Source organism: Pinus tabuliformis, chromosome 3_1 (assembly GCF_031772625.1).
Source record: "Pinus tabuliformis cultivar Carrire ecotype Pingquan chromosome 3_1, CPIR1, whole genome shotgun sequence".
NCBI classification, from domain to species: Eukaryota; Viridiplantae; Streptophyta; class Pinopsida; order Pinales; family Pinaceae; genus Pinus; species Pinus tabuliformis.
The window spans coordinates 719,810,342-719,882,430 of record NC_142301.1 but is presented as its reverse complement, the minus strand read 5'-3'; the positions used below and the strand labels follow the sequence as shown (position 1 = coordinate 719,882,430).

At 33.4% G+C, this 72,089-nt stretch overlaps 1 protein-coding gene and 3 pseudogenes across 2 annotated transcripts in view; 2 read left to right on the top strand and 2 right to left on the bottom strand.

Moving 5' to 3' along the window:
- The window catches only part of LOC149189308 ((R)-mandelonitrile beta-glucosyltransferase-like), a 3,030-nt gene extending 2,868 nt beyond the window's left edge, over positions 1-162 (bottom strand). The window contains exon 1 of the mRNA XM_089410187.1: positions 7-162. Coding sequence (XP_089266313.1) covers positions 7-162 — 156 coding nt within the window. The remainder of the gene's footprint in view (positions 1-6) is intronic.
- A 6,951-nt stretch (positions 163-7,113) lies between these two features.
- Positions 7,114-7,758, top strand: LOC149189307 (pentatricopeptide repeat-containing protein At1g15510, chloroplastic pseudogene; annotated as a pseudogene).
- A 20,041-nt stretch (positions 7,759-27,799) lies between these two features.
- LOC149189306 ((R)-mandelonitrile beta-glucosyltransferase-like) lies at positions 27,800-33,659 on the bottom strand (annotated as a pseudogene). The gene is made up of 3 exons (XR_016255881.1): positions 32,956-33,659; positions 29,318-30,297; positions 27,800-28,395 (listed from the first exon to the last, which is right to left on the bottom strand). The product of XR_016255881.1 is annotated as a (R)-mandelonitrile beta-glucosyltransferase-like (transcript).
- Positions 33,660-53,701: 20,042 nt separating this feature from the next.
- On the top strand, positions 53,702-58,388 carry LOC149189305 (UDP-glycosyltransferase 85A1-like; annotated as a pseudogene).
- The last annotated feature ends 13,701 nt before the right edge of the window (positions 58,389-72,089 follow it).

The window sequence follows — 72,089 nt, the reverse complement described above, 5'->3', positions numbered from 1 at the left end:
CGCTGCATGGAGACTGCCGTTAACATCCGCGTAGGTTGACTCGGATCTGGGTCCGCTGCGCTGATCCAACGCAATTCGCACAACGTCACGGGCAAACGAATCGACCCTTAGCGTCCGGGGAGCAAGCGGTTTCTTGTTTGTACACGGGACGTGTGGCGCCATTTGATTGTGTCGGGTCCTCAACTACGGATACCGCCTTCTGCGAATGGTGGTGCGGGGAGAAACCACGGTTTTCCAAAACCGCTGTCCTGCGCTGTTGAAATTACAATTTAACACTCCCCTTTAATTTCAACTGCTGGGCATTAGGACATACCCAAGCACTTCCTCTCGTAGAGGGATTCCTCAGTACTACTGTTACAAAGATATCTTCCTCACATAGAGGGATTCACCAACTGCTTCTGATGCAGTTCACAAACAAACAAAGTTGTCTTCCTCTTAATAGAGGGATTAACCTGAAACTGTGCTTAAGAGCACCTTCCTCATGACAGAGGGATTCACCATAACAATGTGCTGAAGAGCACCTTCCTCATGACAGAGGGATTCACCATGTGACTGTGCTTAAGAGCACCTTCCTCATGACAGAGGGGTTCACCATCACAATGTGTTGAAGAGCACCTTCCTCATGATAGAGGGATTCACCTGTTATAAAAACATCTTCCTCTTAACAGAGGGATTTACCAAACAATGCTAAAGAGCATCTTCTTTACTGTGTCTACCCCACAATCTTGTGTCTACACTTGCACTGCTTGTGCACTTTTCAAAGACAAAATACTCTGTCTTTTCTGGAGCAATTACACTGTCCCAGCTTACAAATTTACACTGCTGTGTGTAAATATTTCTTACACTCACTGTTGTTGCATATGTTGCATTTCAATTCAATGAACAACAAATTCATTACATTTACCTTTACTGCTGTAAGAAAAATTTCTTTTGCATGTGCTGCTGTCCATTACATCTCATTTCTTCAACAAAACTTTAATGCTGCTGCATCTTTCTTGTTTGCATTGCTGTGTGCTTCTCCTTCTTCACGATGGGAAAACTTTTCTTCAAGCTGCTGCTGTCCATACACTTGCTGTTGTGTTGCTGCTGCAATTTGCACTGTGGCTGCCTTTTGTTTCATCATACTGCTGTGTGCCCATACACTTGGCACTTCATTCTCCACAAAAAAAAATAACACAGGCTGCTGCCTTTTCTCATGCACCCTTGCTTCACACAATCTTAGTCTTCATTTTTTTACACAATGCACTATTGTGCAATTCCTTTGGCTTTCTGCTGCCACACACATTCTTATACATCCAGTGTGCATTAAAAATCTGCTGTCCTTGTTTTTCTTTATGCATTTCTTTGCATGCTGCATTGCATAAAAAAAACATTACATTTTTTTTACTGTTGTGTGAAAGAATTTCATTGCATTCTCAGCCACTGGGCATTTACGTTCTGCTGCGTTTTGCCTTCTTCTCATTTTCTTCTCACTGTTTTGCATTTTCATTCCCAATACAAAACATTTCCATCTGCTGTGTATTATACTCACTCTGCTGTGAGTATATTCTCTCACATTACATAGAAGGAAACTACCTTCCATTGCTATGCATTTCAATGCATGTGCTCCATAACAAAAAAAATTCAAAACTGTTGTTCATTCTAATCCATGTGCTCCATAAAAAAATTCCAAACTGCTGTTTTGTATTTTGTCTTCCCACTGCTGTGAGGGTCTCCATGCTTTGCATACTTTTCTTCTTGCGCTGCTGCTCTTTACATTTGAGCGCTGTCATCTTTTCTTCTTTATGCATTCTTGTGCATATTGCATAAACACAAAGCAAAAACATTGCTGATTTCATCACTGCTGCATATTACCTTTTAGAGGGATTAACAAAGATTTCATTTGCAACCGCTGCGCTGCAATACATCCTCCATCAACAAATGACTGTTAATACAGTTCAGCAAATAAAAGTTACAAGCTCCCCTTTAATGTATGCTTGTCTTCTTTTGGCAGACTCTTCTCAAAACAAATTTAGATCCACTGGGGAGTTCAAGGGGTTTTCAGGTTGCCTTTCCTTCCTTCTCCATACTTGTGTAACTTTCTTCTTTTGCATGGGTCTAGCTTGCATAGCAGCCCATCTTAAGTTACAATCTCGTGTCATATGCTCAATGTTATGACACTTGAAACATTCAACTTTATTCATGAATAAGAATTCATGATTTCTTCTTGTGAAATTATTTCTTGGAGATTGTCGGGGACCACAACATCTATCTCCATGAAATGCTCTACAGTCTTTTGCCATATGACCAAAGTTTGAGCAAGCATAACAATAACCATAAAATGAACTTTGGTACCTGGGAGATGGAGGTTTCCTTGATGTACTTCTGAAGCCTTGTTGCCTTGAGATCCTTTGATGATCACCATTGCATCTTGCCTCTTTGACATCAGCTACATTTCTTCTTGGAGCTGGTTTTCTGCTTGGAGCAGGATTTCTTCTATTGCAGCCTTCATTTTTCTCCTTGCCTTTGCTGGAACTAGGAGCATCACCATCTCTTTCTGGCTTCTTCACATCTCCTTTGCTTAAAGCATCCCCATTCTTGTTTGAGGGTTCACCTACATACCCAAGTCCTGATTTATCAGATGGAGATCTGTGATAGCTCAGCATGTCATCCAAAGCTTGAGAGCTCTTCATCATTTTGTTCATCCCTTCAACCTTCTTCCTGAGGAGGACAATCTCTTCTTCTAACTTTTCACATACATTATTTTTCTTTGCAAGTTGTTCCTCAGTTTCTTTCTTGCTACGAGTAGCTTCAGCTGCTACTATTTTGAAGGAGATAATATCTGTCTTCATTTTAGAGATTTCTTCATCTTTTGCTTGACTGCTCTTCATTTTCTTTTCAGCTCCTTGTGCCTGCTTCTTGGCTTCTTGTAGTTCGGACTTAAGGGAGGAGACCTCTACCTTGTACTGTCCAATCTCTTCTGCAAGTTTGTTCACTATCTTGTGCCTTTGTTCAAGTTGACTTGACAAGGCATCTGCCTGCTTCTTTGCTTCATTCAGCTGATTTGTCATGGATATGACTTCTTCATGATGTTTCATCTTGCATTGTTCAAGCTCCTTCTTCAGCTTAGCGAGCTCTTCATCCCTTTCTCTTACTTGAAGCTTAATGAGGTCAAGCTTTTCATTCTCAGCTTCTATGATGGGTTCTTCTTGACTCATTGTCATGGTCAGTGTTCCCTTTGCATGAAGGTCATGCAGTCTGTCCCATATATCCTTTGCTGATGTATATTTTCCTAGATTCTTCTTTACTGAATCAGGGAGTCCATTCAAGATAGTCTTTGTTGCTTATGCATCATACTCCATGGATTCTTTATCCATCTTGCTGTCATCAATCATTGACTCCCAGACTTCAATCCCCTCAGACATTAAGAAAGCCCTCATCTTTATTTCCCATACATCAAAGTTTCCATCAAACTTTGGAACTTCAAATAGAATGTATTCTAATGGATTCCCTTCTAGTTTAGTAGAGGAGGGAGACACATTTTTAGCAGGCTTGGAGGCTTTCTTCTTTGACCTTGCCATTCTTAAATACTTGACTGTGTTTTTTTTAAATCACTGACTGTTTCTTTAACAGTAACAGAAAGGAAAGCTTTGAGAAATACCTTAACTCTTTTGGCTGTGGCTTCACACTGCTGGAGAGGTTTGACTGCTGCAGCAACACCTTCCTTCAGCTTCTTTGAGTTTTTAAAGAGCCTGGACTAGCTCTGATACCACTGTTGGGTATTTTTAAATGGAGAAAATACCAAAACCATACAAACAGACATCACAGAGCCAATGCTCTGTTTCCTTTGTTCCAGGACCTTTGCACAGGGAAGCTATTAAAACAAAATGACTTAGAAGACACAGTCCATTACACAGTCACAGCACATTTCTATTAATTTAAAACTGAAACACTGATACAAATTCCATCCTCTGTGCAAAGAGGGATTCACAAAATAAACTCTGTTGCAGTCACAGATTTTCCACTGCTATGGATATTACATAAACATCAGTTTTACAATGGGGAACAAAAGCATTTCATCCCCTGTGGTATTCCTAATTAACGCACTGCTGTGCACCAAAAAAAACTATCACAACACTACGCAGCCACCACTCTATTTCATACAAAAAACTACAGCTCATAGTTTTTACACCACAGCATATATAACAATGCATAAAACTGCCGCACACCCATACATCGTGCGAAGGCACAATACAAAAACTACCAAAAAAAATTCAACGCGCAGACACCCTAAAAACTACCACACGCGCAGTCACTACTACACACATAAAAACTACATAACGCTTTTTACACATAGGCTTACATAGCCATATAAAAACATATATAAAAATGGCCCATAACCATATTAAATGGCCTCCACCAAAAACTACGTCAAGCATTAAAATCCATTGAATTCCACTACGGCGGTCAACGGGAAAAACTTCCACTCCACGCAAAGTTCTGACTTGACGCCTGACGCTGCCACGACTGCTGAGTTGGCTGCCACATCTGCTGGTACGGCGCTGCATGGAGACTGCCGTTAACATCCGCGCAGGTTGACTCGGATCTGGGTCCGCTGCGCTGATCCGACGCAATTCGCACAACGTCACGGGCAAACGAATCGACCCTTAGCGTCCGGGGAGCAAGCGGTTTCTTGTTTGTACACGGGACGCGTGGCGCCATTTGATTGTGTCGGGTCCTCAACTACGGATACCGCCTTCTGCGAATGGTGGTGCGGGGAGAAACCACGGTTTTCCAAAACCGCTGTCCTGCGCTGTTGAAATTACAATTTAACAGCAAAAGGGAAGCATTCTCTCCCTGCAGTAATTGTGCCATTTCCTGCACAGGGACATGTAAATGTTCTCATCAATTTGACCCAGTTGCCGGCTATCCTTCAATTATATTTTATAAATTATCCTTCAGTTTCTATTAATTGAAATTTCTGTATTAATAATATTATTAGTACCATATTATGATTCGCACTGACACGATTAAATTTTTTTCGCTTCATTTAAAATGTTTAGTAATCGGAAAATCTTATATCCGAACATCAATCATCCTTCATGATCCAAATAATTTATTTAATTTGATTGCTTATTCAATTTATGAACGAGTAAAACCAAGAGGCAAGGTTAATACAAAACTTAGTAAGCTGTCAAATTTATTATTTAGATGCCATGTATCCAAGAGGTAGACTTTATGTATGACATTATGACAAAACAATTACATTTTGGTTTTAAATGATGGATTGCTTTCAATGATTGCAATGAATTGAGATACATAATTTGTCTTCGAGAGGTAGAAGCAAGATTAAGTTTTTGTATCTGGCTTTTTCTAATTTATTTGTTTAATTTTTATAATTTATTTGTTTATATGAATATTTTTAAGAAGTTTTTTTTTTCGTACTTTATGTTTTTTATTAAGTAATTTATTTACAGAGTTCAAAAATCTCTCACAAAGTAATTTATTTGTTTATGTGAATATTTTTAAGAAGGTTTTTTTTGGTATTTTATGTTTTATTTGTTTGAGTAAGATAAAAAAGCTTATAATAAAATTATATATATTTTTTGTTTTTTCTTTAAATATATAAATAAATTTTGTATATTAAATTTTTTTAACATTTAAATTATGTAAGTTTAGTAATTTTAATAAATTTTATTCAATTTCAAAAAAAGGGCCAAATATACTAAACATGAGAGTATAACCAGTTTTTTTTGGAAAAATTCTACATATGAGTTCAGAAACTACCCTCTCGTTGCATTTCAAACATCCACGTGTTTTTTTGCTAACTGACACAGATGTTATCAGAGTTTTTTTGGAAAAAAAAATTTGGAAAGTAACATTGATTTAATTATAAGAAGTCTATAGAAAGTACAAGCAGGATTTTAACCTGTATAGATCCATCTTAAGCATGGATCTAACATGAGCCTAGAGAGATAGAATTTCTTCATGTGCAAACTTTTTTAGAGTCCAAAATAAAATGTGTAATCTTTTATTGTTTCCAACTGTAAAATATTGAGATTCAAAGGTTTTAAGTATAAAAACTTATTTTTTCATCATCCATATAATTTTTTTTAAAACAATATATAATACATATATAGCTAACATTAAAATATTTTACATAACATGTACATCAAGACATTTTATATCACAAATTAAAATGATTTTTTAATTATTAATATATTTTTAATTATAATTCATATTAAAATATTATATTAATAACCCATATTGAATGTTTTATTATATACAACATCAAACTATTCTCTTTAAACAATTTATTTTATATATAAATTTAATATCAACAAAATTAATTATCATAGATTTTCAAATAGTTTATTTAAATTTAATGTTAAAATATTTTTTAAGAATTTAATATTTAAAAATTTTATTCACTCTTTTTTTACTTTTAATTACTTTAGTCGTAACATATTTTTTTTTATTAAGAAAAACATTATTTTTTTATTTAAATTTTATTTTATTTTGAAAAAATTTCTCAACTCCCCATTAACATACTTATACATATAATATATATGTAAAATGAGCCTCTGAACTTACGAGATAGATTTCTAATAATAAACCGAATTAATGACTAAAACTCACAATTACATTTACGAAACCTAACTACACAATAAAAACTCTTTCACAGTTTTCCATTAAAATGCAAATGCTTCACGAGTCAACCTTATCAACGAAAACGACTTTGCATTACGATTTATATTTATATCTTCTTTGCCTACATGTTCAATAGCAACAATGTCAACTCTTTTGTTTCCCTGGCGGTATGATCCCCACAACAAATTTAGACATTACAAACATCTTTACAGAATCATTTCTGTTATTCATTATAATGCTCTTATCCATCACAGAAACTGTCATTCTCTTCCAGCTCTAAACGTGCTACACAAGCAAAATGGTGATCCTGATATTCACTGGATCACCTATAGATTACATCACCTGGATAAGTCACCCGATTCCTTTACATATGCTTCTCTCTTGCAGGTTTGCAATAGTATCACAACACTAAAGAAAGTCCATGCCCAAATTATCGCGACTGGTCTTGAGCAAAACATCTTTCTGGGCTCCAAGATCATTAACATGTATTCCTTGTGGAGTTGCATAGAGGATGCACGCAATGTGTTTGACAAAATACGCCAACGAAATGTTTTCATATGGAATGTGATGATCAGAGGGTATGCCATGAATGGATCATGGGGGGAAGCCTTTGCAATATATTGCCAAATGCAGCAGGCAGGTATACAACCCGACAATTTCACCTTCACCTTTATACTGAAGGCGTGTGCCGAACTATTATCTCTGCAAGAGGGGAAAGAGATTCATGGTCATATAGTCAAAACTAGCTCTGAGTTGGATGTTTTTGTGAGTAATTCCCTTATATATATGTATGTTAAATGCGGGGTTGTAGAGCATGCCCGCCGAGTGTTCGGCAGAATACCTGAAAAGGATGTGGTCTCATGGAATACAATGATAACTGGATATGCACAGAATGGGCATGAAGTGGAAGCATTAGGTTTCTTCAATCAAATGCAGCTGGTAGAGATGAAAGCCAACTTGGTTAATATGGTGAGTGTGATCCAGGCATGTACCCATCTAGGCGTTCTGCTACCGGGTAAGTCTTTTCATAACCATTCTATTAAGAGTGGTTTTGAAGCAGATGTTTTCCTGCGAAATTCACTTATAAAGGGTATTGGTGAGTCTGATGCAATCGAATATGAAAGATGAAACATTCATTCATAGCTATAATCTTTTACACTGTGCTCATAAATCCTTGTTTGTTTCATTCAACTATTTTCATTCGCTCTGCAAAGACATTAACTGTAACTGTGTTTGTACCTTCTTCAGTAACGGAGGCGTAGAATCCAGAAAATTTCATCACCTGTCTTCCCGGAAACAACGCACCATTGAAGCCAACCGACCTGTTATCCCTCTATCGCATCAGATATTGCTATCGGGGCCTTACTCTATGAATCGCAGAAGCGAAGGACGCAGTAACAACACTCTTTGAATGGTTGTCCCTCTCTGGCCATCAGACCTCTTTTCATTCCCAATTATTTAGAAGGGCGGGCATCGGGATGCAGTCTGTGGGAGGAGGAGGAAGGCTGCCTCACCTGGCTGCATATGCAACGGCTGGGATCAGTCATATATATTTCATTTGGGAGCATCGCTGTAAAATCAAAGCAACAGCTGGGGCAGCTGGCGCTACGGCTAGAAGACAGCAAACAATCTTTCTTGTGGGTTCTCCGGTCAGATATAGCAGAAGGGCAGGCTGCGATTTTACCCGAGGGCTTTGAAGAACGGACAAAGAAACGGGCAATGTTTGTGAGGTGGGCGCCACAGGTGAAAGTACTTGCCCAAGCTTCGGTGGGATTATTCCTCACACAGTGTGTATGGAACTCTATGTTAGAGAGCATGAGGATGGGAGTTCCGTAGTGGGATTCCCATATTTTGCCGATCAGTTTCTCAACTGTAGATTCGCTAAGGAGGTGTGGAAGATCGGCCTCGATTTTGAAGACGTCGATGTGGATGGTCACGAAAGAATAGGTTGACGATGTTGTGAGGAGAATGATGAGAACGGCGGAATGAAAGAAGACGAGAGACAACGTTCTCAAACTAAAGGAGTCAGCAACACAGTCAGTCCTTCCTGGAGGATCTTCTTTTCTGAACCTAAAGACTTTCGTTAATGACATGATGATGACTTGGATTCCAGAAGATGTCAAGAGAAAACTTGGCTTTCAAGCCTTTCTGGGTTTACTCATAAGTCGCATTACCACATATGCAAAACCAGTATCATTCTTTAACAATAAAATATTTGAGAGGTTGAAAATATTAATTATTGTCATCATGCTTACTCCATTTCATGGCTTGAATGGCTTCATCTGACACAGATTATCTGATCATATACTACCTAGACTGTAATGGTTTATTATTGTCATCCTTTTCCAAGTAATTGAAATCAGATTCTTGACCGCAAATTAAAATGACCACCGGTAATGTTCCTTTTTAAGTATCTTCTTTCACTGGACTCTACTCTGTTTCTATATATTTTGACTTCGGTGGTTAAATGATCCAAGCACCGTCTAAAAACCTAGCACCAACCAGAAAGTCTGGAAACTAGATAAAATTTGTGCCCAGCTTACATGACATCCATAGTGTTTAAGGTATATATCGATGACGTTGTGGCACGCCCTTCACAACTGTAAGCGCACGTGAGAAAGCCAAATTGTGAATAGCACACACCTAACTATACCTAGATGATCCTTGCACGTGACTCTCTCCTCTACGTGGTTGACAATTCATTTCGCCCAGTTCTTTAGAGTCGTAGTTTAATCCACAAAATTCTAAGTAAATTCCAGTTTACATAATTAGTTTATTAAAATGTTAATGGGATATCAGTTACGCATTACGAAATTAATGAGAATGACAGACCTTTTATAAGTTAAAATTAATGGTTTTATAATTAATTATTATCAAAAAATATTTTTTATTATGTACGTACCGGGATTATTGATGGTTTTACTTTCTTTTTTATTACAACATTATTTTATAGATAATATATCATTTAAATAAATATGTTTCTAATTTTATAATATATAGTAGTAAATATTATCAAATTTTCCTTTTAATTCTATAAAAGTCAAATTTATTTGGTTTTTTAAATTATATTTAACAGAATTGGATTTAATGTCTATACATGAGTATCCAAGTTTACTCAGGTCTATTTTTTCATATTTTTATCAAAGAAATAGGATTTAATGGTAAAAAATAAGGAGTTATTCACTATATATAAGTGGATAAAATTTCACCTCAATGTCTCCTTTTTTTTAAATGAATTCAAATTTCTTCTATTGTAAATGCAATTATGTTTCAAGCTTTAAAGGTTTAAGGTGGTCAAGGTTTGAAACTCATGGTATTTGGGAGGAAACACCAAAGGAAATGCACCTATGTTAATTGTTTTTATGGCCTAGATTAGGTAGTCTTTTGATGTGAAACTTGTGGTAGTATGAGCCATTGCAAATTTCCACCCATGTTAAAGGTTGGTGTGGCCTAAGATCAATAACTTTTATGTTGTAAATTGCTCTTGATAACAAATTCCAGTAAAAATAAATAAATAAATAAATAAAGTTAGAAAAATTATTATATTTAAATGTATTTTACATTTTATTAAGAAAATAATAAAATAATAAAAACAACATTCTTGGAAAATTGAAAATGTGATAAGCAAACAAATTTAATGAGTATTCTCTCTCTCTCTCTCTCTCTCTCTCTCTCACACACACACATACACACACAAAAAAAACATAATTACATTGTTGTAGCAGATGCCCATCTAAGGACTTTGACAGAGCATGGATTTGAGAGACCCGAAAGAGGAGACTACCATAGATTTGACAAACCCAACATAATCATTGGACTTGGGAATGGTCTTCAGAGCGACTCTTATTTCCTCACTTTCTCACAACCTTGTTCCAACCGATAGGAGGTAGATCAACCAAATTAATTTGCATATTATTGCTGAGATCTGAAGGAGATTCTCTATCAGTGTCCAAAGAAATCAATTCATGTGCACGCTTCAAAATACTCGAAGGTATGTCTTGACTTGCCGACTTCCTGTTTGTAGGGGATACTGAGATCCCTACTGAAACCCCATAAGTTTGATGAGGAGTGAAAATTTGATCTTGCTCCCCTGGAATCATCTCATCATCGACCACCATTCTCCTCTTGATCTAAAATGGAAGAAGTATTTCCCTCCATAGGGGGTGGGTTAACATGTTTCCAAATTTTAGATTGTGAAGATCTTAAGTGTTGTCTCTTGATGGAATTTGTTAGAGAGAAGGAATTCTATAAATGGCTAGTTTGTAGACAAAATCAACAACAAAACATAGTATTCTTGTAATCCAAAGTTTGGGTCCAATGATAATCACCAATTTTTAAATTTATTTGATCTTATAACCCTTTGCTAATCTCAATTTCCACATATGTTTTTCTAGAGGTTTACATGCCACACTTCCCTCGAGAGGTATATGTGGTAAGATAACGACCCTAGGAAATTCCTATGCCCTAAAAAACTAAAAGGTGCCGAAGATGGGTGGAAAAAATTTGGAAGTGAATCCCAATTTGGAAACTTGATGATGATTATTGTAGAAGGATTGAAGTCTGGAAACCAGGATGTTAAGAAAAAACCAACATTACCCTAGAACGAAGGCCCACCAGTTAGGGCCTTCTGGTACTCTTATGGTTCAACAAACAACACTATCAAAAAACCTTTAGAGTAGAAGATGACCTTGCACTCTTTAGTCTAGTTTGTATGTGTAATGTCCCTTAATAATAAAAAATAAATAATAATAAAATAATAAATAACAATATTAAAGCTCTAAATAAATATAAATAAAAATAAACAGAAAAATAGTAAAAATCAGTAAAGCTATCAAAAAGTAAAAAAAATAAAAAATAAAACAAGAAAGCAATAAAAATCAATAAAGCTATCAAAAAGTAAAAAAGAAATAAAACAAGAAAGCAGTAAAGTTGCATGTTGATACATGGAGTGTGTGCATGTGGTTCTCCTTCCAATGTTTGCTCTACTTAATAGATGGTGAGGAAGATGAGAGGCGTTCCATGATTCCATGATTCCATCATCCATTCTCTTGGGAGAATAGTGTTGTGGGACAAAGGATTCCTTGGCAGTAGTACGTTGATTGAGGACTTGGGGGTGGCCAGTTGTTGCAAGATTTTGTGCAATTCAGCCTACGGTTGGGTGGAGAGTCGTCCCCAAGACTTTGTTGCAGTTAGCAGAATTCAACTAGCGTAACCCCGAAATCACAAGTGAGAAACATCATCGCCACAAGTAAGTTGCCTCTACTCATATTTATGAAATTTGATGTTAATTAGTTGATAAATTGCATGTTGGTTATAAATCGCATGATTAATCTAATTAATTACTTGTTTTTATTTCGGGATTGTTACATATGGTATCAAAGCCTAGGTTCAACTCTTAGGGCCTATATACATTTTAATGTAGAAAAATTCGATCTAAATGATTTAAAAAAAAAAATTACAGTCACATCCTAATGATTCTATCCAGCTAAAAGGGAATATTACAGTCACATCCTTCCTTCCACAAATAAAAAAAAAAAAAAAAAAAATCAATTATTTTATCGCTGGGCTGCGACAAAGAAAACTTTTGAGTGTGGCTATGACTTGAAGTTTTTGACTCTAGTTGTGACTTATCACTCACATAATGTGGCTCTGCAAGTTGCGGCTAAAAAATTTCTCATTGTCCCTCTTTGGCTTTGGCTCTATCCTCAATTCCGCGGCGAGAATTCCATTGACTTTATTGAAAGAGCATAGTACACTGCTCACACCTCCATCCTTAACGCACGTCTCAAATGGCGGTTGGAAAGTATCCATTATGTCTTGTTGAGTAACCACAACATCAAATTCAAACTGACTGAAGCTCTGCCCAGAGTCAAGATCATAGGCAGTGTAATGTTTGCAACATGCAGCAATTTTAAGTTTTCCAGTTGTCGCGTCTGGGTGATCTCCATAGGTTACACTACACAGTTGCCTTCAACTAAATCCCACGCACTATGCACAATATAATTGCATGAACTGTTTCGTATTACATATTCTTAGACCTCGACTCGCAATGTTGATGCTAGCAATTTCATGTTGTAGGAGCAAAGTGAAATAGTTCTTTGTTGACAATGGGCTTGTTAGACAAACACAAGTTTCAACCCAATCTCATGCCATGAATAGATCCTATAATAACCAATGCATGAAAACTATATCAAATAAAATATCAGTGGAAATATGTTATAGTGATAAAGATATATAGGCAAGCTCATGTGAAACATTAAACTATCCATCAATTTAAGGCGTGTTCCAATATGTGCAGAGCATTGAATGCGACAGAAAGGTCATTGATGTTCCTTGAAAAAATTTTGCCTCAAACATGCTTCACGGATTTGTACATGATATTTTTCCTACAGACTTTTGGATAATATTTTAAAGGGGATTGAAAGTTCCTTTGATCTTTAAACGAGCCGAAGGAAAATTTGAGGCTACTTTACACTAAACTCACGAGATTAGCTGCGAATACGAGACTTGTGCAAGATTCCAAATGCCTCTGGTTTTCTTTAATTGAATCTTTAGATTCCTGTTGGTTCAGTTAAAATGATGTATACATAACATTTTTTTAAAATACATGTTGAGCCGATCCACACAGGTTTTAATTTCGAAATTAGAAACGATTAGTCTAAAACTAAACTGTCACAGTCATCTCCAAGAGTTCCCCACCATCACAGTCATAAAGAAAAATATAAAAAAATGGGGTTTGATGAGTTTATCAAATAAATCTACCACCAATTGCTTCGAACGAGCTTTTATTCCGTGCAGGTAACTAGCATTTTCTTTTGGGCACATGAGATATCAATGAAATTGCAAATGTTTCCCTTCCAAATTTAAAATGTTATAGTCTTTGTGTCTTTTTAGCATCAGATCATCATTTTATGCATTAAGCAAACAAATTGCAGTATATATATAAACCACATGATGGTATATTTTAGTCTCAGCGGAAAAATCATACAGATTTGGAGTAGTTTGTTTGATTAAATGTTTGATTTGGATTAGAATTAATTTATTGTTGTTATTTCATTCTTTGGTTGCATGTATTTTCTTCAACTGAAATCTGTTCTTTAAATAGAGTTTCGTGGTGTCTATGTAACTAATCTCTCATTACTGATGTCGAAACCCAAACACAGTTTCGTAGTTAACTAAGTTAAATAGTTCACCCTTATGACCATTTGAGACCTGGTGCCATTTAACTTTGCAAACAATTTATAGACGAACAAATAGTTTTACGTAGATGCTAAATAAATGAGAACGAATTTTCTTGAGTTCTCTTTCAATTGTTAATGTGCATGATGAATGGATAATTTAAAGTTAATGGTATGAGATTGTTAGCATTGTTCTAATTCGGTAATCCCACTTGCTGATACGATTTATTGGCTGTTGCTAGTATCTAAATACACGAAATCGTAGCCTAAGTACCTGGGCACTAGAAACTATTCAATACACTTTAATTTGCATGAGCTCTATAGTTTACATTGTAGGGTAGTTTGTGATAAGTTTATTTATGGAAATATGGCTTAAATATGATGCATTCACTATTACACCAAGGGCACTTTTGAGACATTTTTTTGAGACAAAACAAATATTTTGTCTCAAAAAAAGTCTTTTGTCTCAAAAACTCATTTTTTATTTTACATTAAGAATTAATATTAATTGATTTGTCTCAAAGATAAGGTTTAAGACAAAAATAGGTTGAGACAAAAATATTTTAAGACAAAATGTTATGTTTAAGACAAAAATAGTTTAAGACAAAAATATTTTAAGACAAAAGTAGTTTGAGACAAAACTTTATATTTAAGACAAAAATAATTTAAGACGAAAATATTTTGAGACAACACTTTATATTTAAGACAAAAGTAGTTTGAGACAAAAATTTAAAGACAAAAATAGTTTAAGACAAAATTATTTTAAGACAAAAACAATTTAAGACAAAATTATTTTAAGACAAAAACAATTTAAGACAAAATTAGTTTAAGAAAAAACTTTATATTTAAGACAAAAGCATTTTGAGACAAAAATATTTTAAGACAAAAATTTATATTTAATACAATGACCACTTTAGATCAAACCTATGTTTATGCTTTTATCTTTACATAGAATGTGTCATCTTTGGGCATGGGGGTAATCAATCTGTGCCCAATAGTACGCCATATGCAACCAATGGAAATACATTCAAGTGAGATTTCATAGGCATGCCACTAGGCTCAAATACACATGACCTTACCCAATAACAAATTTTCCTTTTTGTTCTAGTTACTAACTGAACCAACCATGGATCTTCATTCAATTCCCTAAGTAGATTTCATATACCAACAATATTTAGGTTGAAATAACTATAACTAGAACCTAGATAAATTAAAATGGAAATAACTTGGTCATGCAACTTACCTTCCCTCTTAATAATGGATGTCTACTGGTCTGCTTGGTAGTTGTCCACTACTACAGAAACTCTCGGCATGTTCTGAGCTATATCACCTATTGTCCAAGCTTCTTAAGCACTATAGATCTTTGGGCCAACATTTTGTTGATGTGGATAATCCCTTCTTCTATGATGTTCACCAAAAATCCAACATTTTAGTGGCTCTCATCCCTCAAACTTGGTCTACTCTAGTGCTAGTTGTTGCACATTTTCCTTAACAACAACATTATATTTTTTGTTGAAATTGGTTTACAGGGGTTGGTTGCTTACCTTCCCTATCTTTTGAGTTTTTCTTGGGCTAATTTCTCTTATTTCTGGCATTGTCCTTTTCCTACCATTTTCCCTCGATCTCTGGCCTACATTTTTCTTGCTCATAATAGTGCTTCAGCGTTTTTATGACATCCTTCAAATTTAGTGGTTCCAGAGACTTAATTTTATCTTTGAATGCCACATGAAAGCCACTAATGAACCTTTGAATCTTTGCTTTCTCATGATTGAGATATGGTACATACCTCAATAGCCATAGGAACTTCGTGATGTATTCCTCATCTAATAATGGCCCCATCTTGAGTTCATAGAACTCCTTTTCATTTCCATCATAATAGTGTTCAGAAAGATATTGCTTTGTGAATAACTTTTCAAATTTTGTCCAAGTCAACTCCCTCTCAACAATCACTCTAACATTCTTCAGATCTTCCCACCATATATTTGTTTTTCCCTTCAAGTTGTAGGTGGAAACTCTAGCTTTCATATTTTTAGAATAGTTATGTATTCTAAAAAACTTCTTCATGCCCAAAAACCAAGATTTTTCATCCTCTACCTTCGTCATATCCCCATCAAATGTGAGTGGCTTGGCTTTCTTAAACTCCTTAGGTGTGTAATCATTTTCCTTTCTTCCTGGATGATGGTGATGATGGTGATGATTAGAATAATGATAGTTCCTCCTAGTAGTAGAACTAGATGGTTTTTTAGCATGATGCACATTAATGTTGGCTCCTCCTCTTTGGGTGCTCATTGGTGCATCTCCCTTCAAAGTGTCCTAGCTTTTAGGCTTAATCCTCTTTCTAGAACTTCCACCATTTGCCTCATTGGTATACTAAATTTCATCTATGTCTAGTGTATCTAAAGTTGCTGACAATCGTACTAGATAGAGATGAAAATAATGTTGTTGAACAAAAAAACATGAATGGTTTGGAGGGCAACTTGGGATTGACACTAGTTTATGTTTGAGATAGATCACCAACTTTTGAGAGCAGAATGGATTTGTAGAATTTATTTCTTATGTAAAGGTTGAGGTCAAGGATCATTTTATATTTCATTTAAATATATACTATGGATCAGAGGAAAAAAATAACCATCTTTCCCTGCACATTACAGAGGTTAGTCCTTGCAAACGATGTTTACTTTAGAGCTTGTATTTTTTAGATAAACATTATTTCTTTCCTACATTTTCTATAATTTGAGAGTGAAGTGTCTTGTCTACATTCGATTACCACTTGGATTATTTGGATATTATCTCTACCATGCACCACCTTGGAAACTATACACATTGGGTTGAGGGCTTCTTGGAGGCTGATAAGATCCTTCGAGAGTCGTTTATCTTCTTGGAAACACATTACTTGGGTTTTTTCTTTTCTGAAGAGTTCTGCAGTGATGGATGTTAAGAGTTGGTACTTCCTTCCCTATTTTCCAAGGTGAATATGCTTATTCCACTGAGGATTACTACCCCATGACTTACTGATATGAGTCACAGTATCGAGGATATTATATTGTAGGCAGTGGGCATGTATGTCTGCACTATTGATTTAGATTCAGAATATGAGTAGGGCTACTTACCTGCCCTCTTGGTGTTAGTTGTACTTTAACCTTGACTTCATCTTTTCAATGTCTATGATTATGAAAGTATGGGATTCTCTTGAAGGATGTAGATTCTAGTATGTTTAACCTAGTTTTATATTTGATGGACATTAATATAAAATTCAGTTTCCCACTAAATGTTGTTATGGTAGGTAGCTAGATGAATTTTTGGAAGAGAACTATGTTTTTGAATTTAGTTTGTCCAATGTTACAGGTGGACATTCGACCCATTATCAAAGACATAAAAGCTTTGAGATGATGTTAAACGGGTGTCATGGGGAGAATAAATAGAATGGGAGAAGATTAACCATCATGAAAAAAATGAATAAATTTGTTATGGTAGGTTGGAGATTGTTGTCTCATGGGCGTTGGGCTCATTAGAATTTCTATCATGTTTGCAAGTGGATGTGGTGGAAAAGGAATTTGGGGAGGATTACTAGACACTAATGGGGATTTAAACATTGATCTCAATGACCCAAACTATGATAACAAGGAGGTAAAATATTATGCTTGAAAGTATGCATTACTCATTGACTCACTAGCTAGATTTGTGTAGGATTTTCTACATCATTTCTATCTATGTCAATGATATGCATGTCTGGGTTCTATTATGTGTTTGTTATTTCCTTTTTCCATGATTCTTTGATATGATTTAGAATCCTCACATGTAATGATGATGATGGGTTTCTTGCCTTGTTAAGTCACATTTATCTAGTTTCTGCTTTATACCGAACATATGCCCTTTAACCTGAGACCAAAAATCACAATACTTTTATACTAAAAAGGTAAATCACACTGCTTTCAAGTTCTAAGTCACTGAATGTTGATTTTGTGCATCTTTACATTTTGTGTCAATGATATGTAGGTTTGTGTTCTACTATGTGATTTACTTGTAATGTTGAAGATGGGCACTACCTTGTTGACTAGATAAAATTAATTGGGATTTTTAGGAAATGTAATGTTCATTTTAAATGGGTATGAGTACCATAGTTTGAGAAAAATCATGCACAAAAATTACACCTGTGTGAGAAAAAGGAAAGCTATAAACATCTTTCTAAATTAGGTTTTACACTAACTTAGGAAAAATCATAAGGAAATGAAAATCAAACTTAACACAGTTTTTTAGAATTCTCACTCAGTTTGGTAGTGTTGTAAAGAACTAGAAAATGGACTTGCAAATAGAGATTTATTGTCAAGATACTCAACCTCTATAATTATATAGTATGGCTCAAATTGAATTGTTGACCGATGTTCCAAAAAGGTTTGCAAGGTTACACTTCAGTTATGAGCTCGTGAAGGTTATTGTTACCTGTGAAAACTAATGCTCATTTGTAACTGTCCACATGATGCATAAACTAGAAATGAAGCAAAACTTGTCAGCCCTAGTTTCTTTCCACAAATGTTGAATCATTTTTAATCTAGTTTTTTCTCTGTCTATTCATCGAGGTAAAAACTCATAGGACTGGTATAAATTGTCTGTGTATGCCAACTATTGTGGAAGAATTGCATGATATATTTTGTTGTGTGTGGAACTATTGCATAGAGATATGCTAGAATTGAAGTATGATGTTGTTGGATACAGATATTAGGATGAGAGACATTGATTTTATAAACACTGGTATAGATCCATCTTAACCACGGATTTAGCAAGCGCAGAAAGGAATCAAATATCTTGAGGTGCAAACTTCTTTTAGATTGAAAAACTTGGATTTTTTTTTTGCCTCAAGATATTTGGTTATTATCGATGCTGGATAAATTCATGGTTCAAAAGAACCAATATATGGATTCAATGCCTTGAAAATTTGTTTAGGCCTTGCATTTTATAAACTACACGTGTCAATGTAAGTTTAAGCATAGCAAGAATTAACATCTCCCTCATTGAGTTGTAGAGTGTGCCTCTCAGTGAAATGAGCATGCTCGAAGGGACCACTTTGTTGTCAGTCTTACTCATGTTTATGATTACTTTTCAGGTGATACTTTTTGGAAAAACAATATTTTATACAAAAATAATTATCTCATATGGATTGATCCACTCTCCTTTGTCATTAGGCTTTGGTTGATGCCATCGAACCGGTTTTATAAAAATTCTCCAAACAATTATTTTCTGTTATAAATATCATATAGTGAGAGTTCCTTGAATGTAAAGCTGTAATTACGTGTTTCTTTGTTAATAATATCTTGATCCCTAACACGAGCTAATTAAGGATATGTTTGTCTGAAAGTAAGCATAAGTTGTACCTGGATAATTGAATTGGAATGGGAACATGCTTAAGTTTCCCGATCTCATGCCCAGCCAGCTCGATCAATATAGATATCATATCCCCTCAACATATGTTGAATTTTTCTTGTTTTCTCCCATTAATACGACAGATGGTTAGCAACAAGTCATACATGAATCAAACATTCATCAAGTAGGCTTGGAGATACATCTTCCTAGGGTTGTATATGAAGTATTCTGACTAATATGATAGTGACAAATTTTTGGTTCAATGAATTACAACCATAACAAGGTCAATTCAAGCATGTTAGATGAAGTCTTAAAATAAATTACATAAACCAACTAAAATCTTTCAATGTGAAAACCCATCAATCACATTCCAACAACTTTGAGTGAAGTTCTAAGAGAAGAATTTATATTCACTTCCACAAGTTTCAAGCTTATTGCCCAAGATTGACTGTCATAATTCCTTCAAATGCTTCAAATGCAAATGTTTCACTGAGCTATGGTTGATGTCACTATAAATACTTTCAATAATTTCTCCTCAATATTATATTGTACAAAATCAGAACCAATATCTAAATCATGGAAATAAGATTTGAATCGACATGTCAACTGCCCCCATTAACCCTTAGTGGAGCGGAATATCTTGAAAATCGAGTCAATCCTATGTGGATTGGAATATCTTGACAGTGGAATATCATTTGTTCCTCTAGTAGGAACCTTGTCAATTGATGGGTAAAACTGTATCTCATTCTTTCGAGGAATACAAGGGAAAAGTTGGATCAATAATAGGGGAATATTTTGCTACTGATGATGTTGCTGCAATAGCTACTGATCTTTGGTTGTCTCTACTATCACCATTATTTTTTTGAAAATATTATCTCCTTGGAAATGGATAGGTATGAGTGGGAAAAGGAGGTGGATGCAATGTGTTGGTCTTTAACTTTAGTAGGTTAGCAGAGGTTTCAGCAAATCGTTGGACACAATTGATGACTTTCCCTTGGATATCCTTGAATAAATAGATATTTTAGCATTATTTGTTCCTCATGAAGTAGTTTATGATATAATTCCTCTGGATTTTCTGACCAAAACATTGAAATATCTGTAATAGGATTCAAAGGGAGTTGAATTAATTAAGAAGGCAAAGAAAATCTATTTATCAATTCCTCTTCATGGATATATTATTGAACATTGATGGGGTGGCACTAATTACATGACTGTAGAAGAAGTAAAAAGGAGATAAGAGACTCTTTGAATGAATATGTTGAGAGTGGTGATAAGGAAATATCTTGTCGATGTGCAAAATATTTGATATACATTTTTAATAGAGTAATTTTCAGTGTACCACTCAATGCACATTAAAAGGAGATAATGGCACTTACGATAAACAAAATCCTCAAAAAGGGGCCTTCCAAAATGCTTAAAAGGGAGTATTTCTATGAAGAAGACATCACAAAGACAACAAAACCCTCAAAAAGGAATAGGCTACTTTTATTTCAATTAATTAGCTTACAAACATCACAAAGACAAGAAGGAAGCACAAAATGGCCAAGCAACCTTAAGAAATTTTAGTGCCTAAATGAAGAAATATACATTGCAATATGAGTAGTAAAGATTAAAATACATCCATGAGAAAGCTAATGTGAACAACAAGACTACAATGAGAAGTAGAACAATCCAGGCAGATGAAAATCCCATCAGTGAGTGATGCCCATGTGGTATTCATCGTATTACAGTCAAAGCACATCTACCATGAATAAAAATAACATCAGAATAAATGAGATCTACAAGAAATCACACATACCTATATAGAACTGATCTCAAATTTACCCAAATCACATTAAATTTTTCTTTAAATGATAAAAGGAATGCAACCACAACGATTTTTTTTTAGCACCAGCAATAAATTTTTTGTGCCCACAAAAAAAATAAGTTACCCATAAATAATTTGAAAAGAAAAACTATGGGAAAGATGTATAGATCCTTGTTTTTGTGTGTTTCCTGGAGCTCTATGAATACAACATTCTTGTTAGTAAAATCCCTGGCAACCATTGGTGGATGTTGAAGTTAATGATCAATAAACTCTCACAGTGCTCAAAGCGCAAAGATCATACTAATATGTGTTCTAGTAGATCAAACTATTATGTGTTCCAGTAGAGAAATTATTTTTTCATGCATGCTCAACTCTTTTGTAAATATTTATATATTTTTGGTAGCTAAAAAGGTAAAGTGATTATTTAAATTATTCACTTGTATGAATAATATACACCTATTGTGGTTTTTTCTAGATCCCAGCAATGATCTTTTGTTCCCTAGGGGAGCCACCCATGTGGAGGGTGATCTGTCAACGTTCAAATTTTTTTATGCCCTAACGAGCGTTCAAATTCATCTAAAAAAAATTGAAATTTTGACATGAAAAATAAATACAAATTTTTGTCAGGTTATAGTTGTGAAGTTTTAAAAATATGGGTTGAGCGTTTCAAGGATATAGGTGCCTAGGGTTTTCCATTACATATACATTTCCACCATAAAAAACTATTCAAACATTCCTACTATAGTAGCTTTAAAAAAAAATACCGCCATTTTTTAGAGAGGATGCCATTTTTTATTTTTATTTTTTATTGGCAAACTAATTTTAATTGTTATGTCGTTTATATTAGAAATTTATTTTTATGAATGGAATGTCAATTGGATGCCATCTTTTTTATTGGAAAATAATTTTAGTTGTTATGTGGTTAGTATTCAAAATTGATGGCTATGGTTGGAAAGTCAATTCGCCCACCTTCAATTTTTTCATTGGTTTTCCTTTGAAGTCACCATTCCAAAGAGGTTCTATGACATAATTTGGACTTGTCTACAAAGCTTCCATTAGAGAGTTGGGACTTACTATAGAATTTAGAGATCAAGTTTGACGATAATTGTTTATGGTATTATTTTTTTGTATAAGAGGAATCACTATGAAAATGGATATTAGGTGTAATTTTAGTATTATAATATGTATTTGAATTTTTTATGAGGAAAATCATATTTGGATATTTCATATGATTTTAGCATAATTACATGTATTTGATGTATAGTGTTTCATAAATTATAAACATGTATTTTTCATGAAATTTATTTTTGCAAATCAATACCAAAGCATGGAGTGTTTCTCATAGGGTTTAAGGGGCAGCACAATGTTCTTATAAGATTTAAAGTAGTGTCTTGAAACCTCGACAACCTTTCATACAACACATACAACATTGTGTCTACCAAGTTTCAAAGCCCATATTCACATTCAACAAGTTGTGTGCACACCTAGGAGTTAACATGTTTATTATGAGGAATGCTAGCCAATATCACAACACCATCATGGAAGCCCAACATTGACGTATGGTACCAAGAATACAAACAATGATAATCACTGTTATGAAGTCAAACCATCTTTAGCAGCTAAGTAAATATTATTGTAGTTACATGTATTCCTATGTAATTTTTTCTAATAGGTAAGGTGGTGGGAAATGCCATAAAAAAAAAAAAAAAAAAAAAAAAAAATCCAATAAGAAAAAAACGTCATTTTTGTATTAACATTAATGCAAAGATGTAATTTGCATCATGTAACATATATTAAAGCGGTTTCACATGCATGACATGATATTGTAATGTGTGCAACATCTAATGTTCGAGTAATATCAAAATCCCCATAGTATTCAAAACAATTTCATAAAAGTCCAGTACTTCTATGTTTATAATGGGTGTTCAAACTAGATAAACAAATTGATGTCCAAGTTAAAAACAAGTATCATAAGTTCAATAGATATGCACATGATAATAAAAAATGTAGATATGCATGAAAAGTTAAGTCTTCATCTATGTGAAATGTGTCCTCTACTAATTAATAAACACTTCTCTTTATAGGTATTCTTCATATTGTGTTTGACACAGTTGTAAGCCCACTCTCATTTTGGATAATATGTCATCCTTTGAATTTAATTCTCTGTGAATGTGATCAAAGGATATAACCTTTCATCCAGTCTATAACATCCTTTGAATCCCCTGTCACTTGAAATTTTAGATTGTTGAAGTGACACAATTAAAATGACTAACATAAACAATTGATTTCTATTATTGTAGTACTTGTTAGGTAATTGTATTTATGTTACTAGACTAAATTAGTCATTCATGTTAGTCATTTTAGTTGTACTACTTATTAGCTAGTCATATATTTTAACCTGAGACTAAATTAGTTGTTTATGTTAGTTGTTTTTAGTTCGTCACTTAAGAATTCTCATGTTTTGTAGTGTTTCACTTGGAAAAGTTGCGGTGACTAAATTTTTCAGTCACCTACTCACTAATTTCATCTTTTTTTACTAGTGTACAAGTCATGAATGCACATTTAAACATAGGGGCCTCATACTTATATAAGAATCTTCAAGAAGGTATAATGTCCTCTCATAATAGTTGCAATAACATTTATTAGCCCATGCATTCATTAACCATTCATCAACAAGCAAAACATATCAAGAGCCATAACTAGAACCTATTATGAAACCATACTTATAATCAACATATAATAAGAATAGTAACCATGATAGAACGACCATCAAAACCACATAATAACTAGCACAATTACTCATGAAGATACAAGAGGAAACGAGCTCTTATTAACATATTCAAATTCCATTAAATTCAGTGACTTCCACATACCACCCAACCATAGACTTTGTTGAACCAAATATCTCTTTCAACCAATCACACCCACGCCATATTCCAAACCTGAAGGTGGGATCTCATGGAATAAACAAAGAAAAACAAAACAATGCTTCCAGAGTCCTAACCACCTCAACCCTCAACCTATGGTTCCACCTAACGATTAGATATCACTAACACCAACTAGATTGATATCTACCCAAGTTGTCCAAGGCTCTAGAGCATTTGTACCAACCACAGCTCCAAGAACTAATAACTTAAGTCATAGCCTTTGAGGGCTCTAGAGCCTTTTTCCAACCTAGCTCTAGGACTATAAACTCAACCCACTATGGGCTCCAGAGTGTGTTTCCAACCTAGGCTTGAGGACTAGTAACTCAACCCAAGTTGTTCTAGGCCTCCAAAGTGTTTGTTCCAACCAACAGCTCCAAGAACTAGTAAGTCAACCAATAACCATAAGGAACACGAGCACCAATAAAAAACAACAAGTGGAAAAACCCACAACACCATGGATATCTAGGAAATCATCCATCCAAACGACGGATCATAACTAGATAATAACATGCATATACCATGCATCCATGATCAACAAGGATAACCACACATGAAACTTGTTACATGCAAATAAATCCAACTATATCTTATGATCTACTAGTTCCCTTACGCTTTGCCACTTTCCTTTGCCTTCTTTCTCCAAATCCAATGAAAAATATAGTTCTCCAACAATGCTCCAATATTTCTCTAAGTGTGCAAGAGTATGAGAGAGAGAGAACAAAGAGAGAGCTCCACACTAAAACTAACAAAAGCTTCAACTAGAAAAAGTTGTGAATTGATCCCTAGAAGCCTTTTTATTATTGAGGCCTCTATTTTCATCAATTTTCCTTAATTTACCTTCAATGTCCTCATGCAATCATGTGACCTTTCATCTCCGTTTTCTCCTATTTTCCATTATTTTCATAAATAAAATATCAATTAATGCCACCTTTCCTTTGCCAATGCCTTTTTCGATTTCCATAGCCATTTATTAATCACAAGTGATCGCAGTCACTATGTTTTGCCCAACATTCAACTTCGAATACGTGTCTCATGACCATGGTTATTATTTTTTATTTATTTACATAGGAAGTAAACCATGGCCTATTACATTGATCCTATAGGAATTTTTCTTTCAAGTAATTTTGTTAATTCCCAAGTTTCATTTTTCAGTATAGAATGATATTGTTCTTTCATATCATCCATCCATTCTTTATGATTTTTAACTTGTTCAAAATTCAAAGGCTTGACAACAATCATCACTTGAGCCGTTAAAGCATAATATTTATACTACATAGGCATTTAAATTTGTTCTATTTATCTTCTTAGTGGCTCATGTCGCTATGGAGTTCCTTCTCATTTCATGCTTTTTTTTGGAGTACCTTCATCGCTTCTTTGTTTGTGTTGACTTCTTGAAATGCCTTTTGGGATATCCATGTTGCCTTTATTTTTAGATGAGTCAACAACTTCTTCTTCTTCTTTGTCGTTTTCATGAGAATGATGCCTTACACTATGTTCATCCTCTTTTATTTTTTCATCTACATGCTCATGAAATATAACATCTCTGCTTGCAAAAGTGTGTGAGTATATGGATCATTCATTTTGTATGTTCTTTGTTCTGTACAATAACCAATGAAAATTTCTTTGATAGCTTTGACATCAAATTTTCTCATGTCTTCCTTATGACTATGAGAAAATTCCTTACGTACAAATATTTTCAAATGACTAAATTTAGGTTGAAAAACATAAAATTCTTTAAATGGTGTTTTGTGCTCAAGAAATTTTGTGGGCTTTCTACTCTTAAGAGATATTGTTGGCTTCAACCCAAAAGCTATTAAAAATTCCTTTACCTTTCGACATGATATGAGCACATTCAACTAATGTTATATTCCTCCTCTCAGATACTCCATTTTTCTTATATGTATGTGGTACTATAAATTGTTGTAGAACTCTAAAATCCTTGAAATATTTGATGAAATCTCCTGAAGTGTAGTGACCTACTTTATCTGATCGAAGAATTTTAATGCTTCTTCTTGTTTGTTTTTCAACTATATTCTTGAACTCTTTAAAGTATTCAAGCACATCACTTTTATTTCCTATAATTTATACTCATGTATATCTAGTGCTATCATCAATAAATAGAATAAACTAAGAAGCTCCACCAAGTGACCTTGTTTGCATAGAGCCACATATATCAATATGCACTCATTTAATAATTTCAGGTTTTCTTCTATTAGTATGCACGAGAAATTCTTCCATATGTTGTTTTTCTCGTACACATCCTTAACATTTGATGTGTTGACTTTTAATATTTGGAAGACCTTCTATCATCATTTTCTTTTGTAGTAAAATTAGGTCATTAATATTCAAATGTCCATACCTTTGATGCCAAAGTTCTTCATTTAACATGTTTGTTGATGACAATGCTTGATGACCTTTCTTTGTTACATCCAACTTGTATAATCATCCTACTGTAAATCTTATTGCAACAACCTTGTAGTTTTCGTGCATATCCTTTAGCATATATTGTGATTTAACAAATTTGACTTTTAAGTGTTGATTTGTAATAATAAAAACTATAACTTCTTATTTAATCCTGAAACATATATTACATTATGAATTTTTGTTTCTTGTCCGTTAGGAATAGTAACACTTATATCTCCATGTCATATAATTTCATGTGATTTATTGTCTCCTAAATAGATATGAGCACCATTATTGTCTCTGTGGTATTTATCAAACCAATCTCTTTTACATAACATGTAAATTGAAGCACCAAAATGAATGAACCAAGCGTGGTCATCATCATTTTTTGTTGATAAAGCAACATTGGAGACAAACAATCTAAGGTTCATGAAATCATGGTTCATTTTATCATCTTTGTTAACATAATTTCATGTATGCCTTATTTGTCTAAATTAATCATACTTTCTTTTCAAACAATTCTTAGCAAAATGACCATGTTTTCCACATAAATATCACGCATCATGTCTACTTAAATCGGCATTTTACCTTGGTGATGGGATCACCTTGAAATGATTTTCCCTATGGATTTTTTCCTTCATTTTTCGCCCAATGTTTTCCTTTGAAAGACTGCTTCCCTTTAGCTACCAATGCTACATATGAATTGGGATATCTCTTATTAAGAATTCTTCTCCATTTTTCTTATTGCATAAGTATACCTTCCAACTCATAAAAAGTAGGAGCCTTCTCTCTGGCTACAAGAATAGTCATAAGCATTTGATATGCATACCATTTAATGTGGCAATAACCAAATCTGCACTAGATATTATCTCACAAATGTCACTAAATTTGTCTTTCAACTCCTTAATTCTAGTAATAAAATTACATGTTTTCATTTTCTTCCATTTTAATCGAAAGAAGCTTACTTTTTAGATATAATATTCAGTTTGTGGTTTTCATCACATACAAACCTTTGAGAGTGTCGCATGTCTCCTTTGATGTTATGCAATCTCGATTGTGTAGGATAATGTAATCCTTAATCGACATGGCAATAGCACCTTTTTTTTGTTTTCTCATCACTCCCAATCTTGAATTACAGGGATTGTAGCTCCAGAGTGCTTTCACTTATCTTCAAATATTGTAGTCTTCCATTAAAATCTACAATTCAATGTTCTAATTTACATAATTTTCTCATTTAATAAATAATACTCCACTTCTACATTTTCCATAAAAGTTAAACTTATTTTCTAAGACAAATATAAACTTACAAAATAACACAAATATAATTTTACTAGATTTGACATCTCATTTATAATATAATCTTATTTTACTACACTTCACAACTCATTTATCATCTCATTTGTCATTTGACAACATGGCTATATTAGCAGATTCGACACAATGCCAAAAACGATGGCTGCTAACTCAAACTCAGATCACAAGATGAACAAGACACATAGCACCATATAAACACAAACTTTATTCACAACAGTAATTTGAAACCTTGCTTAGTATCGCTTCTGGTTGATGCCCTGCTACAGCTACTTCCTTCTTCTATTGGAAAAAGCCATATGTCCCTAATCCTATGTCCACTGGCCTCCTTAGGTTTCATAGAGAAAATTTTGCAGGAAAACGTTTGCTCCAAATCCACCTCTCCCAGGACGTCTGGAATGTACTCTAAACATTCAATGCGAACAAACACTTCCACCAGCGAAAAGAATCAAATCTCTCGTCAGATCACGCTCAGCAATTCCATGGCTTTGACATGATAATTGAAGCGACGGCTTATTAACAACTATTTTTCCCAATGTAATGAGGTCATCCCCACGCAGTTTCCATCCACACGCACTTCATTTAACACGAGCTATAGGCGTATGCCGCCAACTCACACCTATTGTTCCTTCAATTGCTGAGTTAACAATGGGCGCAGATTTCCGCTGAGTTTATTTGGATTCAAATTTCTGCTGTTGACAGCCATTACAAACACATACCCTCACGGCTTCCGCTTCCACAAGCTCAATGCTGCTTCGCTCTGTACACACATTCCACGGCTCTGAAATGATACAGAGATCGCACTATCAGAAAACGATTTTATACTTCTTTAACCTAAGAATATTCTATACTTATAACCACAGGAAAGATATGATCATCCACTTAAATTACAACTTACAGTTACTGAAAACATCCAGTTTCCAAAGAATTCTTTGCAACATTAAATCCTATGGTTATTTCTAATAATTTAAACATAGAAATAATGATTATAATACTTCATATCTGATCTATAAAATCTTTTTTTTTTATGTTTTTATTTCTTTTAGTTTAATTTCTAAACCAGATAATTAGTTTAAAGAAATAGATTCACATGATTATATTTATTAATATAATTACATTAAAAATATTAATGTGGTTGATATAGTCTAAGGTTTCATAAATATAACAAAATAAATTTGTAGAACACTAAAAATGGTTTACTAACACACACATTTACTTATTAATAATGTATATATAAAAAAAATTACACATCTTATTGTAAAATGGACTATTTTAGTCACTAAAATTTGATTATATATTAATTTACCCATCTATTTACAATATGAACTTTTAGAATTCTAATAATCACAAATCCCTAGGAAATTGGTGGGCAGGGAGACACCCAGCAAAAATCTAATTTAACTTGAGAAAAAAAAATTACACATCTTATTTTATTAAGTAAAATTTGCTTATATTAAATTCCCAGTGTAAGTAGAATATGAACATATTAGAATTGAAATAATCTCAAATACCTAAAAAATTAGTGAGCAGGGAACAACTTACACTAATATGATTTTTAAAATCTATTAAAAGTCAATACAAACTAACAAATGTGACACTATAAAAATAAAAAAAAATAACTACATTCAAAATATTCATAGATTTAAAAAAACTTTTAATAGCGTTCAGTAGCTTATTCTCGATTCTCCCAATCATTTCCTTACCTATTCTAGAATCCAAATCACATCGGTTTGTTTTTGGATGGGAGTCTTTTACTCATCATCATGTCTTTAACGAAAGTGTTCAAATTCAGGAAAGAAGACCCTCCCGGGAGGACAGCCTTTGTTGCGCAGTCCTTGAGTCTGAGAACGCTGTCTCTCATCTTTTGCTTCCGCTGTTTTCATCATTCTCCTCACAACATCCTCAATCTCGTGTTTCATGACAACCTTTTGGTGATCCATATCTACATCTTCAAAATCCAGGCCGATCTTCCACACAGCCTTTGCGAATCTGCAGTTGAGAAACTGATCGCCAAAATATGGGAATCCCACCACAGGAACTCCCATGCCCATACTCTCCAACATAGAGTTCCATCCACAGTGTGTAAGGAATAATCCCACCGAAGCATGGGCAAGGACTTTCACCTGCGGAGCCCACCTCACAAACATTGCCCGTTCCTTTGTTCGTTCTTCAAAACCCTCAGGTAAAATCGCAGCCTGGCCTTCTGCGATATCCAACCTGAGAACCCACAAAAAAGGTTGCCCGCTGCCCTCTAGCCCTAGCGCCAGCTGCTCCAGCTGTTGTTCTGATTTTACAGCGATGCTCCCAAATGAAACATATATAACTGATCCCGGCTGTTGCATATCCAGCCATATCAGGCAGCTGTCCTCCTCCTCCTCGCACAAACTGCTGCACGAATCCCTTCCCTCCAAAAAATTGGGAAGGAAAAGAGGTCCCACGGCAAGAGCAGGACAGCCATTCAAAGAGAGAGCTGTCACTGCATCCTTCCCTTCGAGCTCCTCGAAAGTATTCACCAATACGTAGTCGCCTTTACTTTGCTTCTGCGATTCATACAGAAGCGCATTGAAAGTAATATCCCGACGATCCTGAGCGCGATAGAAGGATAGCAGGTCGGTTGGCTTCAATGGTGGGATGTTTCCAGGAAGGCAAGTGACGAGCCTTCTCGGATTTTTTGCTTCGGTTACTGAAAAGTTACAAACAAAAGTTTAGTTGGAATACACATTTGCAGAACAAATGAAAACAATGGACTGATATAATTCTGGATATATAGGAAGAATCTAAAAAATTCTATATGAATGCGCCTTTAACTTTCATTTTCAATGTCTAACAAACTCTAATACTTCGTTGCATCTAGAGTAATCGAGAGCTTTTACTGTGTAGGTATTATGAGATATATCCGACTCTAACTTCAAAGAATTCCACCTATGGTAATCAAGAATATTTACCGGTTAAACCTAATATTAATTAATAATATAATAAATAATCTTTGCATTTCTCTTTCATTCCTCTTAAAATTTAATAAACTCAAAGGTAAAATTTCTTAATCATAGAAGATACTAATGTTTAATTCGTGTGCCCTAACACAGCAAATTTCGAACTAAGGTTTAATTTGTTCAGTGCGTACGTTCCATAGACATTGTGAGTTTCTAAGGCTTCTTGTTTAGCAGCCTCTCTCAAGCATCAGGTCATGGAGACTATTGCTTAAAAAAGTTTTCATAGTCTCGTTGCATTAAGAAATGAGGAATAAAGTAACGTAAGTGTAAGTTTTGGTTTTTATTTCTGTTTTTTTGAAAATGTAAAATTGTATAATTTATATACAGTTTGAGTAAGTTTAATGATTAAAGGCGTGTATTTTTGCTAAAACAAAACTGTTAAAAAAACGAGTAAATTAGATAATAATTAATAAAATTATATTTTTAAAAATAATTTATATATATTAATTATATTTTTATTTTTATAAATTTATATATTAATATTTTTAATAATATAACTATGTAAATTAAAATATTATATATATCTATATATATGTGTAAGTCAACATAGTAAACCAATTATTTATTTGTTTAAAAAAAGATAATTTGTATTTTTAACGGAGAAAACCAGAAACATGTAGATTTTATTTTTATTTTTATAAAATTTATATATTAATATTTTTAATAATATAATTATATAAATTAAAATTATATATATATATATATATAGCAATGAACATAGTAAACCAATTATTTATTTCTATAAAGCAAGCTAATTTGTCCTTTTAACATAGAAAACGAGAAACATGTGGATGCCTTTATTGGAAAGAAAACATGTTTGTCTTTATTGGAAAGAAAACAAAAAACATGAACACATTTTTGGGATTAAGAATGTGGATGTTCTTTCAAAGATATGAAAAGTAAAATGGTTGATCTTTTAATCATCAAGACAAACATAAATCCCAACGCCACCTCTTCATTATCACAAGTAAACAATCAATACGATAACTTATAAAAGTTTTACACAAAGATAAAACCCAACATCCACCTATTGATTATCACATTTAAACCATCCATATGATAACTTAAGAAAGTTTTATGCTAATTTTTGTTTCATTAGAATAAAAATGGAAAAAATATTAAAATAAAATATTCATCTAATATGGAAAGAACACTGGTATTTTTATTTAAAATTTTCCAATTGATATAAAATAATATAATATATACTTAATTTTTTATATGAATATTAAAAATATTATATAAAAGATCAATATTAATAATATTAATGTAGAGTTAAAAAATTATTAAATTAAAATATTTATGTGATATAAAATGACTATTAATTTTTTGGAATTTTCAATAAATATATTATTAAAAATGTTTGGTATAAAATGTTAATAATGTTATTGATAGAAATTTTAAAGGTAAAATTAAATATAAAGTTTATTTAAAGATTAATTAATGATTATATATTTTTGTTAGTGAAGATTTATTCAAAAATGTGTAAACTTTTAAATTATTTTCATAAATATTTTACATTTTTTCAAACAATTTCAAAACATTAAAAAACTATATCAAAATAAAAATTATATTTATATTAAAAATGTTTAAATATTTATATTAATATCAAAATAATAATATATAATAATATATAAAAGATCAGTAATGTAGTGTAGAAATTAAATAAGAGAATCTTTACATTGTCATGTTCTATCTTTTCATGTCGCCGACACTTTGGTTCAAAATATTTCTTGTGTGATTTCTAACTAAAGTTTTTCCTTAATTCATTGTAGATCAAATAAGTCTGAATTTAGAAATTAATAATATTATTAATATACAACTTTAAAAATTAAAATAAAATAAATTGTTTAGATAATCTTCGGCAAAATCACATAATCAATCTTTTGACGATGCGTTTCGAACCAACCAGTGTGGTTCATCGTCAGGACAAGTTGTCCTGACGATGAACCACACCACACTGGTTGGTTCGAAACGTGTCGTCAAAAGATTGATTATGTGATTTTGCCGAAGATTATCTAAACAATGTTATGGATCACAGAAGTCTAAATTCCTTAATAAAATAAATTAATAATATTATTAATATACAACTTTAAAAATTAAAATAAAATATAAAATTTATTTAGAAATTAATTAGTAATTATATATTTTGTTAGCGAAAATTTATTGAAGAATATATAAAATTCTAATTATATCTCTTAATGAATTTCGAAACATTAAAAAATAATATTAAAATAAAAATATTTTTATATCTATTTAATTTGAGGATGAATCTATCTCTGGGGCAAAAGGAAGTTCGCATAGCATTGAGAGAATCTATATACATACAGATAGCAAATAGAGAAACATACCATTTACTGGAATATGTCCCTCGGAAAGAAGTAAGTTGACGTAGCATTGAGAAACGGAGCAAGCAGCACATATAGGCCAGAAGATAACCCTCGGCACTTTCATATTGCTTGCGACCTGTTCCGTGCAAGACATGAAGGCGTCTGTGACGATGAATGTGATTGGTGGATATGATGGTGATTTCTCTTCAGCGCCTCTAAGGATGTCCTCCAACGCGGGGCATAACTTTTGCAGTGCAACAAATAATTCGCCCAAGTTGGAAGTGCGGCCATTGTCAGGCGGTAAGCCATCAGGAATAGACAGAAATTGAAGTCGCCGTCCTCGCTGCTCCAACTCAGGGTGGTCTCTGGAAACAAGAGAATTAGCATCTTTTGAAGCTTCCATCATGCGTTTGTGTATCCACTCAGTATTGACGAAAGTAACGAACACTCCCCTAATAACGAGAAGCTGGGCCAAATTCATGAAAACATTTATATGACCTTGTGCAGGAAATGGCACAATTACTGCGTGCAGATCATGCTTCCCCTTTTGGTCGAACGTATCCATGTCAATATTGGCAGACATTATCAGTTTGTCTTCCCTTAATCCACTAGCAGAGTTTACGACTGTGGATTTGAACTGTTACTCATGCACCTTCTATAGTGGATTATACAATTAGAGCAATACGCTCACTTCTTGTATGGGCAATGGAGAAAGCATTGTAAAGAAAATTGCAAACCAGGTTTTAAATGATTGATTGGTAAGGTTTCGTTATCGTCATCTACTTCAACTTGTTTTTTGTCATCCACTGAATGGTTGGTGGCGAGGAGGTGTGATTCTTGTCGACCTCTGGAGTCATTGTCAGTTTATCAGGTAAGCCAAGAAAGTTCTCCTTAACGCTGCCAAGAAAGTTCTCCTTTACTGATAAAGATGTAGAGAAAATTGCCAAAAAAAAAAGGCATGGCGGCCCTTAATGCTGCCAAGAAAGTTCTCCTTTACTGATAAGGTTGTAGAGAAAATTGCCAAAAATAGGTATGGTTGTAGAGCGCCCTTATCTCGATTGCAGATTCACTTAACATTCTTACGTGGTTATTTGGACCCACTTTTGCGCGTCCGTTTATAGAAACAGATGTTGATCTTCATTAATGCAATTATTTATCTCTGAAAATTTTTGCAACCAGAAGCTTGAGCTACATCTGACATCCGTCGTTGTCTCAACGTCGTTCTGCCGACAGCACGAGGAATGGAATTAAATTCAACGTACACAGCTACAGCACTGGGCAGATGCCAGCATGTGCAATGGAATAAATGCACAGCAAAATGGTTAACGCATTGAAATTACTTTAAAAAAATATATTTATCACACACGATTAAGTTGTTCGCTCATTCACGGTACTCAGAGGTAGAATCAATTAATTTGTTTTTAATTATTAAAATTTAAATAACCATTAATATCGAATATTGATTTATGGAAAAGTGGTAATTAAAAATAAAATTATAAATATTAGTATTATTTACTAATGGGTGGTTATTAAGATTTAGTTGTTATTAATATTATATTTATTTTAGAAATTTTATTTAGATAGTTTTATACTTTTAAAATTTATTAAATATTATCAATTTAAAAAAATAATATTATTTTTTATAAAATTTGTATTTTTTTTTTCATTTTTCTCTAAATTAGTGTTGCAAAAAATTTTGTATTTAAGAAAATGTGTAATTTTTTTCTTTTTAAAATAAAAATAAAATATTTTCTAAATAAAAAACAGTAGCAACTATAGTTAAAAACAAAAATAAAGATATTTATTTGGTTTATTGTTGAAGGCTTCTTATTTCAATTTAAGGAGGATGACGATTTGTTGATTTTTTTAATAGAGGGCCTAGATTGATTCTCAAGGGAATATGCTCAGCATAAGTTTAGACTTAATGTTTATAACTGGTTATAGTGTATTAAAAAGTTCCTTAGGTTGCATTCACTTTTTAAAAATTTAAAAGATTATATTTTTGCCACGTGGCTCCCCGCCCACCAATTTTTTAGGGATTTGAGATTATTCCAATTCTAATAAGTTATTCCATAATAAGTTTCTCATTATTATTTATAACAATCATTTATATAGCAAATTTTATTTAGCAAAATAGTCCATTACTTTTAATAAATTTAAAAAATTATATTAAGTGGTTCCCAACCCACCAATTTCCTAGGGATTTGAAATTATTCCAATTCTTATCATTTCCACCATGTAAGTTCCTCATTATTATTTATAACATTCATTTATAATTCCTTTTTTTCTTAAGTTAAAGTTGACCCATAACCTTTTTATACATGCTTAATCAAGTAAATCTGTGCATTAGTTTTTTTAGTTATATTTATGAAGCGCTCTTTTGGTTATATTTATGAAGCATTCTACTATATCAACAATATCACTCTCAGTGTGTGTCAATATTATAACTCAGAAAGTGTGGTAAGAATATTTCACCATAAATAAAATATTTGGATGTTCCTATGAATAACATAATTTTTTGTCAACTTAAAAAAAATGATAGAAATAATTAAAAGTGAAAAAAAAATAAAACAAAAAGGAAAATGAACTATTTTCTAAATAAAAAAATAAGGTCAACTATAATTATAAACAAAAATGAATTAAATTACATTACAACTTACAAGATGTAAAAGTATTTTAGACTCACACACAACTACAAGTAAAATATTAAGATGTTAATATGAAATAACAAAATTTTATATCAATGTAAAACATATATATATATATATAGAGAGAGAGAGAGAATATATTTCCAGTTTTAAGTGTAGAAGGTGTATAATTTTTATACTTATTAAAAATGTTTCAATACAAGATTTAGATAAACTATTTAAATATCTATACTATTATATATATGGAAGAAAATAATTATATATATTGAAAGTGAAAAAAAATAATTTCTTAACAAGAATTCCTAATAAAAAAATTAAAAGGGAGGTGTGCAATTCTTTCAATGCTTAATATAAAACTAATATGTGGCGTGTAAAAAATATTAATGATAAAATAATAAAATTGATTATAAATAAAATATTTCAATCATTTTGGTTCTACTATAAAATAAATGTGAATATGGGAAAACCTCTTTAGATTTGAACATTTCAGAGGTGTGCAATTATTTCGATTCTTACTATAAAATTAATATGTGGCATTTAAAAAATATTAATAATAAATAAATAAATAGTTAGATTATAAATAAAATATTTCAATCAATTTGGCTCTACTATAAAATAAATGTGAATATGGGAAACCCCTTTTAGATTTGAATATTTGACTACCCTAAAAAAACACATGTCCTTAACCATTAGCTACAGTTTAATTATTTCAAAAAATGTAATATACCTTAGATATGTTATTAAATTTATGATTGTAATGTAATAAATAAGTATTATGTAACAAAAGACATATGACAGATATTAGATAATATAATCATTAATATGTAATATTTGTTAGTTATAGAACAATTGTTACATCATATTTATTCACTGCATTATGATAATATTTCTTATAATATACCTTAGGTATACTAGATAAACCTTCTTTAAATTTAAGAAGATTACTTAAATTTGATGAGATTTTTTGAAATCACAATGAATTAGTCCTTTTGTATATTTTTTAATTAAAAAGTGTTTATTATAAGAGATATTCCTTCTATCATTAAATTTGAATGGGTTCCTAGATTTTAAAAAGTTTATCCACATAAAATCTGAGGAACCTTAAATTTGATTTGACCATTGGCTTGCCATCTGACACTATATGTCTAGAAATTCAAGGCATCACCTAATAGACTAGGTCTTTCTTAAAAGATTATGATTTTCTCTAGATTGTAGCTAATTAATTATGCATCTAAAATAAGAAAAACAAATTGCAAGAGTCATCCTTCCCATTGGATAATAGATGATCTTTTGTGAAATTCCTCGGGTGTAGCCTAAGCAACATATATGTATCCTCCTAAAATAACAACAATAGCAAAAAGTAGAAACAAAGACATGAAGATTATCCATAACAACAAAGTTATTGATACAATGAAATAATCAACTCCACATCCAATGTCTACACAAAAAGGAAATAATATTGTAGTGAACATGTACTAGAAAGCAACATCAAGAGAAAGCACCAATAATAAAAAATGCTAAGGGCCAAAAAGTAGGAAGCCTAGCTAAAAAATGGAATAGGAGAAGAGTTAGTAGGTGATTTTTCCCAAGAAAAAAAGAGAGTCTGAGATGAATTATTGGAAGTGGATCGAGCCCAATGAGGTATAACATCTGATTTTGGACACACTTTCAACTTCCTTATTGTGCTCATGATAGATTTGAGAGAAGGAAATCTGAATGAATGATTGAGATATACTTTTGATCTGTTGTTGCCAGGAGAGAAGATTCAATTTCTGAAGTATACATCGGTTGTTGGCCTAATTGATAATAAATTTACAGTCCCCAAACATGGAAATTCTTGTCAATCTAATCCAGGAAGCATAATAGAAAGTGCCCCATATGGCCAAAAGCTCAACCCTATTATTTGAACCCTGTCCACCAAACCAAAGGAATATGAAGAGGTGATGAGGTTCCAAATAAATGATCATTCTACAACCACATGACCCAAAGGAACTGGCTCCATCAAAGAAGCCAACTAGAAAGGAAGACCAAATATCAAAGGAGGGGCGAGATGGGTGAGGAGAAGGAAAGGGCTTAGGAGAAAATTCTTTAAAGAGGGCCACGATCGAAGAATTAGTTCTGTAGACAGGGGACTGGGAGGAATCAAAGATCAGTGCATTAGGTGCTCTCCAGACTCCCCATAGGAGAAAAAATGGAAGGGTCCCGAGAGATTTATGCACAACAAACCAATGATAGAGGCAGTTAGGGATGTGATCCCAGATTGGGACAACTAGGGATTCCAAGAGATTGAGGAATTAAAATATATAGTTGTAAAACATAAATAACCTACTGACTTAAATCAAATTGTTTTGTGTTCCCTTTAACATACAGAAAATTGTCCAAAGTTGAAAATACATCCCACTAGAGTGTGTTAAAGGGAAAAGGAACCATATATTGTTTTGTCGTTTTTTAATAGTTAATCCTATTCCAATTTTATTATAGTTGGTTGTATTTGTATAAAAGGGAAAACCTTATCTCGATTTAGGGTTCTCTTAACTTGCATACATTGATTCTCGGGCCCACCATTTCTGTCACTCTTTGAATAGACAAACTTTGCAGTTATTAAGAGAATTGTTGATTGTCAGAAAACTTTTACAACATAACTTTTTCTATACCCGATAGATTGTGACATTTAATATTTCTCCTTTGTCCTGGCTCCATTTAATGTGGAGTTCAAGACATGGAATTTGGACTATCTGTGGGTCCTATGCTAACACATAAATCGAGGATGGAGTAAGTTAGGTTTGAGAAAGTTATTTCTGGATCTCAGTGCATATGATATTTTCCAGTTAGAAAAATTACGATATATATATATATATATATATATATATATATATATATATATATATATATATAATCTTAACTATATGAAGAAAAGTCATCTAAATTAAAAAAATAATTTATATATATATATATATATATATATATATATATATATACACACACACAAAGTGGATTAAAGAAGTTATAAGTTGGGAAGTATGAAAATATTGACTTCCAATATGTGATTAAGATGTTGTAAAATTCATGACAATGACATTAAATACTTTCATTATAACTATTGTCTTATTTTAAAAAATTTAAAAATCATATAAAAATTTATATATATTATGTAATTATTTCTCGTTCATAATTAAATTATATGTTTTTAATTTCTTGAAGGTTTAGGATTTAAAAATTATTTAAGTTTGTTATACTTTAATGATAATTATTATTAAAGTAATAATCTAGAGATAAATTAAAAGTAATATAAAAATTTTAAAAATAAAAGATTAATTATACAGTGCTTCAATTATTATATATAAAAATAGGAATAAAAATTTATGGTATTATTATAATAATATTAAGAGGAGTGAAATGATAATTTGGATGTATAGTGAAGATGAGTATGATGATTAATGCCCACTAAGGCTTATATAGTCTATGAGACCTTAAGAAGGTAATAGATTAAATAGGGTTCTTTGACATCTTTTTTATATGGCCAAAAAGAACTGGGAGAAGGTTTCCAAATCACCATATCTTTTATGACTTAAAATGTTAATAAGGTTGCTAAAGGACAATAGCTCTAGTGGTAGCTAGCAGGTTTAATTCCCCCTCCACATGAGTTCTAGTATTTGAAGACATGTTAGACTGTGTTGAAAATTTTGATCAAGTTGAATTCCTAACTAGTAATTCCTGTAAGCTTGAATGGGATTAAACATGAGTATAAGGTGGAAAATCTAAGAGAAAGTGCTTTAATGTGATTATAAGATGGACAATCTAGGAGAAGATGAATTTTACTATAAGATAGACAATCTAAGAGAAAGTTTTTTAATGTGAGTATAAGATTCAACCCTCCTAGGCTTGGTGGCAAACTCTTTCATGTGAATATAAGATGGACAATCTAAGAGAAAATGTTTTTTTATCTTCAACCTTCCTATTATTGGTGACAAAATCTTTCATCCCAAGGTGTTTTGAGAATTCACCAATGCCTACATAAGTGAAAAAACCTTTCATCCCACGGTGTTTTGAGAATTCACCAATGCTTAATTTCTTTATGAAACTCATTGGAATTGGTTCTAATATTGGAAATGTTCATTTTCAGCTTAACACTTGTCAAGACAGAGAGATAATTTTGGTTTTCCAGATTGGGGTGATCACCTCCTTATAATATTGCACTTTCCTTTTTTCCCTGCAACTCTTTATTTTCCAACAATTTCTCTTTAAATTTGGAAGAAATATTATTTTTGATATTACCTTAATTATGTAAGATGATCTCCTGTTTATTCCCCAATAGTCTAGCCAAGACTGGGCATCCTTATGCCATCCTCACTTCAATCGACGGTGGAGGTTTTGGCTAAAGGTAGAAGCAATTTTTGGAAACCCATTTGCATCCATATTGTATAACTTCTTCTTATATATAAGATACGTAGTGATTAAATAAAATATTGAAACAAAATTAAAAGAGGAAAATAAATTATCTATAAGGTGAACCCATAGCTTTTTATTGATCTCTTGTGATACCTTTTCACTTGGTAATGTTATTTTAATATTTTCTAATGATAATGATTTATATGTTTTCATGATACATTTGGTAAAGTATAATTGGTAATGTTTTTGTGTTTTATTTTTATTTTCATTTAACTAATAATATTTTTAAATGAGATTTATTTTATTTCTATTTTTATTTAATTGGTAATGTCTTTATATGATATTTATTAAGATATAATTTAGTGTAATTGTTTTAACAACATTTAAAGTTAGAGAATTGCATATTCCACAATTCAGAAGAATGATTGAAATGAATTCAAATATTCTATAACAAGTTCCAAAAAGTAAGACATGCAACAAGTTAATATGTAAGAAGTTATTGTTTTCATATGAAATTTTTGGGAAACACTTTTACATTAATGTTTATTGTGATTTATATTTTTGTATAAATATTAATTTTACTGTTGTGGACTGAGTTATGATGGGGATAATTTGGTTAATATTGATAAATATGTACAACCATTCTATGCAGGAGCATTAGCTTGGGAAAATACCTTGTATTTTTATTAAACCTAGGGGTCTCATGTTTTTGAGAAATTATTAATTTTATGTAAATATTTATGAGATTTTGAGAGGATTTGTGATGTTTTCAAATAATTGGACAGCAAGAGAGAAATTAGCCTTGAAATATTTCAGAATTAATTATAAGCCTAAGTTAGATTTAGTTTCAAGAGTTTTAGGGATGAGAATCTATCCTTTAGGGATGTTGAGAGATTTAGGGGTTTGTTGAGGAAGTGAAGGGATTGAGCATTTAATTAAATGAATTTTTTAAATTGTATAAATAGGAGGACTTTTTGAGGGAAAATACATTAGTGAGCGTGAGGGATTGAGTGTGAGAAGTGAGCAAGGCTGTAAGGCTTCAGTTTGTAAAAGGGCCATGGATTTGCATATCTTGCCATGAATGTATTTGTTATATGTGCTTGGTTTATGTAAAAATGAGTAGTTGAATTCAATGGATATGGATGTGTTTGTGCTTAATGAACTCCGAGATATGGCTCTGCAACTCGCGTAATAAACTGAATGTGTTGAATAATTTGATTGCTTTAGGCGGCGAATGTTTAGATGTTAATTCTTGGATTAAATGGTGGACATCGGGTTTGACCAGCGCGCAATGGTATATTTGTTAACTAGCCCGAATCTGTTATGATGCTGTGGTCTTCTTTGAAGAAGGAAACCGTCCACACTGGAATTGCGTTCTTATCTATGTTTGTTTAAGTTGTCCATTATGTGCCTTGTGTGCATCGATTTACAATTTATGTGATCTTTATGTGCTCGATTTACAAAGCATGCGGTGACATCTAAGTTTCCAGTTGCGTAAGTGGGCTGCGTGGTAGCCTTAGATGTGAGTTATGTCTGCTTAACGGTGCATATCAAAGGTGGGAAGCTGTTAATTGAATCGACTGAGGAAAATCTGAACGGCCACTTGTCAAAGAATACATCTAATTATACCGGTCCATTGAAGAACCTTGAGCAATCACGCGTTGTATTTGTATTGGCCAAACTGTATAGAGGCGCAGCGAATATATAGTCATCGGATATTATATTTGAGCCTGTGCTTATGGTAAGATCTAACTCATACTTATCACAGTTGAAAGAGGCCGTGGGTATTTATAAGTTAAACATATATCTTTATTAGGAACGCCTGCAAGCGTTTTGTGCAGTGGTGGTTATTCGGTCATGCAATGGATTAAATCACTGATCTCTCCGAATTATTCTGTGGAGCGATATTCTCAAAAGCGTTTTGCATCAATTTATTATTATTGAGTCTACCTAATTGCCCTTGCGCCATTTAATTGCTGTTCTTCACCGCGATTTTCTCATCTTCCTCGATGAATCTCTAAGGCTATCCTCATTATTGCCGGTGGATATCTATGTATTGAATATGTATGTAAAGGTTTCTGTTAATTATATAATCGTGCGCGCGGAGAAGGTGTCCGCTGGCTAAGCAGTTCTTAGCTACTCAAACCAATAGTTACATACCTGTGCGCGTGGAGAGCCTTTCCGAAGCCATGTTGAACAATAAAACTGTATATTTGCAGAATATAGTGTTTAATACCCAAAACTGTATATTTGCAGAATACAAATACTATGACTCATCTACGCTATGGATGGACTGACCAGGTGAAGTCATGCATCGATTGATTTCCTGGTACGTTTTTTTACAATCACGTATTCCTGAGCTGGACTAAAATTCCACATTAGTGTTTTATTAAAGTAAAAACAGCTGACCATCATAATCATTCATCCCTGTAGTTGATTCGGTTCTTCACAGGAAAAAATATCTTGGAAGTTGGTGTGACCTTTTTGTTCCCGTCAGTTATTTGGGCTTATCTCGGATATTATTCTACTTTTTCTATCAATCAACAGTATAGGAAACGAATGCCAGTGAGGAACCGGCTGTAGCCTATACGCAGTATGGCCAAAACAACAGACAAAGCAGTAATATTTAAGATCTAGCTGTCAATTCTGGTGGATCCGGTTGGGAGGCCATGAAATAAGGCAGATTATATAGGTCCGTCGCATCTTTGTTTTAGAATAAAATCCAGCATACAGCCAGCACCGAGAGCAGAGAGGTGCGTAAGTAATTGTGCGCAAGTTCATTTTTTTATATGTTTGTTCTACGAGTTTCTGAAAAAGTACTGTGTGAGTATGGTTTGATAGCACCGTGCGGTTAGAACAAGCATGGGTTTTTATAAGCCATGAAGATTATACCATATCATGAAATAAGCTTCCAGAATTTAAGTATACACTCTGGCGGGTATTGAGGTGAAGGTTTTTATATGCATGGGTGTACTGAGGATCCTGGTAGTCGTGGCCTGGGAGAGGCCTGGGTCATCAATTTTTGGTATCAGAGCTGGAATAGCTCTGTTTGGAGGATGAAGTTTTTTTTTTATTAATTGCATGTGATAAGATCAGATTTTGAGACTGGTGAATGTTGCAGCATAGAGATGCCGTGGAGATGGGAGATGAAGCGAGATCAACAAGGATCTTGAAGGTGAAATGATTTTTTTCCTGATTTGAAATTTGTGATGAGAGTTTCTGGTTGCAGAGAAGATGGCATTGAACCTGGCATTCAGCTAAAGGCTAGATAAGGAGGACAATTGCAGTGTCCTGAAGAAGAACCTGAGTTGAAGAGACAGCCTAGAGAGTGAGCAGAGGAGAGTGCTCAAAGAGGTTCCAGAGGCAGTGAACCAAGTACTTACCAAAAGACTGAGTGAGGAGGGCTTGGTGAGGTAAGTGACAACAGAAGAGATTGCTGTCGTAGAGGCTAGTGCAAATCATGGCAAGTGAGAAGATGATCATGGAGGATCAAAGAAGAGGTTCAGAGGAATGCCACAGAGGTGAGATGACTGATGAGGTAAGAGAAAGAGAGATTGCAGTAATGAAAGTGCAATTGCAGGTACTAGAGGAATGGCTGCAAGAGCAGGAAAGCCAGAATAGAGGATGGATCTTTCCACTGAAGGGAAAGAAAGTGAAGTGGCATAAGCTACAACAGAAAAGAAATCGGCAGATAAACATGCAGTTAACGGAAGAGCTGAGAAAGCTCAAGCAGATAATGGATGTACAATTGAGACGCGAAGAACTCAGAGCAGCTGAGTTGGAAGAGGAGGAGATTATTGATGATTTTTTGAACTATTGGGTAGATCCAGATCAACTGGATAATGTGAACTCTGGTGTTTTTATAGCTGACAGTTGTGATGTGATTACAGTTTTTGTTGAGGAGGAAGTTCATGTGAATGAAGAGGGTGAGCAGCTGGAGGAGCTGGTATATGAACCGACGATTAAAGCCGTTGAGACTTGTAGTTTTCAAACTGACAAGTTGTGTATGAATGCAAGGACTGTAAGTGATAGTGAAATGCTTCAGCAATGTCACAGGGAAATTGCATTGCTAGAATATTTGTTGAAAAATTCGGAGTATGATGTGGGAGAAAGACTGGTTGACAGTCTTGAGAATTCTTCAGAGGATTCTTTGGGCAAAGAGAATCAGCATAGTGATGTGCTGATAGTGGAGGAGACTTCAGAACAGCATACTGAAGTGCTGGCAGAGGAGGACAAGGCACTGATGCCTTCTGATTTTTATTCTAACAAGTGTTTTGTGAATGCAGGTACTGTTGAAGAACATTTGACTCAATTGAGAAGTCAAATGAGGGAAGAAGAAGTTTTTTGTTCTAGAAAACAAGAGGGTATGGATGACTGGGTGGCTGTGAAGACTGAACAAGTCAGAACAGAAACAAGCAAAGAAGTAAGAAGTCAGCAAGTGACAGTACAAACTGAGCAAGCCGTCTTAGCTCAGCAGATAGCAAAAAATCAACAGCCGGGAGATTTATTGGACCGAGAAATTGAAAGTATCAGAAGACTGATGACAAAAGAATCCCGGAAGAGACCAGCAGTAGCAAGGAAGAGAAGCAGAAGAAGCAGCAGCAAAATGAAAATAGAGACAGATTGTGAAAGTGCAGCAAGTGGAGCAAGACAGCATAAAGTGTGGGATCTAGGCGGACAAAGATTTAAAACACATGATCTGGAGATCATGGTCATTTTCAACTTTGGGAGTCTAATGCAGGAGCATTAGCTTGGGAAAATACCTTGTATTTTTATTAAACCTAGGGGTCTCATGTTTTTGAGAAATTATTAATTTTATGTAAATATTTATGAGATTTTGAGAGGATTTGTGATGTTTTCAAATAATTGGACAGCAAGAGAGAAATTAGCCTTGAAATATTTCAGAATTAATTATAAGCCTAAGTTAGATTTAGTTTCAAGAGTTTTAGGGATGAGAATCTATCCTTTAGAGATGTTGAGAGATTTAGGGGTTTGTTGAGGAAGTGAAGGGATTGAGCATTTAATTAAATGAATTTTTTAAATTGTATAAATAGGAGGACTTTTTGAGGGAAAATACATTAGTGAGCGTGAGGGATTGAGTGTGAGAAGTGAGCAAGGCTGTAAGCCTTCAGTTTGTAAAAGGGCCATGGATTTGCATATCTGGCCATGAATGTATTTGTTATATGTGCTTGGTTTATGTAAAAATGAGTAGTTGAATTCAATGGATATGGATGTGTTTGTGATTAATGAACTCTGAGATATGGCTCTGCAACTCGCGTAATAAACTGAATGTGTTGAATAATTTGATTGCTTTAGGCGGCGAATGTTTAGATGTTAATTCTTGGATTAAATGGTGGACATCGGGTTTGTCCAGCGCGCAATGGTATATTTGTTAACTAGCCCGAATCTGTTATGATGCTGTGGTCTTCTTTGAAGAACGAAACCGTCCACACTGGAATTGCGTTCTTATCTCTGTTTGTTTAAGTTGTCCATTATGTGCCTTGTGTGCATCGATTTACAATTTATGTGATCTTTATGTGCTCGATTTACAAAGCATGCGGTGACATCTAAGTTTCCAGTTGCGTAAGTGGGCTGCGTGGTAGCCTTAGATGTGAGTTATGTCTGCTTAACGGTGCATATCAAAGGTGGGAAGCTGTTAATTGAATCGACTGAGGAAAAGCTGAACGGCCACTTGTCAAAGAATACATCTAATTATACCGGTCCGTTGAAGAAGCTTGAGCAATCGCGCGTTGTATTTGCATTGGCCAAACTGTATAGAGGCGCAGCGAATATATAGTCATCGGATATTATATTTGAGCCTGTGCTTATGGTAAGATCTAACTCATACTTATCACAGTTGAAAGAGGCCATGGGTATTTATAAGTTAAACATATATCTTTATTAGGAACGCCTGCAAGCGTTTTGTGCAGTGGTGGTTATTCGGTCATGCAATGGATTAAATCACTGATCTCTCCGAATTATTCTGTGGAGCGATATTCTCAAAAGCGTTTTGCATCAATTTATTATTATTGAGTCTACCTAATTGCACTTGCGCCGTTTAATTGCTGTTCTTCACCGCGATTTTCTCATCTTCCTCGATGAATCTCTAAGGCTATCCTCGTTATTGCCGGTGGATATCTATGTATTGAATATGTATGTAAAGGTTTCTGTTAATTATATAATCGTGCGCGCGGAGAAGGTGTCCGCTGGCTAAGCAGTTCTTAGCTACTCAAACCAATAGTTACATACCTGTGCGCGTGGAGAGCCTTTCCGAAGCCATGTTGAACAATAAAACTGTATATTTGCAGAATATAGTGTTTAATGCCCAAAACTGTATATTTGCAGAATACAAATACTATGACTCATCTACGCTATGGATGGACTGACCAGGTGAAGTCATGCATCGATTGATTTCCTGGTACGTTTTTTTACAATCACGTATTCCTGAGCTGGACTAAAATTCCACATTAGTGTTTTATTAAAGTAAAAACAGCTGACCATCATAATCATTCATCCTTGTAGTTTATTCGGTTCTTCACAGGAAAAAATATCTTGGAAGTTGGTGTGACCTTTTTGTTCCCGTCAGTTATTTGGGCTTATCTGGGATATTATTCTACTTTTTCTATCAATCAACAGTATAGGAAACGAACGCCAGTGAGGAACCGGCTGTAGCCTATACGCAGTATGGCCAAAACAACAGACAAAGCAGTAATATTTAAGATCTAGCTGTCAATTCTGATGGATCCGGTTGGGAGGCCATGAAATAAGGCAGATTATATAGGTCCGTCGCATCTTTGTTTTAGAATAAAATCCAGCATACAGCCAGCGCCGAGAGCAGAGAAGTGCGTAAGTAATTGTGCGCAAGTTCATTTTTTTATATGTTTGTTCTACGAGTTTCTGAAAAAGTACTGTGTGAGTATGGTTTGATAGCACCGTGCGGTTAGAACAAGCATGGGTTTTTATAAGCCATGAAGATTATATCATATCATGAAATAAGCTTCCAGAATTTAAGTATACACTCTGGCGGGTATTGAGGTGAAGGTTTTTATATGCATGGGTGTACTGAGGATCCTGGTAGTGGTAGTCGTGGCCTGGGAGAGGCCCGGGTCATCACATTCAAAAAATAAAAATAAATTTAAATTATATGACTTCATGAATATGAGTAACTTTATGTGAATATAAAGGTTTATTGTTACATTTTAGACACAATGAGGTTTATATAGTTAATTAAGGGAGGATAAAGGAAATTGGAACCTTTTTAGTGCTATAGGGGCAATGAAATATAGATACGACCAATAAATAGTTGTAATGTGTGGGAAATAAATTTTGGTAATTATTTTAGTATTCTTTGTCTTTTATACTTGTCCTCATAATAGAATCTTCTGATACGATTAATGAGAGTAACAACTTGGCATTCATGGCCAATATTAACAACTATATTCGAACAATTATTTCCTTATATTAAAATATTATTTATTTAGTCATATCTAACTGTTATATTATAACGACTAAAATTTTTCTCTCCATCTATTTAACTTGATGCGAATATCATGTTCTTCATATTATTCTAGCAATGAACCACACTGGATGGTTCGAAACGCATCAACAAAACTCTGATGATGTGGTTTTTACAGAAAGTTTTCTAACTTTTCATGATCATGGCAGAGTTTGAAAATGCAATTCCAGTTGATATGAATGATGGGTTCAAATATAAAATGGATTCAAGATGATTATTCAGCGTAACTACTAATTAATGGTCATTGGATTTTTTTTCTTTGAGGATATTGCATTTTGAAGATGGGAAGAATGGAGATAAAAGCCTAACCATGGACATTAAGAAAAGAACATCAAAAATGAAGTAACATATAATCACATAAAATGTTAAACTGATCGACGTAACATGTGGTAGTAAAGAAGACACTATTCATTTAGGAAAGATGTGGAGATGACCAGTAAATTATCGTGGATATTCCATTTGAACAATCCATCATAATAGATCTGATAAATATTAAATTTTTCACTATGAATATTAATTATTTTAGAACTTAGATTCTTTATTTATTGTTTGTATGCTTAAATATAAATTAGTTGAAATGCAAACAATATAAATTGAAAATAAATACACACACTAATCAAAGTAAGCACAATTTTTCCCTTGGAAAACCCTTATGGGAGAAACCTAGCTAGAATATGAGGTTGCTTTGATCTCTATTCTCTAGCATGGAAAAAGTGTAGATATAAAGAAAGAGGTACTCTCTATAGATTTACCTACGACCTATGGCTTATAAAGTTGCTACAAAATCTTAAGCCCTTATTTTTCCCTCTAATCTCCCACTCCCAATTTCTTTGCTTAAATATGGAAGAGAATGTAATAATATGAAATGTAACCCCTACTCCTCCCAGCGTCCTAGTATTTAACATAACACAATAGCTAACTATATGAAAAGTTTGACTCCCTCAACCATCAACTAGAGTTATGATTTTGGACATTCTCGAGTCTTTTTTAAATTACACACATGGCTAGCCACATATGCATGAGTAGCGGGGATTAATGTGACATCGACTTGTAGCATGGTGGTTAGTATGGTAGATAAACTTGCGAGATGCATAAATTTTGCATACAAAGTTCGAGTACGAGACGATCTCGCACAAAGAACAATTTTTTTACCCCAGAAAAAAACGTTTAATGCCTCAAAATGGCTTTGGAAGAATTCATACCCAAATTAGGACTCGTTCATAAAAAAGACTGTACAAGTTGATTCATTTAATTCTTCCACTATGAAAACATTGAGATAGATGAAGAACACTGTAATAATTCAATCTTAAATGTGATAAATTATAAATGATAAATAGTATCACAATTTCGTAAATTACATATGAATGAAGTCAAAATGGAAGAAACTCACCCCTCAAACAATACAAACCTATGAGAAGATAGAAAAATAAGTATAAAGAAATGGGGGTTTTAAGAAATGAATGATGATAACCTATTGCATTGCTCATAACCATGACCAATCTATAATGATGAGATAAACATAAAAGAGTAATATATAGATACATAAAGTTAAATATGTGGAATTTTCTCAAACAAGTGTAAGAAATCAACTAGAACATGATGGAGGCTTTTTTAATTAGGGATAGTCATGATGAAATAACTTAGCAGTCTATTGTTATATTGTAAATAAGCATGTGGCAAGTGGTTGTGGAATCACATATGGCTGGAAATGATTTCATATGTGGTAAAATAAAGAAACTATGTAGACTAATAAGAAAACACCTAGCATGAAGTGTATGAACGAATTTTGTGAGAACTTCTATAATGAAAACTTTGAGAAGGATTATGCATAACTGAAAAAACTAGTGAGAATCAACTAAGGGCACTTGTGGAAGAATGATTACCCCAAAAGTGGAAATGCCGCTATCATGAGGAACGCATGCCCACAAGAATGTGTGCTTCTTCTTAGGAATTCACATGTTTTCTTAGTTGTTTAGGCTCCGTAATGCCCAAGTTACCAACTAGGACCACAGCGAGGCTACCTGCTTAGCATGGTTCAAAAGCGTGTGTGCATTATTAGGAAATATAATTATGCAATTTGAAAACCTTAGTTTTATGAACTATGAAAACCCTTGGTCCATGGAATTTGAAAACCATAGCAATGTGGAATGTGGAAACTCCAACATAGTGAGTTCAAATTTGAGTGCATAATTAGAAAACGTGAGTAAACACACCAGACTATGCATCACAAATTGGCGACGTATGTAGATGTATATTGAAGTGAAATTTCAAGACCTTAGTTTTGTGAAATTTGAAAACACTGCTTTTGTGGAATTTGAAAACCCTCGTATTGTGGAATTTGAAGGAATTGAATCGTATGGATGTAATTGTTGTTTATACCATTATGACTAATTTATTCCCAACACTCTATTTCTTTATTTCCATTTACACATTTTCTACTCTCTCTCACTCTCTCTCTCTCTCTCCATCTCTCTCTATTTATATGTGATACTTGACTATCTAAGTTTAGTTGTAGGATTAGTTAAAGGTAGATCAAATTCTCATTGTAAGAATTATGATATCATCATTTAGTAACTAATCTTGGAAGAAAAACTCCAAGGTTTACATTAAATGTTGGAAGAAAATGTTAATTCTACTATAAACAATAATTTACTTCACAGTTCTCATTACCAAAGTAACATAGTTGTTTTATTGTTCTTCACTTTAATTTACCTATATTTAAATTAACCAACAAAAAAATCTCTATCATATAGCACTTGTTTATAATGTGATATATTTATTTATTTATTTTTAATTATATACATTTTTTATATCAATTAATTCAAATAACCAAAAAAATAATAGATTAATATTTTATTTTTTATTTATTTTTATTGCAATTTCATTTAGACAACTTAAATATATTAATTATAAGTTTTAAAATAATTTAATGCGTTTGTTTTAAAATAATTTAATGCGATTCGCTTCTTGTTAATTATTTTCTTCCCTTTTCCAATTTCCTTTCCATATTTATATAAAAAAACGTTTCATTCGATTTGTTATATTAATTAGACTAATTTAGTACTTAAATTTTGCCTCATTTTCAAGTTATTCGATTCTTGGTCAGACATCATTACATAATAATAATGAATGCTTTATAAATATCTATATATTATTATTAATTAGTCAAATAGAATTTATTTAAAAACGGTTTGTAAAAATGTAATGATTAAGGAAATATGTTCATTTAAATTATTTAAGAGTTTAAATTAAATTTATATATAGTATATCAATTTTTATATAGAGAACGGTTTTTTTTTAAATTTATGTGGTATTGCTTCAAAATATGTCTATAAAATATTAAAAGATAGTATTGTTTATGTTATATGGTCACAATTTAATTCAATGGAAATCAAATCTCTTGATCATGGAAAAGATTTCACATAATATGAATTGATAGCAATTAGCATTAAGAAATTTATGACAACTAATATAGATTGAACTACAAAAAGTAAAAGACAACTATCAAGTGGTGAAACATAATATGAAGAGTCAAATGAAGTGCTTGTTCTAGCTTGTGTAGGGAGTTTCAATTCACATTGTATATGGATTTCAAGGTGAGCAAACCAAGCATATAACCTAGCAAAGAGATGAGCACTAGTAACATTGTACATGCTTGATTTCGTTTAGAGAAGAGATTGTATCATTACGATATTCATGTTTCTCCTTCATCTGCCTAGGTGTGTCTTCATCAACCAATGAAGGGTGATGGAGTTTAGGTATTGGCTCTATCTTCCCCTAGCATGTCTTGGGTTATGAACCCAATTGGTTACCTCTACATGAATTTTTGAGTTAGAGTAGGCTTGCTCGTGACTAGTGATCTAAGCTTCAAGTTGGTATATTTCTTCTTGAATCTCTAGAAGAGTGGCAGACTAGAAAATGGTTGTGATGCCTTGGGCTTGGGCTTGAGCTCGAGGTCAACATTGAGGACACTTTCCCCTAGACCCCAGGTGACAATGCATTCAATCTCGGGACATACTGCACTGGATAAATGATGGCCACAATAGAATTTTCTCCCAAAACACCCAGAAACCCGAGGGATTAGAAATGAGAATGCTAAATAAATGTAAAATCCAGGAAGGTTCGTATTGTGAGAGAGGTATGATAGTTTCTAATGGAATACCATTCATGAGGGAGGGTAGATAAAATACTTTTGGAGGGTCCAACAACCACCAGGAGTGAACATCATTCGATCCACAACTCACCCCTGCTTAGCAAAGAGAATTGCAAGCCAATATCCACCAAATAAAAGAAAAAACAATGAAGGAATTGGACATATATAGAATTACACAATGTTGACTGACCCACTATACCTGCAACTGCATAGTCATGAGAGCTACATTATGGTTGATGCCTCCCACTCCTACAACATTGTTGGTGTGGTTACTGTCAGCTACCCAGGAGATGTGTCCAATTCTTTCCCTAGGATTTTCCCCTCATCGTTGCTCAACATCTAGTGCATGAGCTGAAGAACGCCAATCTCTGAAGCTAGGTCTCCCATATTTCCTATGTGTGCCAATCCATGGCATGGAAAAAGTCCATTGCCTCAACTACAAAATCCACAAAGGGGTGAGTTTTGGATTTTATTTATATATAATGGGTGTTATATAAAATCCACAACTCACCCCTCGCTTAGCTTAAAGAATTATAAGCCAACACCCACCAAATAAAAGAAAAAATAGTGAAGGTATTGACAAAACCAAAGGAATTAGACATGTAGAGAATTATGCAATGCTAACTGACCCACGAGACTTGCAATTGCATATTCATGAGAGCTATTTGATGGTTGATGCCTCTCGCTCCTACAACATGTATTGTCGTGGTTACTGTGAGTGGTTCAAGGGACGCGTCCAATGTTATCCCTAGGATTTTCCCCCACCATTAGTCAACATTCAGTGCATGAGCTGAAAAATGCCAACCTTTGAAGCTAGGTCTCCTATAATTTTTGTGCATGCCAATCCATGGCATGAAAAAAAGCCATTTCCCAAACCAGAAAGGAAGCTCACAATTTATGCCACATGCTTCTATCTTTGCCACCCAATTCAATCCCCTCACTCGCTAATGACTAAAGGAATTGCCCCACATGTGGCAGAGGTAAATCCCATGCTTAGTAGAAAAGCCAAAAAGCAAAGTCTCTCATCTTAGAGTGCTTGAGTATAGAGTAATTTGCCATAAAGATGAAAGCTAGCAATAGTTATTCCATGTGTATTGCGTGGGATGGGTTGACCAATCAAAAACCTTTTCTCTCTTCTAAAAATATCTAAACATTATTATTATAATAAACAATTTATTTATATTTTATATAACACCCATTATATATAAATAATTCAAATTAATTATTATAATAAAATAAATGTATAAAGAAATGTGAGTTTTCGACCCTGCACAGGGGAAGTGTTCTTATCAAAGAAACGTGCAAAATGCACATAAGTGTTCTTAATGAAGAAACGTGCACAATGCGGATAGTCTTTAATATTGCATAGAAGAAAAATTAACCTGTAGCAGACATCATACGCAATTACATCTTCATATATTCTCTTTCCACATTCATCTATGCTCTTCCGAACAAAGTCTACAATATATATATATCCGTAGAGAAACACAACTCTCAGAAAAAATTATCCGTAGAGAAACACAACTCTCAAACTCCATCGATAAACGAAAAGCATAGCGTGTTCCTCTACAACCTTGTCACTAAAACTCTACCAATAAATGAGAGGCATAGCGTGTCATTCTAAAACCTTTGCCATTGGGGAAAAGGTAGTAGACAGCATTGTCTTTCTTCTTTTCTGATCGTAACACCCCCGATAGCCCGAACTCTCGTTAGCTGACACTACTCAGCTCGGTAGTGGGCATGGTTAACTTCAACAAGTGAAGAATTACCGCCTAACTTTAAGTTTTTTGTGTGGAGACGTAATGCTGCTGGACCTCAAGAGTCAATGTCATGAATCTATCCGATAATTAATGAATTATCGGATAGATTCATGACATTGACTCTTGAGGTCCAGCAGCATTACGTCTCCTCGCATGATAGATTCATGACATTGACTCTTGAGGTCCAGCAGGAGACAAATAACAAGTTGTACTCAATGACGGAAACGTAAACCGACCAAATCAACTAAAAGTTGAAAATTGGTTGCAAATTTTCATCAGCATGCTGTGTGCAATGCCCATGATTTTTTAACCATTATAAGAACCAAACATAATCACCATGATAATTGTATTCAATCCCTTGGAGAAGCTGTATGAGTCGTAGCTCAACTCCTTAGTGGATTAACGGAAGAGAAACGAATAATGTCGAGCAATAATGACATGAATATGTTGGAGCAAAAGGGGAAACTTGCTCCCCATGCAGTAATTGTGCCATTTCCTGCACAGGGACATGTAAATGTTCTCATCAATTTGGCCCATTTGCTGGCTATGAGGGATGTTTTTGTCACTTTCGTTAATACTGAGTGGATACACAAACGCATGGTGGAAGCTTCAAAAGACCCTAAATCTCTTCTCTCCAGAAACGATCCCGAACTGGACCAGCAAGGACAAAGAATTCGATTTCTGTCTATTCCAGATGGTTTACCACCCGACCATGGTCGCACTTCCAACCTTGGCGAGTTATTTGTTGCCATGCAAAAGTTAGGGCCCACCTTGGAGGGGCTCCTTCGAAGCACTGAAGCAGCATGTCCACCCATCACGTTCATCGTCACAGACGCCTTCATGTCTTGTACGGAGGAAGTCGCAAGCAATATGAAAGTGCCGAGGGTTATCTTCTGGCCTGTATGTGCCGCCGCCTCCATTTCTCAATGCTACGCCAATTTCCTTCTTTCTGAGGGACATATTCCAGTAAATGGTATGTTCTCCATTTCCAGTAATTACAAGAGAGTTCACATTTTCTGATTGTTGATCAAATCATATTCTATAAATTATCCTTTAATTTCTATTAATTGAAATTTCTGTATTAATAATATTATTAATACCATATTATGATTCGCACTGACATGATTAATAAATTTTTCGCTTCATATTATATGCCAACTTCAATCATCCTTCATGATCCAAATAAATTATTTAATTTGATTGCTTTAATTTATGTACCAATAAAACCAAGAACCAAGATTAAAATTATTTAATTTGATGTCTTCTTCAATTTATGTACGAATAAAACCAAGAACCAAGGTTAACACAAAACTTAGTAAACTGTCAAATTTATTATTTAGATGCCATGTAACCAATAGGTAGACTTTATGTATGACATTATGACAAAACAATTACTTTTTGGTTTTCAGTGTACGCAAAATGTTCTATATGCCCGTTTTAAGTGATGGATTGTTTTAAATGATTGCAATCAATTGAGAGAGATACATAATTTGTCTGTGAGAGGTAGAAGCAAGATTAAGTTTGTGTATCCGGATTTTTCATAATTTATTTGTTTATGTGAATATTTTTAAGAAGTGTTTTTTGGTATTTTATGTTTTAATTTTTTTTTAAGATAAAAAAATCTGTAAATTATAATTTTTTGATATTTTAAAAATATAAATAAATTTTGTATATTAGATTATTTTTAACATTTAAATTATATAGGTTTTATAATTTTAATAAATTTTACTTAATTTCTAAAAAAAATAATATGCCGAAAACACTGAACATGAGAATATAGCCAACTCTTTTCGATAAATTTTACATATGAGTTCAGAAACTATGTTTATGTTGGATTTCAAACATAAAGTGTCTTTTTTGAACTGACACGGATGTTATGAATTTTTTTTTTGAAAAAAAAAAAAAAATGTAAAGTAACATTGATTTAACTACTAAAAGTTTATAGAAAGTATAAAGAGGATTTTAATGAATATAGATTCATCTTAAGCATGGATTTAACATAAGCTTAAGGGATTGAATTTCTTTATGTGCAAATTTTTTTAGAGTGCAAAATATAGTGTGTAATTTTTTTTTATTGTTACCAAACTGTAAAATATTAAGATTTAAACGTTTTAAAAGTAACATTGGTTTAACTACGAGAAGTCTATAGGAAGTATAAGGAGGATTTTAACCATTATCGATCCATCTTAAGCATGGATTTAACATGAGGTTAAAGGGATTGAATTTCTTTATGTTCAAACTTTTTAGAGTGCAAAATGCAATGTGTAATCATTTATTGTTACCAAACTGTAAAATTTTAAGTTTCAAAGGTTTTAACCATAAAAACTTATTTTTTCATGATACATATATAATTTTTTAAAATGTATAATACATACATAGTTGACATTAAAATATTTTACATAACATGTACATCAAGACATTCTACAATACAAATTAAAATGGTTTTTTTTATTATTAATATATTTTTAAGTATAGCTAGTATTAATATATTATATTGATAACTCACATTGAATATTTTATTATGTACAACATCAAAATATTTTCATTTAACTATTATATATATATATATATATATATATATATATATATATATATATATATAAATTTGATATCCACATAAATTAGTTAACATAAATTTTCAAATAATTTATTTAAATTTAATGTTAAAATATTTTTTAAAAATTTAAGATTTAAGATTTTTTTACTTTTAATTAGTTTATTCCTAACATATTTATATTTTTATTATAAAAAATATTATTATTCCATCTAAATTTTATTTTTATTTTTATTTTAAAAACACTTGTCAACTCCATATTAACATACTTACACATACAGCGAGGTTACAAAATTAGCCTCTTCTCTTAACTAATTCTCACGATTACATTTACGAGACCTAACTACACAATAAAAATGCATGATCGGTATCGATGCCTCTAAATATAAATGGTCTTGGTGAGTCTCGATGCAATCGAATATGAAAGATGAAACATTCATTCATAGTTATAGTTTTTACGTTCTGCTTATAAATCCTGGTTTGTTTCATTCAACTATTTTCATTTGCTCTGCAAAGACAATAACTATACTATGTTGGTACCTTCTTCAGTAACGGAGGCGAATAATCCAGAAAATTTCATCACATGTCTTCCCGGAAACATTCCCACCACTGAAGCCGACCGACCTGTTAACCTTCTATCGCTCCCAAGATCCATTCGACATTCTTTTCAAAGCCTTTCTCCATGAATCACAGAAGCAAAGCAAAGGCGACTGTGTATTATTGAACACGTTCAAGGAGCTCGAAGGGAGGTGTCACGCCCCTACACCTGCGGTGATCTTCCAACCGCTTGTAGCGAGGTGCGGCACCACTGAGCGCTTTCTTTTTAACAATACTAACACCCGTGGACTACACCTACTTCAACATGGACATACTTAGTTTATGTTTTTACGACCGAATAAAGCATTATCCTTTATACTTTAGTGAAGACCATTCTCAATTATTAACCATGTACAATAAACTGAGAACATCAACGATAATCAAGTACAAAGGGAGGGGCAACTCCCAGAAAGTCTGCCCAACAATGTATTATAACATATTTTCTTCAATAGTACAAATACAAGTGATGCTTGACAATCTTCAAGCCAACACTTAGAATAATTTTACAACAAGGCATAAACCAGCCTTTTTACAAGATTCCCTGCACCTTTGCATAAGAAGGAGTGCTCACCTGAGCCACTCAACCTCCCTACCAAATCCTGCATAAAACCGCACACTAGAACTCCCTCAAACCATAACCGTTCACATAAGAAAACTTACGAAGTCCTTAATTCTTATGCGCTTGAGATATGTGCATGTCCTTCCAAGACTACACACTTTTCCCCTTGTCCTTATGCGAGAGTTATGAGCGAAGATCATTGTTACAAATGAGCTCCAAGTTCATTTATTTATACACATTTCAACGTGTGTTTACAAAGGGGTGGGCAGCCCCATGGCCGACCCCACACACCCACTAATACATGCCCACAACGCCTTTACACAAGTCGGCTTTGTGGCTGTCCAAATCGTGGTATAAGTGTGCGTTCCCATACTTAGTCTTTTTTCACACGCTCCCTATTGTCGCAATGGTGTCACTCTCCTACTGCAGCTCGTCGCAAACGCGGTTGTCGCGCGCCCATCGTGTGCCCGTCGTGCGTTCGTGCCCGGCGCCCATCGCACCATCACTCGGAGGCCTAACAGGAGGGATGTAATAATGGCACTCTCTTTGAATGGTTGTCCTACTTTGGCCATTGGACCTCTTTTTCTTCCCAATTTTTTACAAGGAAGGGCATCGGGATGCAGTCTATGGGAGGAGGAGGAGGGCTGCCTCACCTGGATGGATATGCAACGATCGGGATCAGTTATATATATTTCGTTTGGGAGCACCGCTGTCAAATCAAAAAAACAGCTGGAGCAGCTAGCATTAGGGCTAGAAAATAGCGGACAACCTTTCTTGTGGGTTCTCAGGTTAGATATCGCAGATGGTCAGGTTGCAATTTTGCCTGAGGGCTTTGAAGAACGAACAAAGAAACGGGCAATGTTTGTGAAGTGGGTGCCATAGGTGAAAGTACTTGCCCACGCTTCAGTGGGATTATTCCTCACACACTGTGGTTGGAACTCTATGTTGGAGAGCATGAGCATGGGAGTTCCGTTAGTGGGATTCCCCTATTTTGGCGATCGGTTTCTCAACTGCAGATTCACTAAGGAGGTGTGGAAGATCAGCCTCGATTTTGAAGACGTGGATGTGGATGACCGCAAGGTGGTCAAGAAAGAAGAGGTTGAGGATGTTGTGAGGAGAATGATGAGAACAGCGGAAGGAAAGAAGATGAGAGACAACGTTCCCAAACCCAAAGAGTCGGTAACAAAGGCCGTCCTTCATGGAGGATCTTCTTTTCTGAACCTAAACACTTTCGTTAATGCCATGACTATGAGTAAAGTGCACCAATCCAAAACATGAAGCCATTTGACTTGAAGTCCAGAAGATGTCAAGAGAGCTTGGCTTTCAAGCCTTTCAGGTTTTACTCATAAGTGGGTTTACCACATATGCAAAACCAGTATCATTCTTAGAAAAGAAAATATTTTAGATGTTGAAAATATTAAATATGGTCATCACACTTGCTCCATTTCATGGCTTCAATGGCTTCATCTGGTATAGATTATGTAATCATGTACTACCTAGACTGTAATGGCTCATAATTGTCATCCTTTTCCTTCAAATGTTTTAAAGTAATTAAAATCAGATTCTTGGCACCGGTAATGTTTCTTTTTAAGTATCTTCTTTCACTGGACTCTACTCTATTTCTAGATGTTTTTATTGTGGCGGTTAAATGATCCGAGCACTAACAGAAGATCTAGCACCAACCAGAATTCTGGAAACTAGAGAAAAATTTATGCCCAGCTTACATGGCATCTCATAGTGCTTGAGGCATCTATAGATGACGTTGTGGCACGTAAGAAACTCAAATTGTCAAAAGCACACAACCTCGATGATCCATGCACGTGACTCTATCGTCTATGTGGTTGACACACCATTTCGCCTAGTTCTTCCAAATCATAGTTTAATCCATAAAATTCCAAGTAAATTCCAATGTACATAATTACTTTATTAGTCCTCCGGCATAGCAGGGACTATAGCGTTTGATGTTTGACACTATTAATTCATCAGTTGACTGGATTTTTTGGGGTTTCTTGTATTTTAACCAAAGTTGATTGCTACCAATTTTGGGTCCTGACAATTTTAGCCAAACTTTTGAATTTAGCCTCTTATTGCAGGCTTCACCTGCCCCAATGTTGTTTTTAGCGAGGGGAAGCTATTTTATCCTAAGTTTTTAACTAGCGGTTGTTATGTTTTTCTTCTCCAGTGTACCTTAAGATATCCAAAGTTTCATTATAATTATATGCGGCTCTTGCATGTGTGCAATCTGCCATGGTGCATCTTCCATCATTCACCATATGTTCGCCATGGTTGCACACATCTGCCATTGTGCATCTTCCATCGTTCACCATATGTTCGCCATGGTTTTTCATGAACCTTTTTTCATGGAAACTGTCCATTGTTCACCATATGTTTGCCATGGTTTTTCACGCACCATTTTTCATGGAAACTGTCCATCATTCACCGTATGTTTGCCATGGTTTTTCAAGCACCATTTTTCATGGAAACTATCCATAAGGCTCGAAGGAGAAACGGTCAGGGTACAAAACCTTACCTCTGCTCAAGGGAAAAACACTATTTCAGGCGTATGCAAATTATATGAGAAGTTTCGGAGATGTGTTCAGAGATATTCTCAGAAAAGTCATAGTGGTATGTCGATCTAAATCTCTTTACAATTAATTGAACGATATATTTCCATTTCAAGTTTTCCATTGAACTGAAATAATGTTGTTTGTTTCCTTTCCAAAACTGTAACTTTGACATACGTGCAGGAAATTCAAGTTGGAATGGGACCTTGTGGGGAGCTGAGGTATCCCTCATACCCTGAAAGCAACGACAACGTAAATCAACTTTCTTTTCCTGGACAACTAGAACTTAAAATCTATGTATCCAATATATTTCTCCATGTGACCACCCTAAATTCAATGTAACCACCTAAATTTTTGGAATCTATTTGTCCAGTACATGAAGGTTTCCTGAAGATCCTGTGCTTGGGAATGGAATTTGATGGATACCCCTATGTAGTGTATTCGTCCTGTTTTTTCAATAATCATTGCACCACTGCAAAATTTGAAAAAAATAAAAATATTAATAAAAGCTAAAATAAGAAATATAATAAATAAAAAAACTTGTAAACACGTGGGGGCAATGCATGCAACTCAAGCTATCTCGAACTTTTGGTTAGCTACTTGTGTGCATTACATGCTACATGTAGTTTTTGTTGCCTGGTTGGTTTTGCAATGGCGATGTTTCTAGCTACAAATAGAATTGATTTTCCTATGCACCTTCATTTGTTTCTTTCATGGCTTTTTCTTGCTTGGTCAAATCTATTGTGCCACACGGAGTCAAATATTTCTTCAGCTGAAACGAATAAATTAGGGTTCACCCTGCACGAATATGTCCATGGCCATTTACTCAATTCTGTCTTTGCTCTCGAAAAATGAGAGGGTTTTGAAAATCATATTTCGAGGGTTTTGAAAATCATTATTATTGTATAAAATAAGAATAAACTCATTATTATGGCATAGAATTATAATAGGAACGCAGTGCTCATGGCCAAAAAAAATATACCGTTGATAGCATAATATATACACTGCGAATTACAGAAAAATCTCCTGAAATTTAACCAAGCCTAAATTTAAAATTTTAGGGAAAATTAAATTCATGTCATTAAAACGTAATCTCAGAGAAAAAAAAATGTAGATTTATGGAGTTAAAAATGTGGAATTGAAAACTACCTCTGGAGAGCAACGAAGACTTGATAATGGAAAAAGAACACCTTTGGCTCTAGTATTCGTACTGGACATTGTTGGGGCAACAAGCGCTTCACTCATGTTCAATCGGTCAATCATTAGGAAAGCACTAAAATGGTATTCCTAGCCATTTGAGAAAATACTTGGTGATTCTATGCCCCAACCTTGTCTTCACAAGGCCTCATATAGAGGAAATAAATGACAAACAACGAGATGACCTCATTCTTCAAGGTGTTGAATGCAGTAAAAAATATGAATGCCTGAGTTATAACTGTGATGGCGAGTCCAAGGAATTCCCACACCCCCATCCACACAAGGCTAAGAACGACTCACAACACAGTAGAGATAAAAAAGCAGAGCAATTTCCAGGCCAAAGGGATTAACTAAATCCCTTTAGAGACCAATGTCACTCAATGAGAATGATCAATATGGATGCATAGGCTTTGTTCCTTGCCACTCGGATAGCAACGCAACAGTGGAATTGTAAATTAAAAAGTTTAATGAGTAATAAATTAAATTAAAAATAACCTACTAAAACCATAAAAATTTTAGATTAAGTATTAGAGGGCTTGCATGTAGGCCAGGTGGATTATTTGGCAATCCCATGTTTATATTCTGATAGCAACACAACAATGGATTTGTAAATCAAAAAGTTTAATGAAAAATAATAAATTAAATTAAAAATAACCTAATAAAAATATAAAAATTGTAGATTAAGTATTAGAGGGCTTGAATGTAGGCCAGGTGGATTCTTTGGCAATCCCATTTTTATATTCATGGTTGATTGATGTCTCCCGACTGAGAGGAGTATAATGAGAAGCTAAGTCGACTAAGTGTCCGCCTAGTTAGTCGACGAATACTATGTAATAGCTGATGGATGCCAGTGGAAAAGAATCGATGCAGCCGCTGCTTCTTGTCCGAAAATTTTAAACTGTCATGCGGTAGCTTTATACAGGACATATATAAATGCTCGTACAAATAATTTGGGCACTGCTTATATCAAATATTTTACTTGAGAAATGTTGACAGGAAGGAAGGCATTGGTTGAGCTTGAGATGGATCATAACAGGGAGAACAAAAATGGAAAAGAAGACTTTAATTTGGGTATGTATCCTTGTGGTCTACTTCCCTTAATTTCCAGTTATAGAGAATCGAAACCATTATGAGATGGTAATATTATTTTGTTTTCTCTTTTCAAGGGACTGATCTTGCCTTTCTTCAAGTAGTCCAACTATCCCCAAGATATGGTCATGATTATGTTGGCATGTGCATGTACAGTAGCAATTAGTAGATTTTCATCTTTGTACAATTGTATTGATTTTCTATTCAATGTGTGTTTATTACTAGTTATGCTTTATATTATGAGGTGCGGACTATTGATATCTATATAATTGGGATCCTTGTCTGTTAAAGTAACTCTGGGGAATACTCACAAAATATTAGAGGTTGCAGGCATTTTCATATATCTGGCACCAGGCGGAAGTGGATTATAGTGCAGAATATTTTATTTCTAGGGAAGCAAATTTAACATCTATAATTATATGAGATATAACCACTTTACAGTTATAACCACTCAATACAACTTTTGCCTCGGAGATCAAGTAGAAATTTAAGAGCTCTGCCACTTAATACAACTTTTGCCTGGAAGATAAAGCAGAAATTTAAGAGCTCTGCCAAGAACCTTCTGTGTTAGGATGCCATGATTATCTAAAGGGAGTTGTTTGTTATGTTATGTTACTCTGCGTATCAGCAGGAACCTGCGGATATTGTCCGGAGAAAAATATGGAGCTAACACGCATTTTTATGAACATCTTTTTCGCTTGATTTTGCAAGCAGCGCATGCAGGTGCGTACTTTATTCGTGCAGTGGAATCATACTTTATTCGTGCAATGGAATCAGTGGCGTAGCTCATCTGTGGAAAATGGAAATTGGTTGAATGAGCACCTGTTCTCATCAGTTTTTCTATTATCATGAGCGTTATATTACGGGATAATCCATTTAGACCTGTGTAAGCACAGCCAAGGTTTTTCTCAATATCAAAATGTGTTTTCTTCTTTCTGGTAAATGTTAATATAAGTTTAGTGATTTATGGTTATTATTAAAAACCATGAAAAGTTCACACAGTTTAATCCATTTAGAAATAGGTTAATCCATTTAGACTCGTGTAAGAGGATCCAATTTTTTTATTTTTTTAAGTAAATTATAATATTTTGAGTAAATTTATTATATTAGTTTAATAAATAGCACATAATTTTATTATAATTATTGAAATGTACAATTTTATAGATTTTAATTTTATAAATATATGTATGGAGAGGGTATAAATATGTATGTATGTGGCATAAAATTGGTAACGACATATCATTTTTTAAGTATAAAAATAAAGATATTAAATTTTATTTTGAGAATATGTATAAGTTAATAAAATTATGTTTCAGATTTTATTTTGAAAATAGATATAAGGCAATTAATTTTTGGAAGTAAAAATTTCTCAAATCAAAAAGTAGGTGAAGTAGGTGAATATTGTATTGATCTTCAAACGAGTAGTCTACTGCTACTGGTTCTAAGTAAGTAAGTATCATAGCTTGCTTATTTCTTGCCACTTCTGAATGCTATATTGTCTTTAAATTCGCTATTATATTATATCTCTGACTATGCCCCTGATGTATTGCAAGTAAATTCAAAGTGTTGAGAATCGATTTTCCTTCAAGTAAACACCATTCTTTGTGTCTTCTCTTTTGGGTTATAAATCCCCCATACTCATTTTCTAATTTTTAATTTGGGTTTCCTTGTTCCAGACATGAACCATTTCTCTTTGGCGACTGTTACATGACAACGTCTGAACCGAAGGGTCAAGTTCATTTTCAGAAATTAGAACTGTCGTATTACACACTGCTCTTTTTTATAATTTATTGGTTGAAACCTTTCCATTTTTATGGCACATAACATTGATTTTATATTTGAGGGCTTGGATGTTTATGTATCTTATTATTGAGACTGTTTAAGGAGCTCTATGTCCTCCGTTTATTATCTTTCTTTACTCAAAGGCAATGGCCATTAGGATTTTTGGTAATACTTTTAATGAAACTTGTTTTTGGCTTGATAAAAATATTTCGAATTTACCTAAATGTACCTTAGTGGTACTCCATCTATACTAGAAAATGCTTATTCTATTTGTTTATTTCTATTTTATATGTTCTAGAAGACCACGTCCGGAAAAGTGTTCCACTCACAGCAAAATATGCTTGAAGATGCAACCATACCATGTACCTAAGAGCCCATCCAAGGATCTAAAGTCCATGGCCAGAGATGCATGTTCAATGTATAATACACAGCCAAAGAAACAGGAAATACACAATTGAAGTGACAGGAAATCAATTTGATATGAATACCATACACGGAACTGGAATTTTTCAACCCCGCCAGGGACTACCGCTACGGCAGTGGCTCCCTTATTAAAATGTTAAAGGGGTATTAGTTAAGCATTACGAAATTAATGAGAATGGCAGATGTTTCATAAGTTAAAATTATAATGATTTTACAATTTTTTATCATCATTAAAAATATATGTACGTACAGATATTATTATTGGTTTAGTTTTTTTTATTACAATATTATTTTATAAATGATATGTGATTTAAGTCAATATGTTTTAAATTTTATAAAATATATAGTAGGTAAACATTATCAATTTTTCCTTTTATTTTTTTAATTATTTAATTATTTGAAAATTAGATTTATTTGTTTTTGTTTTTAAATTATATTTAAGAGAATTGGATTTATTACTGAAAAGAGACTATTAAATCAAAATCAATTCTAAAGAAATATTTTGAGGTAGAGTTAGTGATTTAATTTGATATTGTATCTAGGGAGGTTATATTAATGATCTTGTGATATGTGTATACAAAGAGTATCAAAGTTTAGACATACTTATTTCGTCAATTTTTTGTCCAAAGAAATAGGATTTAATGGTGAAAAGTAAGGAGTTATTCGCCATGCATAAGTGGATAAAAGTTCACCTCTATATCCTTCTTTTAAAATGAATTTAAAATTCTTATGTCATAATTACATTTGAAGGTTTCATTCTTTAAGGTGGCTAAGGTTTGAAACTCACCGTATTTGGGAGGAGATGCCCAAGGAAATCCACCCATGTTAATTGTTCATGTGGCCTAGATTAGGTACAATCCTCAGGTTATTTTTACAAAATAGACATAGTGAGTAGTGATTTTGATGTGAAATTTGTGGTATTTGGTAGGAGACATTGCAAATTTCCCCCCATGTTAAAGGTTGGTGTGGCCTAAGATGAATAACTTTTGTGTTGTAAATTTCTCTTTATAATAAAAAGAAAACAAAAAAACATTCATATTTAAATGTATTTTACTCTATTGAGAAATTAATAAAATAATAAGAATAACATTATGGGGAAATTGAAATGTGATATGCTAACAAATTTTAATGAGTATTCCTCTCTCTCTCTCTCTCTCTCTCTCTCTACACACACACACACACACACACACCGATATATATATATATATATATATATATATATATATATATATATATATATATATATATATATATATATATATATATATACTTTCTATTGTCAAAGAAAATAAAATTATATTGGTGTAGCGGATGTCCATCTAAGGACTTTGATAGAGCATGAATTTGACATACCCAAAAGAAGAGACTACGATAGATTTGGTAGACCAAACAGAACCACTCGACATCGGTATGGTCTTCAAAGTGACTCTTCTTTCCTCTCTTTCTCGCAACCTTTTTCTGACCTACAGGAGGCGAATCAACCAATGTAATTTGTAGATTATTGGTGAGATCTAAAGGAGATTCCCTATCGGTCTCAAAAGAAATACATTCATGTGCACACTTTAAAATACCCAAAGAGATGTCTTGACTTCCCAATTTCCTATTTTCAAGGGGTACTGAGATCCGTATTGAAGCTGCATAAGTTTTATGAGGAGTGACAATTTGATCTTACTTCTCTGGAGTCATACCATTGTCAACACCATTCTCCTCTTGATTTGAAATGGAAGAAGTCTCACCCTCCATAGAGGACGGGTTAACAAGTTTCAAACTTTTAGATTTTGAAGATCTAAAGTGTTGTCTCTTGATGTAATTTAATAGAGGGTAGGAATTATATATATGGCTAGTTTGTAGACAAATTCAACACTAAAACACAATACTCTCGTAATCCATAGGTTGGGTTCAATGAAAACCACTAATTTTTAAATTGTTTTAATCTAACATCCCTTTAATAATGTCAATTTCCACACATATTTCAATAAAGTCACTACAACAAAACCCTATCATTAGCATCCGTTTTTGCTTCCTTTTTTGCATCTAGAGATTTTGGTGCTCTTTGTGTCCATTTATCAAATATGGTGAAAAACATGATGCAAAGTTTTCACCAAGTTTTGCACCAAGTCTTACATCAAGTTTATCACCAGGGATTGTAATAGGTTTTACACCAGATTTTACACCAATTTTATGCCATGTTTTATGCCAAGTTTTGTGCCATCCTTTGCACCATTTTTTGCATCAAGTTTGGCACCTAATTTTGTTTCACCATCTTTTGCATCCTCTATTGCATCCACTTTTTGCGCCTACACTTGCGTCAACTTTTGCATCATCTCTTGCATCCCCTTTTGCATCATTTTTTAAATCATTTTTTGCATCCATTTTTGCATATTTTTTTGCATCTAATTTTGCATTTACTTTTGTTGCATTGACTTTTACATCTTTTTTTGCATCCATATTTACATCCTCTTTTTCATCTGTTATTGTGTTCACTATTGCATCCATTTTTCTTGTGCCATAATTTGCACCTAGTTTGACACCTCCCTTTGCACCCTTTTTTGTTTCTAAATTTGCATCTCATATACATCTAGGTTTTGATAGACTTTTACATCTATTTTTAATCCATTTTTATATCCCCTTTTGCTCAATATTTGCATAAGGTTTTGTGTCTCGTATTGCATCTACTTTTGCATAAAATTTTGTTGCATCAACTTTTGCATCATATTTTACATCCATTGTTTCACCCATGTTTACGCCCACTTTTACATCCCTTTTTGCATACTATTTTTCATCTTCATTTGCTTCTTTTTTTGCATCTATCATTACATCCACTTTTGTTGTGACACAATTTGTGCCATGTTTTGTACTTACTGTTGTACCCACGTTTTCTTCCAATTTTGCATCCATCTTCACATCCTCTTTTGCATAAAATATTGCATCTATTTTTTCATCCACTTTTGTGTGGGTTTTGCATCTAACAATGTAAACTTTGAAACGGGAACTGATACTGTTACCCGTTTCGTAGAGATAGCAAAAAAATGACCCGATTTTCAAAAGTGGTGATGCAGAATACACATGTTTTTTTTAGAACATGGTTTTTGGAACTTTAATTTTTTTCATGTGCATTAAGTTTTAGAATGGTAGTGATTTTCATGCTGATTTAAAAAAGTGGTTATTCTGCATCGCACCCTTTTTTTAAAAGACCTATTTTTTGACTTTAAATTTTTTTATTGTATGGAATGTAAATAATTATTTTTTAAAATTAATAATTTTGGAAGTGGTCTTCTTCTTCATATTATCTTGTTTTTAATTTTTTTTTGTAGTGAGGTTTTTATTGTTTTGCATATTTAAAGAAGAATGTTGATATTTTGCATTTTCGATATTCAACATATTTATACATTGTTAATTAAATTTTCAATCCAAATGAAATAACTTTCTGTAAAAAACAAATATAAAATATATATATATAAAAATAAAAAATAAAAAATAAAAAATGTTAAAAAAAATTATCTCATAAAGCCTAAAAGAATTTGGAAAAAATTAAAAATAATATATATATATATATATATATATATATATATATATATATATATATATATATAAAAGTAAGTAAAAATAGAGAAATTAAGAAAAAACATTAGCAAAACTAGGGAAAAAAATAAAAAAAATTAAAAACAAACTAGTTTAAAAAAAAATAGAAAATTAATGAAAAAACTAGTAAAATTAATATTTAAAAAAACAAAAATAAAATCAAATTATAAAAAAAACCCCAAAAAATATTAAAATGGCGGAAAATATATGTCTTTTCAAATGAAAAAATAAATAAATAAAACATTTACAATTTATCAAAAAAATACCTATTTTTGATTTTTTTTAAAATTCAAATTATAAAAAAAAACAAACAAACAAAAAAATAAATAAATAAATAAAAATAAAAATAAAAATAAATTGCATATTTTTTATTTTTTTATTTTTTTTAGAAGTTAATAATAATTATTTTTTTTAAAACTAACATTTTTATTTAAAAAAAATAAAAATAAAAAATATTTTTTTTTTAAACAAACCTTTTTTTTTAATTAAAAAAATCATTATTTTTTTTAAACAAACTTTTTTTTTTAATTAAAAAAATTATAATTTTTTAAACATTATAATTTTTAAATAAACATTATAATTATAATTTTTATTAAACAAACTTTTTTTTTTAATTAAAAAAATTATAATTTCTTTTTTTAATTTTCATATTTAAAAAAAATATTAAAAAAAAAATTAAAATAAACATTATAATTATAATTTTTATTAAACAAAGTTTTTTTTTTAATTAAAAAAATTATAATTTTTTTTAATTTTCGCATTTAAAAAAATTATTAAAAAAATAAAATTTAAATTATAATTTTTTGTTAACGGAGTTATTTATTTTTTATTAAAAAAAATTAATTTTTTTTTTTTGCCACTGCCCCCGGCTGCCCGTGGTGGCGCGGCCGTAGGCGAAGGGCCTGCCCACAGGCACCTCCGCCCACGGCCGTGCCACCACGGGCGGCCGGGGGGCGGGCGGTCGATTCCTCTTTTTATTTCCTGTGCTATTTATTTTACGGGACTCCTTTCTGATTCCCAATGAAACTAGGTCCGAGGACACGAGATACGATACTATGTCTTCTTTAAAGAACTATTGGTTCTGAGATGTTGTCCTCGAGGTCTTACTTCGTCCGTATTACTTTCCACCTTATTAATTCCCAGCCTTCCTTTTCTTTCCCTCGCTGCGCACATACATAAGGAGTTTCCCGAATTCGGCAGAAATGAAGAAAAGGTAATGGGCCCAATTCCATTATATATATATGGGCTAAGGCCTTATATATCCACTCGATGCCCGGATCGAATGAACAGACAGAACGAAAGCTTTCTATTCTAGCATTTCTTACTATCTTCTCGTTAATAGTATCGCCATTAATATATCTTACGGTTTAATCACTAATTCAGGCATAGGTAGGACTGTTACAGAATATCTGGTTACAGCCTCTCGGGTTACAGACCTTCTCTTGGTTGGTATTATTAGCCTTACCTTATTGGCCTTATTAGCGTATAGGCCTTACTTAGCCCTATCTGATTTGGTTCCTGACTTAGATAAAATACGCCAGTCAATAATCTAAACTACACATGCCGGCAGGAAATAAACCGCTATGCATGCAAGAGAATCTCTGTGCTGGCCCTGCCCATTATCTATGTGTTTATCCTGACCAGATACGCCTGAACGTAAACCATAAACCCTGTCTATTTTTCACCTTAGGTAACGATAGTGAAAATGATGGGGAGGACTGACTATAGTGATGGGGTGTATACTGAATCTGAAGGGGGAGCTTGTCCCAGCCAGCAGCATTGAAAAACTTTGCCATTGTCATTTTTCATTATGCAACCTTAATCTCTTAATCTCTAGGCTATGTTTGAGCCATACAATCTTGTTCAATGAGGAATACTCAATGGGAGGGGACTAAACTTTGTGCCCAAGCTGCTTGCCTAGCTGGTTGGGATTTATTAGAGGAGCTGGCTCGAATCATTGGCAAGTCTCCGTAAGGCTAGTAGTAGTACTGATTGCATGGACCTTATGGAAGTCTTTACTGTATGGGACCTTATTCTTAAGGCTTTCAATCGGCCATCGTCCATAGGGCATGGGACTAAAGAGAGAAAGACCAACGGGCAAGTAAGTGTCCATGGGGACTAAGTGCTTTGACTAAAGTCACAACCTCATTTGGATGGGTTCAAGGAATTCCAACATCATCGGAGAGCATATATGAACTAGCACTTTAGACTATTAGCTTTGTCCATCCATGCACTAAGTTCCATAGAGTTTGTTGCTAAAGCCTTGCTACTACTATCGCCATAAGAATAAGTACGGGAAGGTACGGAACCAAGTGGAATGAGTGAGGCACATGGGTTCGCTGAGATACCATCATTGCCTCAAGGCGCAGCCAATAGTTAGATCCCCAGGATGAGGTGGTGGTGCCAATTACCGGTTGTCAATAGTGGGAATAATCCATCTTTTATGTGACTGATGGGCCGTTGGGTAGATTTGAGCTCTTTAGACACTCGACCAAATCAATATGTGGATGCATTATATATGTTGCATGAGAGATGGCAAAATCGATGCATGATGAAGCAAACATGCATTATGGAGATGCATGCATTATTGACCAAACATCATGATGCGAATTAGACTATTCTTATTCCTCAATTTGTTCCTTGTTTTATTCAAATGCATAATATAATATTATACAATATTATGGTACGATCGAGTAAGAGAGCCTAACGCGAAGATAATAGCTCCGAACTTCTTTCTACAGGTAGTTGGTTAGCTTTCAAATCATGATATCAAAATTGATTTGATTAGGTTAAATAGGAAGAAGCTCCGAATTCTCTCCGAAAGCGATAACTCATATCTCCGGCGTATTAGTCTTAAGTATGGTGGATGGATTATAAAATCATTAAATAAGAATCGATTTTCTTTCTTGTTTTAAGTAGAAGCTCCGAATTCTCTCCGAAAGGTTTAACTAAGAAGGAAGACTAGGTTCACGTAGGATAATTCGATACGTCACCCTTGCACTCGTGAATTTCCCAGTCGTTTGCTCAGTTCGACAATTAATGAAGTTTTCATTCGCAACGCAACCCCTTCACTAGCGAATTTACCATCTAAGTAAGGCCAGGGCCTGGAAACCTGCTCCAGCTCCTTCTCCTTCTACTCATCAATCGATTGGTTGTCTCTTTGGGGAAGACTCATCCTCCTGCTCCTCCTACTCCTCATCAATCCAATAAATCAATCAATCAATCAATCGTTGCTCTTGTTTCGCAAAGCAGACTCATCATAAATCAATCCATCGATCGTTGCTCTTGTATCGCGAAGCATAGTTGCTATTGTTTCGCTAAGCATAATTGTCGTCGGGTGGGTCTAGCCAGGCATAAAGCAATCCGTGTCAAGTTCATCATCTCCAGTTCGCAAGAAGAGATCGACGGGTCTAAATCGATATCCGGGTATGATCGAGTTCTCTATCAGGTCTTCGGTCGCAAGATAGAGATCAGCCAGCCGGAAGTCAGGTCTTCGGTCGAACGGTGGTCGGTTTGTTTGTCGGTTTAGTCGCCGAAGCTGCAGTTCATCGTTGTAAGTTAGCAAGAGATCGATCAGCATTCATAGATATAATATATCAGGTGGGAAGCCATAGATAGACGGGCTAGAGATAGATCCGGGAATCGACCCCCACCCCTCAGCCGCCCGTGGTGGCGCGGCCGTGGGCAGAGGTGTCTGCGGGCAGGCCCTCCGCCCACGGCCGCGCCACCATGGGCGACCGGGGGGCGGTGGCAAAAAAAAAATAATTTTTTTTAATAAAAAATAAATAACTCCGTTAAAAAAAAATTATAATTATAATTTTTTTTTTTAATAATTCTTTTAAATACGAAAATTAAAAAAAATTATAATTTTTTTAATTAAAAAAAAATTGTTTAAAAAAAATTATAATTATAATGTTTATTGAAAAATTATAATGTTTAAAAAAATTTATAATTTTTTTAATTAAATATGGAAATTAAAAATTTATTAATTTTTTTATTTTTTGTTAACTATTTTTATTTTTAAATTTAAAAAAAAAGAATGTTTAAAAAAAATTATAATTTTTTTAATTAAAAAAAAAAAGTTTGTTTAAAAAAAAATTAATTTTAATTTTCATTTTTTTTGTAAATAAAAAGGTTAGGTTTAAAAAAAATTCCGTTAAAAAAAAATAATTAAATTTTAATTTTTTTTTGTAATAATTTTTTTTTTTAATTTGAAATTAAAAAATTAATTTTTTTTGAAAAAAATTTAATATCTTTTTTATTATTTGTATTTTAAAATTAAAAAAAAAAAATGTTTAAAAAAAAGATTGTTTAAAATAAAATTTGAATTTAATTTTTTTTT